The sequence below is a fragment of the Coregonus lavaretus genome (assembly GCF_964263955.1).
Source record: "Coregonus lavaretus genome assembly, contig: HAP1_SCAFFOLD_544, whole genome shotgun sequence".
Lineage (NCBI taxonomy): Eukaryota > Metazoa > Chordata > Actinopteri > Salmoniformes > Salmonidae > Coregonus > Coregonus lavaretus.
Window position 1 is genome coordinate 264,521 of NW_028160932.1, and position 72,089 is coordinate 336,609.

General features: G+C 36.3%; 2 protein-coding genes and 1 pseudogene across 3 annotated transcripts; all 3 read right to left on the bottom strand.

Annotated features, from left to right (window-relative positions):
• Nucleotides 1–2,788: 2,788 nt before the first annotated feature.
• LOC311121286 (reticulon-4 receptor-like 2) lies at nt 2,789–6,131 on the bottom strand. The gene is made up of 4 exons (XM_084195791.1): nt 6,000–6,131; nt 4,486–4,712; nt 4,017–4,250; nt 2,789–3,732 (listed from the first exon to the last, which is right to left on the bottom strand). The coding sequence occupies exons 1-4, from the start codon at nt 6,055–6,057 to the stop codon at nt 2,863–2,865; spliced, it is 1,389 nt and encodes a 462-aa protein (XP_084051917.1). The 5' UTR covers nt 6,058–6,131; the 3' UTR covers nt 2,789–2,862.
• A 48,368-nt stretch (nt 6,132–54,499) lies between these two features.
• On the bottom strand, nt 54,500–57,840 carry LOC311121283 (reticulon-4 receptor-like 2). Its single transcript, XM_084195789.1, has 4 exons — nt 57,709–57,840; nt 56,195–56,421; nt 55,677–55,910; nt 54,500–55,372 (listed from the first exon to the last, which is right to left on the bottom strand). Exons 1-4 carry the CDS (start codon nt 57,764–57,766, stop codon nt 54,503–54,505), a joined length of 1,389 nt encoding a protein of 462 aa, XP_084051915.1. The 5' UTR covers nt 57,767–57,840; the 3' UTR covers nt 54,500–54,502.
• A 9,265-nt stretch (nt 57,841–67,105) lies between these two features.
• LOC311121287 (reticulon-4 receptor-like 2) lies at nt 67,106–70,441 on the bottom strand (annotated as a pseudogene). The gene is made up of 4 exons: nt 70,310–70,441; nt 68,797–69,022; nt 68,354–68,587; nt 67,106–68,049 (listed from the first exon to the last, which is right to left on the bottom strand). The product of its transcript is annotated as a reticulon-4 receptor-like 2 (transcript).
• Nucleotides 70,442–72,089: the final 1,648 nt, after the last annotated feature.

Below are 72,089 nucleotides of genomic sequence, written 5' to 3' on the forward strand. Positions count from 1 at the left end.
GGGGAGGAAGGAGGGAGGGAAGATACGTCAGCACGCCTACCCACCCTCCTACGAAACCTTGTAGAAACTCAGACAAAATGAGTTGGAAGAGAGGAGGGAGGGAGAGAAAGAGAGGGAGGGGTGGAGGCTGCTGAAAGACAGAGGATGAGGAGAGGAAGTCTGTTTTTGGTCACCTCCTCAGAGCTCCTTTCTCTGACGTCGCTTCAGCTGTCCGCCAAACAGATTCCAGTCTCTCTTTTTAACTGTCTTCCTGTCGATGACTGGTCGCCAAGGCATGAGTAGGTCAGTCAGTCAGTCAGTCAGTCATTCTGTCTCTGTCAGCAACTAAAGGAATTCTGTCTCTCTGTGAGTCAGCAAAGTCTGTGAGTAACAATTTGGTCCCTCTGTTGTTCTGTCCGTCTGTTGATCAATCTCAGTGCAGTCACAATGTAACTCTCCTTGTCTCTCTCTGCTGGAGAACTGCCAGGCTTTTCCATCCATTTATTCTGTGCCAGGATCTCTAATCCCAGTAGTCCAGAACAGTCCTATTGGAATAATAGGGCCAGTCAGTCACTAGTCAGTTTTATTGGTCCAGTCAAGTCCAGGCCAGTCCAGTCCAGGCCAGTCATCACATGTGCCATTCTGTGTCTCTTTCTGTTCCAGTTCTAGATCTCTTCTTAGGTTCTATTCAGATCATTTTCTGATTGATTCTTCTGAGTTGAACTGAATGGGTTATTCTGAGTTTAACTAAGTTGATTCTTCTGAGTTGGACTAAGTTGAATCTTCTGAGTTGGACTAAATTGATTCTTCTGAGTTGAACTAAGTTGATTATTCTGCGTTGAACTAAGTTGATTATTCTGCGTTGAACTAAGTTGATTATTCTGCGTTGAACTAAGTTGATTCTTCTGAGTTGGACTAAGTTAATTCTACTTAGTTGATGGGGGGGGGGGGGGTGTATTAGACTGGAGATGTTGGGGTGGGTATGGTAGACAGTATTGGGGTGCTGGGTTGAACAAATATGTTTTTTTGTTTACTGATCATCTAGCTAAGTTGTTTGGCTAAATGACTGACTAGCAGTCCTTGGCTCCATCTGAAATGACACCCTATTCTCTATGGAGTGCAGTGTCAGAAGTAGTGCACTACTTTCACCTTCCAAAGAAGTGTGAGTATTCCAAGAGAGAGAACAAATAACTTAAAGAGATCAAGTATTGACCAAGTAAAATCTGTTTGAAATACAACAACTGCTGCCCCCAAAGAAAAGTCTCACAAACGTTATTCAAAATCACAATAGCTCTTTTTATCTCTCATACTGGTCATTCACTGGTCTCATCACGCATTCAGTCAATGACATCACAAACAAACAGTGATAGCTAATCAGAACAGAAACTGATGCTGCCAGACAGGAAGCATCCTTTCCCTGTGGCTTCTATGGTGATGATGTCATATTTACAGGACATGAAGTCATACAAAGACTGAACCTGAATACCTGAAGTGATTGCTTGTCTCTCCTATTCAGTGTCTCATGGTCAAGGGCCAGCACTGTCGCGTTCTCTAGCTCGCTCTCTCTTTCTTTCATTCTTTCTTTCAGCGTGTCTCACATTCCATTGCTTTATTTATATTCCCTGCCCTGTCCTTGCTCCCTCTCTTCCATTCTCTTTAATATTGAGAATCTCAACAACCCTCTCGACCTCGCTTCTCTACCTCTCTCTCTGTCCTCTAGCTTCTCTACCTCTCTCTCTGTCCTCTAGCTTCTCTACCTCTCTCTCTGTCCTCTAGCTTCTCTACCTCTCTCTCTGTCCTCTAGCTTCTCTACCTCTCTCTCTGTCCTCTAGCTTCTCTACCTCTCTCTGTCCTCTAGCTTCTCTACCTCTCTCTCTGTCCTCTAGCTTCTCTACCTCTCTCTCTGTCCTCTAGCTTCTCTACCTCTCTCTCTGTCCTCTAGCTTCTCTACCTCTCTCTCTGTCCTCTAGCTTCTTCCTTTGGTAACTCACCACTCGCTCTGTCTCTCTGTCTCTCTACCTTTACGTATCTCTCTACATATCCTCTCTCTATCTTTACATATCTCTCTACATATCCTCTCTCTCTGTCTCTATCTTTACATATCTCTCTACATATCTTCTCTCACCTTCTCGTATGCTGGTGACTGCCTCTCTTTCATTCTTTCATCCCTTCTTTCTCTCTCTCCTTAGCTATTTTTCTGTAAACAATCCATTATAAAGTAGGCATCATGGTAGACAACAAATAAGACGGATATCCCAAATGCTCTGCACCCTCAAGTACACCAACCTATTTACAGTATAACTGTCAGAGTTAGTACAACAGTAGTGGCAGGAATGTAGTAACTGTCATAACTGTAATCATAGCACTTGTAGTAGCAGAAGCAGTCGTAATAGTAGAAATAGTAGTAGTAGTAACATGTATATAATAGTCGTAGCACTTGTAGTTCTAATATTCCTAAAAGTGACAACAGTTACAGCATTCGCAACAGTAAGTAGCGCTGGTATTAGCTGTAGAGCGTTACAGGTGTCCGCTGACCCCTGATTGCAGGCGTCGTCACGGCAACCAACACACCAGACAGGCGAGGTGCACCTGTTCTAGTAACAGCCTTGGTTGTCTACTGTAATGTACTGTATTATACTATGTACAATATTGTACTGTGTACTGTCAGCCATTGTTGTTTAGCCCTGCATTAAGTTAGAAGTCACAATCTAACCCCCCCCTTTGTATCCCCTGCTGTCCTGTACTACTGATAGAGATAGACATTATCCAGTAGGACATCAGAGGGTTAACTAGGGAGGTACAGAGTCTTTAACAAGGGGTTCCCCCATGCCCTGAGAGGGGCCGGGCGAAGAGAGGAATGGGGGTGGGTACTTAAAGTCTGATTCAGCCAAATATGAGGTGTAGATTGATGGAGACGGCGAGTAGCGAGAGGGCGAGGAGGAGTGAGAGAGAGGGGGATGAGGTGGAGGAGGAGTTGGGAGGAAGGCCATCGAAGTCGGGCGGACACTCGAGCTCGAAGCATCGCAGCGTGGTGCCGGCGTCCTCGTTCCCGTAGTTCGCCCAGTACTCCTCGGCGTCGAGTTTGGGTAGCGCTGCCTCTTCCTCGCCAAGCTCGTACTTGACATTGGTGGAGGTCACGATGGGTGGGTTGTTCTTTCCTTGGGGGAACGGGAAGGCCTTGATGGTCTCGGAGCTCTTCTCGAACACTGCCTTGGTCTGGGACTGGGGCTTGTGCTTGGAGAACCACCATCTTGTCTTGGTGCTGAAGGTCCTCGTGGTGGAGCCGGCCAGGGTGCCGGGGTCGGGGAGAGGGCAGAGGGCGAAGTCCATCTCACGGAGGAAGCGGAGGTCCATCCCGCGGCGGGGGGAAGGGGAGGCACACAACAGCTCGGACGATGAGACGCGGGCGCCACGGAACCACTCCCACAGGGGGAGGGCCTCGCAGCCACAGGACCAGGGGTTCCCATTGAGACGGAGGAACTCGATGCCCTGGGTGTCATGAAGTGCCTGCCCGGGGAGCTCAGCCAATGAGTTGTTGAACAGGAACAGCATGGTGAGGCGTCCGAGGTCGCGGAACGCCCGGCGGTTAACCTGGCGCACACGGTTGTCGTGGAGAAGAAGGCGGTCCAGGTTAACCAGGCCACGGAACACGTTCTCGGACAGAGTGCGGATACGGTTGCCATGCAGGAAGAGCTGGCTCAGGTTGATGAGGTCAGAGAAGAGGTCATCCTGGAGGAAGTGGAGCTGGTTCTCCTACAAGGAGGAAACAGGAAGAGGAAGTGGTCAGGTGGGGTCAGGTGATAATGGGCTACATCTCAGTAGTGGTGAGGTGATAAACATTACACCTTCCACTGAAAGGGCATCTCATAACTATCACTGATGCAGCATGATTTGTATCATGATACAACATGATGTAATTGTGATTGTGATGATATAAAATGATGTAATTTTCACAGTCCTATGAGAATTCCCTGTAGTGTGTGTGTATGTGTGTGCGTGTGTGCCTGTGTGCGTTAATATATCTGTACTGCCCCTACCTGCAGGTAGAGGAACTGCAGGCTGTAGAGCTTGTGGAACAGGTCATGGGGCAGGGCGGTAAGCTTGCAGCGGTGCATGTGGAGACTCTGGAGTTTCTCCAGGCCCCTGAAGGCACCTCCTTCCAGCCTGCGCAAGTGAGAGTTGTCCCCCAGGTCCAGCTCCTCTAGGTCTCTCAGCTCACTGAAGGAGCCAGCCTCAATCCACGTGATGTTGTTGGAGAACAGCCACAGGACCTATAGGGGAGAGGCAGGGATGTGAGGAGGGAGATTGTGAATATCAATATGTATTCTAGGGTCAGGAATTATTCTATGGTAATATTGTAGGTAAGGCAATGCACTCCAACTCAAAAAGAAAAAAATGATTGAGAGCAAAGAGAGAGAGAGAGAGAGAGAGAGAGAGAGAGAGAGAGAGAGAGAGATCAAAAGAAACACACACCATGTCTCATTTAAACACTCTATAGTCTCTTACCTGAGTCCCGAAGCCGAAAGAGCCGACTCTGAGCTCCGTGATTCGGTTGTTCTGTAGGAACACGCGCTGCGAGTCGTAGGGCACGCCCACGGGCACGGAGGTGAAGTTCTGCGCCTGGCAGCTCACGGTCATGGGAGTCGGGTAGCACACGCACAGATGCGGGCACGCCGCCGACGGACCGGGCTTGCCTAGGACCAGCCACACCACCAGCCACAGGGAGAGGCCGCCTGGGAGAGAGAGGGAAGCGGGGAGAAGTGAGTCTAGATGCGGGGTCGGGAAGGCGAAGCTAGCGGGAGCTGTCTGGTAGATGTGGTTCTGAAACGGTTTGCTGGCGGCCCGGATGGCAAACTGCTGTTGGAAATGTGGCAGTTGAATCTCAATACAGCTGATCACAGTCAAAACTCAGATCACAATCAAAGCGTTGCTTATGTACCAAATCAATACATTTCTTTTTTGGATGCAGCAATAGCTTTTTCTCCCCAACATCAGTTTAAATTGTCAGGTTTGAATGCGGAGAAATGACGAAAAGTTAGCTGGAGCTGTCCAGTAACAAGGGTGCTGAAACTGTTGACGCAGACACTCAATTGCCGCAATAAACCACATTGCTACCTTCAGTTGATGCTAAATACTTTATGTAAAGCCTTTGTCTAATCTGAATACCTCAAATGTATCATTTTGAGATTGATGGAAACATTCGCAAAATATCATCATATTGATGGAATGAGATTGCAATTTGAATACTGATTAAATAATTAACTCTCAATTTAGACAATATAAAGCTCAGTTAATTCTTAATCAGTAAAGATTACAGCATCAAGAGCTCATATGATGACAGAGATGACGTATGATCACTTTAGAAGGCGTGATTGAGTAACCAAGTCTGTGCGTAAAACTGCGTTTCTCTCTTTGCCTGCGTAAGACATTACGCACAGCAGAATCTCAAAGTAAACCAAAGCAAATCGTATCTAAAACTTTTACAAACATATGACAAGTCTAAGTTAAGTTCCATATCTTACACTGGCGATATCTATCTATTGAATAGTTGCAAAGTAGGCCTACATCATAAAGTAAAATCAAAGTACAATCATAACAAAATTGCAAGTGTAAAATGTCCCATACTAAATCTATTTTACAAACGTATTGGAATTACAATCCATGTTCATAGAAAAAATAAGCTATTACTGTCTCTAACATGGCTGCAAAGCACACATTTTGTTTTGATATTATCTGTGAATCATGCATTCCATTGCTAACTGGGTGAATGATTCCCAAACTATCAAATAAGATACTTTCTCAAAATCATAGTAGCCTAACTAATGCACAACGCCTCTTACACTATTACATCATCAGACAAGTAGAATATAACGGGAAACCGTTAGAAAAGTGGTAGAAATAGGTCAAGTGGAGGAATGAGTCTCAAAACTATCAAGTAAGATACTTTCCAAAAGTCATAGTAACTAATGCACAACAGTATAAACCAATAGATGGTGGTAAGAAAAGCCGTATAAACTTACTTTTGCAGTTGCGCATGAATGAGCATCGTCTGCTCCGAGCGGTTGTAGGGGTGTCCATTTCAAACCAAAGCCGAAAGCGAGTTAGCCTGAGAGGGTGAAATACTGCCTGCTATCTCCGCTGACTGGTGCTCTGGACGATTGGTTCCCGAGTCGGAGCGACTGAGAGAGTACCGAATGTTGGGTGCCGGTGTCCCATTTATACTCGAGAATCCCGTTAGCGCCTACGGTTGTGGGCACCACGGAATCCCCTACGTCACGGCCAGGTCAAGATCGGGGGGGGGGGGGGGGGGTATTGAGGGAAGAAGAAAAAAACGGAAAGAGGAGGGCCGTGCACCGTGCGTCGGACATCGGGCGGGTGGGTGACGAGAGGATTCTTGGAGAGAGCGCGCGCGCAACCGCAGATTTCCTAGACAGAGCTCCAAGATAGAGAAGGAGGAGATTCAGACAGACTCACGCGGAAGGGAGGGATGATGTGAGTGAGAGGAAGGAAGGGAGGTATGGACGATGGGTAATTTTAGCCTCCTCGTCCTTCTGCAGCTTGCCTGCCAATTCATGGTTGTCCCAACCAAGTACCCAAGCTAACTGGCTAAAGTTGGCTAGCTTGATAGCTAGTTACTAACAGACACAAATGAGAGAACACCTCACTCTGACCATTTTACTGGTTAGGCTGTTTACATGTTATTTTTCTTGAAATATTCTTTTTTTTTTGGCCTCCGTTTCCTGACACCGGTCATATTCAGCAGGTTTTGCACGTTTGTAAATTCATCAGTTGTTCTACACTCTGGCACACTTAGACGAGAGTGCTGTGAAATCGGAGTAGATAGCCAGAGTGAATTTGCGACCGCAAGAAATATGCTAACTGGATAACAGTCGTTCAAGTTCAGCATAGCTAGCTAACTAACAAAGCGATTCACATTTCTTGCTAGCTAAACAAATGACACATGCATCTCTAGCTGTGTAGACACCGAAAAATTATATCAGGGGAAAAAGTCAGTCACTAGCTATCTAGCTAATGTTAGGCTCCGTGTTTTTAGCATGCTATATAAATAGCTACGCTAGCTTATTAGCCACGTTATGACTGACTTGTGATCATTGCCCTTGCTAGTTTGATTGTATTGACATTTCCAGCCTTAATTACATTTGTCAGTTTTTGTCCAGAATATTGAGTCATTGAAACTGAAACAGTGCAGCAAACAATGTACCAGGCAGGCCAGCTGTGATTTACAACCTGATAGCAATATTTTATGAATCATGCATTGAACTGTATCCATCTATTGTGCCAACAATGCCTTTGTATACCTCATGGAATGCTTAGTCAAATAGAACCAATTTCTAAAACTTCTCATGAAGTTGGTTTTGAAACATAAACTGGGAAATTGGTATTTTGGGCTGATATGATTGTCTGTTTGTTTCATATTTGCAAAGTAGTTAAAATAATATAATAATAATAATATGCCATTTAGCAGACGCTTTTATCCAAAGCGACTTACAGTCATGCGTGCATACATTTTTTTTTTGTGTATGGGTGGTCCCAGGGATCGAACCCACTACCTTGGCGTTACAAGCGCCGTGCTCTACCAGCTGAGCTACAGAGGACCACAACGCTGTCAGTTCCACATTAACAAACTATTGTAATATTGATGTACTGTACATTAACAGACTATCGTGGTCCTCTGTAGCTCAGCTGGTAGAGCACGGCGCTTGTAACGCCAAGGTAGTGGGTTCGAACCCCGGGACCACCCATACACAAAAAATAAAAAAAATAAAAATGTATGCACGCATGACTGTAAGTCGCTTTGGATAAAAGCGTCTGCTAAATGGCATATTATATTATATTATATTGTAATATTGATGTACTGTACATTAAGAGCCTATTGTAATATTGATGTACTGTACATTAAGAGCCTATTGTAATATTGATGTACTGTACATTAAGATAATATTGTAATATTGATGTGCTGTACATTAACAGACTATTGTAACATTGATGTACTGTACATTAAGAGACTATTGTAATATTGATGTACTGTACATGAACAGACAATTGTAATAATTATGTACTGTACATTAACAGACTATTGTAATATTGATGTACTGTACATTAAGAGACTATTGTAATATTGATGTACTGTACATTAAGAGACTATTGTAATATTGATGTGCTGTACATTAACAGACTATTGTAATATTGATGTACTGTACATTAAGAGACTATTGTAATATTGATGTACTGTACATTAAGAGAATATTGTAATATTGATGTGCTGTACATTAACAGACTATTGTAATATTGATGTACTGTACATTAAGATACTATTGTAATATTGATGTACTGTACATTAAGAGCCTATTGTAATATTGATGTACTGTACATTAAGAGCCTATTGTAATATTGATGTACTGTACATTAAGAGACTATTGTAATATTGATGTACTGTACATTAAGAGACTATTGTGCAGTGGTCTAAGGCACTGCATCGCAGTGCTAGCTGTGCCACTAGAGATCCTGGTTCGAATCCAGGCTCTGTCGTAGCCGGCCGCGACCGGGAGACCCATGGGGCGGCGCACAATTGGCCCAGCGTCGTCCAGGGTATGGGAGGGAATGGCCGGCAGGGATGTAGCTCAGTTGGTAGAGCATGGCGTTTGCAACGCCAGGGTTGTGGGTTCGATTCCCACGGGGGGCCAGTATAAAATAAAATACAAATAATAATAATGTATGCACTAACTGTAAGTCGCTCTGGATAAGAGTGTCTGCTAAATGACTAAAATGTAAATGTAATATTGATGTACTGTACATTAACATACTATTGTAATATTGATATACTGTACATTAAGAGAATATTGTAATATTGATGTACTGTACATTAACAGACTATTGTAATATTGATGTACTGTACATTAACAGACTATTGTAATATTGATGTACTGTACATTAACAGGCTATTGTAATATTGATGTACTGTACATAAAGAGACTATTGTAATATTGATGTACTGTACATTAACAGACTATTGTAATATTGATGTACTGTACATTAACAGACTATTGTAATATTGATGTACTGTACATTAAGAGACTATTGTAATATTGATGTACTGTACATTAACATACTATTGTAATATTGATGTACTGTACATTAAGAGCCTATTGTAATATTGATGTACTGTACATTAACAGCCTATGGTAATATTGATGTACTGTACATTAACAGACTATTGTAATATTGATGTACTGTACATTAACAGACTATTGTAATATTGATGTACTGTACATTAACAGACTATTGTAATATTGATGTACTGTACATTAACGGACTATTGTAATATTGATGTACTGTACATTAACAGACTATTGTAATATTGATGTACTGTACATTAACAGACTATTGTAATATTGATGTACTGTACATTAACAGACTATTGTAATATTGATGTACTGTACATTAAGAGCCTATTGTAATACTGATGTACTGTACATTAAGAGACTATTGTAATATCGATGTACTGTACATTAACAGACTATTGTAATATCGATGTACTGTACATTAACATACTATTGTAATATTGATGTACTGTACATTAACAGACGTTTGTAATATTGATGTACTGTACATTAACAGACGTTTGTAATATTGATGTACTGTACATTAAGATATTATTGTAATATTGATGTACTGTACATTAACAGACTATTGTAATATTGATGTACTGTACATTAAGAGACTATTGTAATATTGATGTGCTGTACATTAACAGACTATTGTAATATTGATGTACTGTACATTAAGAGACTATTGTAATATTGATGTACTGTACATTAAGAGAATATTGTAATATTGATGTGCTGTACATTAACAGACTATTGTAATATTGATGTACTGTACATTAAGATACTATTGTAATATTGATGTACTGTACATTAAGAGCCTATTGTAATATTGATGTACTGTACATTAAGAGCCTATTGTAATATTGATGTACTGTACATTAAGAGACTATTGTAATATTGATGTACTGTACATTAAGAGACTATTGTGCAGTGGTCTAAGGCACTGCATCGCAGTGCTAGCTGTGCCACTAGAGATCCTGGTTCGAATCCAGGCTCTGTCGTAGCCGGCCGCGACCGGGAGACCCATGGGGCGGCGCACAATTGGCCCAGCGTCGTCCAGGGTATGGGAGGGAATGTCCGGCAGGGATGTAGCTCAGTTGGTAGAGCATGGCGTTTGCAACGCCAGGGTTGTGGGTTTGATTCCCACGGGGGGCCAGTATAAAATAAAATACAAATAATAATAATGTATGCACTAACTGTAAGTCGCTCTGGATAAGAGTGTCTGCTAAATGACTAAAATGTAAATGTAATATTGATGTACTGTACATTAACAGACTATTGTAATATTGATATACTGTACATTAAGAGAATATTGTAATATTGATGTACTGTACATTAACAGACTATTGTAATATTGATGTACTGTACATTAACAGACTATTGTAATATTGATGTACTGTACATTAACAGGCTATTGTAATATTGATGTACTGTACATTAAGAGACTATTGTAATATTGATGTACTGTACATTAACAGACTATTGTAATATTGATGTACTGTACATTAACAGACTATTGTAATATTGATGTACTGTACATTAAGAGACTATTGTAATATTGATGTACTGTACATTAACATACTATTGTAATATTGATGTACTGTACATTAACAGACTATTGTAATATTGATGTACTGTACATTAACAGCCTATGGTAATATTGATGTACTGTACATTAACAGACTATTGTAATATTGATGTACTGTACATTAACAGACTATTGTAATATTGATGTACTGTACATTAACAGACTATTGTAATATTGATGTACTGTACATTAACGGACTATTGTAATATTGATGTACTGTACATTAACAGACTATTGTAATATTGATGTACTGTACATTAACAGACTATTGTAATATTGATGTACTGTACATTAACACACTATTGTAATATTGATGTACTGTACATTAACAGACTATTGTAATATTGATGTACTGTACATTAAGAGCCTATTGTAATACTGATGTACTGTACATTAAGAGACTATTGTAATATCGATGTACTGTACATTAACAGACTATTGTAATATTGATGTACTGTACATTAACATACTATTGTAATATTGATGTACTGTACATTAACAGACGTTTGTAATATTGATGTACTGTACATTAACAGACGTTTGTAATATTGATGTACTGTACATTAAGATATTATTGTAATATTGATGTACTGTACATTAACAGACTATTGTAATATTGATGTACTGTACATTAACAGACTATTGTAATATTGATGTACTGTACATTAACAGACTATTGTAATATTGATGTACTGTACATTAACAGACTATTGTGCAGTGGTCTAAGGCACTGCATCGCAGTGCTAGCTGTGCCACTAGAGATCCTGGTTCGAATCCAGGCTCTGTCGTAGCCGGCCGCGACCGGGAGACCCATGGGGCGGCGCACAATTGGCCCAGCGTCGTCCAGGGTATGGGAGGGAATGGCCGGCAGGGATGTAGCTCAGTTGGTAGAGCATGGCGTTTGCAACGCCAGGGTTGTGGGTTCGATTCCCACGGGGGGCCAGTATAAAATAAAATACAAATAATAATAATGTATGCACTAACTGTAAGTCGCTCTGGATAAGAGTGTCTGCTAAATGACTAAAATGTAAATGTAATATTGATGTACTGTACATTAACAGACTATTGTAATATTGATATACTGTACATTAAGAGAATATTGTAATATTGATGTACTGTACATTAACAGACTATTGTAATATTGATGTACTGTACATTAACAGACTATTGTAATATTGATGTACCGTACATTAACAGGCTATTGTAATATTGATTTACTGTACATTAAGAGACTATTGTAATATTGATGTACTGTACATTAACAGACTATTCTAATATTGATGTACTGTACATTAACAGACTATTGTAATATTGATGTACTGTACATTAAGAGACTATTGTAATATTGATGTACTGTACATTAACATACTATTGTAATATTGATGTACTGTACATTAACAGACTATTGTAATATTGATGTGCTGTACATTAACAGACTATTGTAATATTGATGTACTGTACATTAAGATACTATTGTAATATTGATGTACTGTACATTAAGAGCCTATTGTAATATTGATGTACTGTACATTAAGAGCCTATTGTAATATTGATGTACTGTACATTAAGAGACTATTGTAATATTGATGTACTGTACATTAAGAGACTATTGTGCAGTGGTCTAAGGCACTGCATCGCAGTGCTAGCTGTGCCACTAGAGATCCTGGTTCGAATCCAGGCTCTGTCGTAGCTGGCCGCGACCGGGAGACCCATGGGGCGGCGCACAATTGGCCCAGCGTCGTCCAGGGTATGGGAGGGAATGTCCGGCAGGGATGTAGCTCAGTTGGTAGAGCATGGCGTTTGCAACGCCAGGGTTGTGGGTTTGATTCCCACGGGGGGCCAGTATAAAATAAAATACAAATAATAATAATGTATGCACTAACTGTAAGTCGCTCTGGATAAGAGTGTCTGCTAAATGACTAAAATGTAAATGTAATATTGATGTACTGTACATTAACAGACTATTGTAATATTGATATACTGTACATTAAGAGAATATTGTAATATTGATGTACTGTACATTAACAGACTATTGTAATATTGATGTACTGTACATTAACAGACTATTGTAATATTGATGTACTGTACATTAACAGGCTATTGTAATATTGATGTACTGTACATTAAGAGACTATTGTAATATTGATGTACTGTACATTAACAGACTATTGTAATATTGATGTACTGTACATTAACAGACTATTGTAATATTGATGTACTGTACATTAAGAGACTATTGTAATATTGATGTACTGTACATTAACATACTATTGTAATATTGATGTACTGTACATTAACAGACTATTGTAATATTGATGTACTGTACATTAACAGCCTATGGTAATATTGATGTACTGTACATTAACAGACTATTGTAATATTGATGTACTGTACATTAACAGACTATTGTAATATTGATGTACTGTACATTAACAGACTATTGTAATATTGATGTACTGTACATTAACGGACTATTGTAATATTGATGTACTGTACATTAACAGACTATTGTAATATTGATGTACTGTACATTAACAGACTATTGTAATATTGATGTACTGTACATTAACACACTATTGTAATATTGATGTACTGTACATTAACAGACTATTGTAATATTGATGTACTGTACATTAAGAGCCTATTGTAATACTGATGTACTGTACATTAAGAGACTATTGTAATATCGATGTACTGTACATTAACAGACTATTGTAATATTGATGTACTGTACATTAACATACTATTGTAATATTGATGTACTGTACATTAACAGACGTTTGTAATATTGATGTACTGTACATTAACAGACGTTTGTAATATTGATGTACTGTACATTAAGATATTATTGTAATATTGATGTACTGTACATTAACAGACTATTGTAATATTGATGTACTGTACATTAACAGACTATTGTAATATTGATGTACTGTACATTAACAGACTATTGTAATATTGATGTACTGTACATTAACAGACTATTGTGCAGTGGTCTAAGGCACTGCATCGCAGTGCTAGCTGTGCCACTAGAGATCCTGGTTCGAATCCAGGCTCTGTCGTAGCCGGCCGCGACCGGGAGACCCATGGGGCGGCGCACAATTGGCCCAGCGTCGTCCAGGGTATGGGAGGGAATGGCCGGCAGGGATGTAGCTCAGTTGGTAGAGCATGGCGTTTGCAACGCCAGGGTTGTGGGTTCGATTCCCACGGGGGGCCAGTATAAAATAAAATACAAATAATAATAATGTATGCACTAACTGTAAGTCGCTCTGGATAAGAGTGTCTGCTAAATGACTAAAATGTAAATGTAATATTGATGTACTGTACATTAACAGACTATTGTAATATTGATATACTGTACATTAAGAGAATATTGTAATATTGATGTACTGTACATTAACAGACTATTGTAATATTGATGTACTGTACATTAACAGACTATTGTAATATTGATGTACCGTACATTAACAGGCTATTGTAATATTGATTTACTGTACATTAAGAGACTATTGTAATATTGATGTACTGTACATTAACAGACTATTCTAATATTGATGTACTGTACATTAACAGACTATTGTAATATTGATGTACTGTACATTAACAGACTATTGTAATATTGATGTACTGTACATTAACAGACTATTGTAATATTGATGTACTGTACATTAACAGACTATTGTAATATTGATGTACTGTACATTAAGAGCCTATTGTAATACTGATGTACTGTACATTAAGAGACTATTGTAATATCGATGTACTGTACATTAACAGAATATTGTAATATCGATGTACTGTACATTAACATACTATTGTAATATTGATGTACTGTACATTAACAGACGTTTGTAATATTGATGTACTGTACATTAACAGACGTTTGTAATATTGATGTACTGTACATTAAGAGATTATTGTAATATTGATGTACTGTACATTAACAGACTATTGTAATATTGATGTACTGTACATTAACAGACTATTGTAATATTGATGTACTGTACATTAACAGACTATTGTAATATTGATGTACTGTACATTAACAGACTATTGTAATATTGATGTACTGTACATTAACAGACTATTGTAATATTGATGTACTGTACATTAACAGACTATTGTAATATTGATGTACTGTACATTAACAGACTATTGTAATATTGATGTACTGTACATTAAGAGCCTATTGTAATACTGATGTACTGTACATTAAGAGACTATTGTAATATCGATGTACTGTACATTAACAGAATATTGTAATATCGATGTACTGTACATTAACATACTATTGTAATATTGATGTACTGTACATTAACAGACGTTTGTAATATTGATGTACTGTACATTAACAGACGTTTGTAATATTGATGTACTGTACATTAAGAGATTATTGTAATATTGATGTACTGTACATTAACAGACTATTGTAATATTGATGTACTGTACATTAACAGACTATTGTAATATTGATGTACTGTACATTAACAGACTATTGTAATATTGATGTACTGTACATTAACAGACTATTGTAATATTGATGTACTGTACATTAACAGACTATTGTAATATTGATGTACTGTACATTAACAGACTTTTGTAATATTGATGTACTGTACATTAACAGACTATTGTAATATTGATGTACTGTACATTAAGAGCCTATTGTAATACTGATGTACTGTACATTAACAGACTATTGTAATATCGATGTACTGTACATTAACAGACTATTGTAATATTGATGTACTGTACATTAAGAGACTATTGTAATATTGATGTACTGTACATTCACATACTATTGTAATATTGATGTACTGTACATTAACAGACGTTTGTAATATTGATGTACTGTACATTAACATACTATTGTAATATTGATGTACTGTACATTAACAGACTATTGTAATATTGATGTACTATACATTAAGAGCCTATTGTAACATTGATGTACTGTACATTAACAGCCTATGGTAATATTGATGTACTGTACATTAACAGACTATTGTAATATTGATGTACTGTACATTAACAGACTATTGTAATATTGATGTACTGTACATTAACAGACTATTGTAATATTGATGTACTGTACATTAACAGACTATTGTAATATTGATGTACTGTACATTAACAGACTATTGTAATATTGATGTACTGTACATTAACAGACTATTGTAATATTGATATACTGTACATTAAGAGAATATTGTAATATTGATGTACTGTACATTAACAGACTATTGTAATATTGATGTACTGTACATTAACAGACTATTGTAATATTGATGTACCGTACATTAACAGGCTATTGTAATATTGATTTACTGTACATTAAGAGACTATTGTAATATTGATGTACTGTACATTAACAGACTATTCTAATATTGATGTACTGTACATTAACAGACTATTGTAATATTGATGTACTGTACATTAACAGACTATTGTAATATTGATGTACTGTACATTAACAGACTATTGTAATATTGATGTACTGTACATTAACAGACTATTGTAATATTGATGTACTGTACATTAAGAGCCTATTGTAATACTGATGTACTGTACATTAAGAGACTATTGTAATATCGATGTACTGTACATTAACAGAATATTGTAATATCGATGTACTGTACATTAACATACTATTGTAATATTGATGTACTGTACATTAACAGACGTTTGTAATATTGATGTACTGTACATTAACAGACGTTTGTAATATTGATGTACTGTACATTAAGAGATTATTGTAATATTGATGTACTGTACATTAACAGACTATTGTAATATTGATGTACTGTACATTAACAGACTATTGTAATATTGATGTACTGTACATTAACAGACTATTGTAATATTGATGTACTGTACATTAACAGACTATTGTAATATTGATGTACTGTACATTAACAGACTATTGTAATATTGATGTACTGTACATTAACAGACTATTGTAATATTGATGTACTGTACATTAACAGACTATTGTAATATTGATGTACTGTACATTAAGAGCCTATTGTAATACTGATGTACTGTACATTAAGAGACTATTGTAATATCGATGTACTGTACATTAACAGAATATTGTAATATCGATGTACTGTACATTAACATACTATTGTAATATTGATGTACTGTACATTAACAGACGTTTGTAATATTGATGTACTGTACATTAACAGACGTTTGTAATATTGATGTACTGTACATTAAGAGATTATTGTAATATTGATGTACTGTACATTAACAGACTATTGTAATATTGATGTACTGTACATTAACAGACTATTGTAATATTGATGTACTGTACATTAACAGACTATTGTAATATTGATGTACTGTACATTAACAGACTATTGTAATATTGATGTACTGTACATTAACAGACTATTGTAATATTGATGTACTGTACATTAACAGACTTTTGTAATATTGATGTACTGTACATTAACAGACTATTGTAATATTGATGTACTGTACATTAAGAGCCTATTGTAATACTGATGTACTGTACATTAACAGACTATTGTAATATCGATGTACTGTACATTAACAGACTATTGTAATATTGATGTACTGTACATTAAGAGACTATTGTAATATTGATGTACTGTACATTCACATACTATTGTAATATTGATGTACTGTACATTAACAGACGTTTGTAATATTGATGTACTGTACATTAACATACTATTGTAATATTGATGTACTGTACATTAACAGACTATTGTAATATTGATGTACTATACATTAAGAGCCTATTGTAACATTGATGTACTGTACATTAACAGCCTATGGTAATATTGATGTACTGTACATTAACAGACTATTGTAATATTGATGTACTGTACATTAACAGACTATTGTAATATTGATGTACTGTACATTAACAGACTATTGTAATATTGATGTACTGTACATTAACAGACTATTGTAATATTGATGTACTGTACATTAACAGACTATTGTAATATTGATGTACTGTACATTAACAGACTATTGTAATATTGATTTACTGTACATTAACAGACTATTGTAATATTGATGTACTGTACATTAACAGACTATTGTAATATTGATGTACTGTACATTAACATACTATTGTAATATTTATGTACTGTACATTAAGAGCCTATTGTAATACTGATGTACTGTACATTAAGAGACTATTGTAATATCGATGTACTGTACATTAACAGACTATTGTAATATCGATGTACTGTACATTAACAGACTATTGTAATATTGATATACTGTACATTAAGAGAATATTGTAATATTGATGTACTGTACATTAACAGACTATTGTAATATTGATGTACTGTACATTAACAGACTATTGTAATATTGATGTACTGTACATTAACAGGCTATTGTAATATTGATGTACTGTACATAAAGAGACTATTGTAATATTGATGTACTGTACATTAACAGACTATTGTAATATTGATGTACTGTACATTAACAGACTATTGTAATATTGATGTACTGTACATTAAGAGACTATTGTAATATTGATGTACTGTACATTAACATACTATTGTAATATTGATGTACTGTACATTAAGAGCCTATTGTAATATTGATGTACTGTACATTAACAGCCTATGGTAATATTGATGTACTGTACATTAACAGACTATTGTAATATTGATGTACTGTACATTAAGAGCCTATTGTAATATTGATGTACTGTACATTAACAGACTATTGTAATATTGATGTACTGTACATTAACGGACTATTGTAATATTGATGTACTGTACATTAACAGACTATTGTAATATTGATGTACTGTACATTAACAGACTATTGTAATATTGATGTACTGTACATTAACAGACTATTGTAATATTGATGTACTGTACATTAAGAGCCTATTGTAATACTGATGTACTGTACATTAAGAGACTATTGTAATATCGATGTACTGTACATTAACAGACTATTGTAATATCGATGTACTGTACATTAACATACTATTGTAATATTGATGTACTGTACATTAACAGACGTTTGTAATATTGATGTACTGTACATTAACAGACGTTTGTAATATTGATGTACTGTACATTAAGATATTATTGTAATATTGATGTACTGTACATTAACAGACTATTGTAATATTGATGTACTGTACATTAAGAGACTATTGTAATATTGATGTGCTGTACATTAACAGACTATTGTAATATTGATGTACTGTACATTAAGAGACTATTGTAATATTGATGTACTGTACATTAAGAGAATATTGTAATATTGATGTGCTGTACATTAACAGACTATTGTAATATTGATGTACTGTACATTAAGATACTATTGTAATATTGATGTACTGTACATTAAGAGCCTATTGTAATATTGATGTACTGTACATTAAGAGCCTATTGTAATATTGATGTACTGTACATTAAGAGACTATTGTAATATTGATGTACTGTACATTAAGAGACTATTGTGCAGTGGTCTAAGGCACTGCATCGCAGTGCTAGCTGTGCCACTAGAGATCCTGGTTCGAATCCAGGCTCTGTCGTAGCCGGCCGCGACCGGGAGACCCATGGGGCGGCGCACAATTGGCCCAGCGTCGTCCAGGGTATGGGAGGGAATGTCCGGCAGGGATGTAGCTCAGTTGGTAGAGCATGGCGTTTGCAACGCCAGGGTTGTGGGTTTGATTCCCACGGGGGGCCAGTATAAAATAAAATACAAATAATAATAATGTATGCACTAACTGTAAGTCGCTCTGGATAAGAGTGTCTGCTAAATGACTAAAATGTAAATGTAATATTGATGTACTGTACATTAACAGACTATTGTAATATTGATATACTGTACATTAAGATAATATTGTAATATTGATGTACTGTACATTAACAGACTATTGTAATATTGATGTACTGTACATTAACAGACTATTGTAATATTGATGTACTGTACATTAACAGGCTATTGTAATATTGATGTACTGTACATTAAGAGACTATTGTAATATTGATGTACTGTACATTAACAGACTATTGTAATATTGATGTACTGTACATTAACAGACTATTGTAATATTGATGTACTGTACATTAAGAGACTATTGTAATATTGATGTACTGTACATTAACATACTATTGTAATATTGATGTACTGTACATTAACAGACTATTGTAATATTGATGTACTGTACATTAACAGCCTATGGTAATATTGATGTACTGTACATTAACAGACTATTGTAATATTGATGTACTGTACATTAACAGACTATTGTAATATTGATGTACTGTACATTAACAGACTATTGTAATATTGATGTACTGTACATTAACGGACTATTGTAATATTGATGTACTGTACATTAACAGACTATTGTAATATTGATGTACTGTACATTAACAGACTATTGTAATATTGATGTACTGTACATTAACACACTATTGTAATATTGATGTACTGTACATTAACAGACTATTGTAATATTGATGTACTGTACATTAAGAGCCTATTGTAATACTGATGTACTGTACATTAAGAGACTATTGTAATATCGATGTACTGTACATTAACAGACTATTGTAATATTGATGTACTGTACATTAACATACTATTGTAATATTGATGTACTGTACATTAACAGATGTTTGTAATATTGATGTACTGTACATTAACAGACGTTTGTAATATTGATGTACTGTACATTAAGATATTATTGTAATATTGATGTACTGTACATTAACAGACTATTGTAATATTGATGTACTGTACATTAACAGACTATTGTAATATTGATGTACTGTACATTAACAGACTATTGTAATATTGATGTACTGTACATTAACAGACTATTGTGCAGTGGTCTAAGGCACTGCATCGCAGTGCTAGCTGTGCCACTAGAGATCCTGGTTCGAATCCAGGCTCTGTCGTAGCCGGCCGCGACCGGGAGACCCATGGGGCGGCGCACAATTGGCCCAGCGTCGTCCAGGGTATGGGAGGGAATGGCCGGCAGGGATGTAGCTCAGTTGGTAGAGCATGGCGTTTGCAACGCCAGGGTTGTGGGTTCGATTCCCACGGGGGGCCAGTATAAAATAAAATACAAATAATAATAATGTATGCACTAACTGTAAGTCGCTCTGGATAAGAGTGTCTGCTAAATGACTAAAATGTAAATGTAATATTGATGTACTGTACATTAACAGACTATTGTAATATTGATATACTGTACATTAAGAGAATATTGTAATATTGATGTACTGTACATTAACAGACTATTGTAATATTGATGTACTGTACATTAACAGACTATTGTAATATTGATGTACTGTACATTAACAGGCTATTGTAATATTGATTTACTGTACATTAAGAGACTATTGTAATATTGATGTACTGTACATTAACAGACTATTCTAATATTGATGTACTGTACATTAACAGACTATTGTAATATTGATGTACTGTACATTAAGAGACTATTGTAATATTGATGTACTGTACATTAACATACTATTGTAATATTGATGTACTGTACATTAACAGACTATTGTAATATTGATGTACTGTACATTAACAGACTATTGTAATATTGATGTACTGTACATTAACAGACTATTGTAATATTGATGTACTGTACATTAACGGACTATTGTAATATTGATGTACTGTACATTAACAGACTATTGTAATATTGATGTACTGTACATTAACAGACTATTGTAATATTGATGTACTGTACATTAACAGACTATTGTAATATTGATGTACTGTACATTAACAGACTATTGTAATATTGATGTACTGTACATTAACAGACTATTGTAATATTGATGTACTGTACATTAAGAGCCTATTGTAATACTGATGTACTGTACATTAAGAGACTATTGTAATATCGATGTACTGTACATTAACAGAATATTGTAATATCGATGTACTGTACATTAACATACTATTGTAATATTGATGTACTGTACATTAACAGACGTTTGTAATATTGATGTACTGTACATTAAGAGATTATTGTAATATTGATGTACTGTACATTAAGAGATTATTGTAATATTGATGTACTGTACATTAACAGACTATTGTAATATTGATGTACTGTACATTAACAGACTATTGTAATATTGATGTACTGTACATTAACAGACTATTGTAATATTGATGTACTGTACATTAACAGACTATTGTAATATTGATGTACTGTACATTAACAGACTTTTGTAATATTGATGTACTGTACATTAACATACTATTGTAATATTGATGTACTGTACATTAAGAGCCTATTGTAATACTGATGTACTGTACATTAACAGACTATTGTAATATCGATGTACTGTACATTAACAGACTATTGTAATATCGATGTACTGTACATTAACAGACTATTGTAATATTGATGTACTGTACATTAAGAGACTATTGTAATATTGATGTACTGTACATTCACATACTATTGTAATATTGATGTACTGTACATTAACAGACGTTTGTAATATTGATGTACTGTACATTAACATACTATTGTAATATTGATGTACTGTACATTAACAGACTATTGTAATATTGATGTACTATACATTAAGAGCCTATTGTAACATTGATGTACTGTACATTAACAGCCTATGGTAATATTGATGTACTGTACATTAACAGACTATTGTAATATTGATGTACTGTACATTAACAGACTATTGTAATATTGATGTACTGTACATTAACAGACTATTGTAATATTGATGTACTGTACATTAACAGACTATTGTAATATTGATGTACTGTACATTAACAGACTATTGTAATATTGATGTACTGTACATTAACAGACTATTGTAATATTGATTTACTGTACATTAACAGACTATTGTAATATTGATGTACTGTACATTAACAGACTATTGTAATATTGATGTACTGTACATTAACATACTATTGTAATATTTATGTACTGTACATTAAGAGCCTATTGTAATACTGATGTACTGTACATTAAGAGACTATTGTAATATCGATGTACTGTACATTAACAGACTATTGTAATATCGATGTACTGTACATTAATAGACTATTGTAATATTGATGTACTGTACATTAACAGACGTTTGTAATATTGATGTACTGTACATTAACAGACGTTTGTAATATTGATGTACTGTACATTAAGAGATTATTGTAATATTGATGTACTGTACATTAACAGACTATTGTAATATTGATGTACTGTACATTAACAGACTATTGTAATATTGATGTACTGTACATTAACAGACTATTGTAATATTGATGTACTGTACATTAACAGACTATTGTAATATTGATGTACTGTACATTAACAGACTTTTGTAATATTGATGTACTGTACATTAACAGACTATTGTAATATTGATGTACTGTACATTAAGAGCCTATTGTAATACTGATGTACTGTACATTAACAGACTATTGTAATATCGATGTACTGTACATTAACAGACTATTGTAATATCGATGTACTGTACATTAACAGACTATTGTAATATTGATGTACTGTACATTAAGAGACTATTGTAATATTGATGTACTGTACATTCACAGACTATTGTAATATTGATGTACTGTACATTAACAGACGTTTGTAATATTGATGTACTGTACATTAACAGACGTTTGTAATATTGATGTACTGTACATTAAGATATTATTGTAATATTGATGTACTGTACATTAACAGACTATTGTAATATTGATGTACTGTACATTAACAGACTATTGTAATATTGATGTACTGTACATTAACAGACTATTGTAATATTGATGTACTGTACATTAACAGACTATTGTAATATTGATGTACTGTACATTAACAGACTATTGTAATATTGATTTACTGTACATTAACAGACTATTGTAATATTGATGTACTGTACATTAACAGACTATTGTAATATTGATGTACTGTACATTAACAGACTATTGTAATATTGATGTACTGTACATTAACAGACTATTGTAATATTGATGTACTGTACATTAACAGACTATTGTAATATTGATGTACTGTACATTAACAGACTTTTGTAATATTGATGTACTGTACATTAACAGACTATTGTAATATTGATGTACTGTACATTAAGAGCCTATTGTAATACTGATGTACTGTACATTAACAGACTATTGTAATATCGATGTACTGTACATTAACAGACTATTGTAATATCGATGTACTGTACATTAACAGACTATTGTAATATTGATGTACTGTACATTAAGAGACTATTGTAATATTGATGTACTGTACATTCACAGACTATTGTAATATTGATGTACTGTACATTAACAGACGTTTGTAATATTGATGTACTGTACATTAACAGACGTTTGTAATATTGATGTACTGTACATTAAGATATTATTGTAATATTGATGTACTGTACATTAACAGACTATTGTAATATTGATGTACTGTACATTAACAGACTATTGTAATATTGATGTACTGTACATTAACAGACTATTGTAATATTGATGTACTGTACATTAACAGACTATTGTGCAGTGGTCTAAGGCACTGCATCGCAGTGCTAGCTGTGCCACTAGAGATCCTGGTTCGAATCCAGGCTCTGTCGTAGCCGGCCGCGACCGGGAGACCCATGGGGCGGCGCACAATTGGCCCAGCGTCGTCCAGGGTATGGGAGGGAATGGCCGGCAGGGATGTAGCTCAGTTGGTAGAGCATGGCGTTTGCAACGCCAGGGTTGTGGGTTCGATTCCCACGGGGGGCCAGTATAAAATAAAATACAAATAATAATAATGTATGCACTAACTGTAAGTCGCTCTGGATAAGAGTGTCTGCTAAATGACTAAAATGTAAATGTAATATTGATGTACTGTACATTAACAGACTATTGTAATATTGATATACTGTACATTAAGAGAATATTGTAATATTGATGTACTGTACATTAACAGACTATTGTAATATTGATGTACTGTACATTAACAGACTATTGTAATATTGATGTACCGTACATTAACAGGCTATTGTAATATTGATGTACTGTACATTAAGAGACTATTGTAATATTGATGTACTGTACATTAACAGACTATTGTAATATTGATGTACTGTACATTAACAGACTATTGTAATATTGATGTACTGTACATTAAGAGACTATTGTAATATTGATGTACTGTACATTAACATACTATTGTAATATTGATGTACTGTACATTAACAGACTATTGTAATATTGATGTACTGTACATTAACAGACTATTGTAATATTGATGTACTGTACATTAACAGACTATTGTAATATTGATGTACTGTACATTAACGGACTATTGTAATATTGATGTACTGTACATTAACAGACTATTGTAATATTGATGTACTGTACATTAACAGACTATTGTAATATTGATGTACTGTACATTAACAGACTATTGTAATATTGATGTACTGTACATTAACAGACTATTGTAATATTGATGTACTGTACATTAAGAGCCTATTGTAATACTGATGTACTGTACATTAAGAGACTATTGTAATATCGATGTACTGTACATTAACAGACTATTGTAATATCGATGTACTGTACATTAACATACTATTGTAATATTGATGTGCTGTACATTAACAGACGTTTGTAATATTGATGTACTGTACATTAACAGACGTTTGTAATATTGATGTACTGTACATTAAGAGATTATTGTAATATTGATGTACTGTACATTAACAGACTATTGTAATATTGATGTACTGTACATTAACAGACTATTGTAATATTGATGTACTGTACATTAACAGACTATTGTAATATTGATGTACTGTACATTAACAGACTATTGTGCAGTGGTCTAAGGCACTGCATCGCAGTGCTAGCTGTGCCACTAGAGATCCTGGTTCGAATCCAGGCTCTGTCGTAGCCGGCCGCGACCGGGAGACCCATGGGGCGGCGCACAATTGGCCCAGCGTCGTCCAGGGTATGGGAGGGAATGGCCGGCAGGGATGTAGCTCAGTTGGTAGAGCATGGCGTTTGCAACGCCAGGGTTGTGGGTTCGATTCCCACGGGGGGCCAGTATAAAATAAAATACAAATAATAATAATGTATGCACTAACTGTAAGTCGCTCTGGATAAGAGTGTCTGCTAAATGACTAAAATGTAAATGTAATATTGATGTACTGTACATTAACAGACTATTGTAATATTGATATACTGTACATTAAGAGAATATTGTAATATTGATGTACTGTACATTAACAGACTATTGTAATATTGATGTACTGTACATTAACAGACTATTGTAATATTGATGTACCGTACATTAACAGGCTATTGTAATATTGATTTACTGTACATTAAGAGACTATTGTAATATTGATGTACTGTACATTAACAGACTATTATAATATTGATGTACTGTACATTAAGAGACTATTGTAATATTGATGTACTGTACATTAACATACTATTGTAATATTGATGTACTGTACATTAACAGACTATTGTAATATTGATGTACTGTACATTAACAGACTATTGTAATATTGATGTACTGTACATTAACAGACTATTGTAATATTGATGTACTGTACATTAACGGACTATTGTAATATTGATGTACTGTACATTAACAGACTATTGTAATATTGATGTACTGTACATTAACAGACTATTGTAATATTGATGTACTGTACATTAACAGACTATTGTAATATTGATGTACTGTACATTAACAGACTATTGTAATATTGATGTACTGTACATTAACAGACTATTGTAATATTGATGTACTGTACATTAAGAGCCTATTGTAATACTGATGTACTGTACATTAAGAGACTATTGTAATATCGATGTACTGTACATTAACAGAATATTGTAATATCGATGTACTGTACATTAACATACTATTGTAATATTGATGTACTGTACATTAACAGACGTTTGTAATATTGATGTACTGTACATTAACAGACGTTTGTAATATTGATGTACTGTACATTAAGAGATTATTGTAATATTGATGTACTGTACATTAACAGACTATTGTAATATTGATGTACTGTACATTAACAGACTATTGTAATATTGATGTACTGTACATTAACAGACTATTGTAATATTGATGTACTGTACATTAACAGACTATTGTAATATTGATGTACTGTACATTAACAGACTTTTGTAATATTGATGTACTGTACATTAACAGACTATTGTAATATTGATGTACTGTACATTAAGAGCCTATTGTAATACTGATGTACTGTACATTAACAGACTATTGTAATATCGATGTACTGTACATTAACAGACTATTGTAATATTGATGTACTGTACATTAAGAGACTATTGTAATATTGATGTACTGTACATTCACATACTATTGTAATATTGATGTACTGTACATTAACAGACGTTTGTAATATTGATGTACTGTACATTAACATACTATTGTAATATTGATGTACTGTACATTAACAGACTATTGTAATATTGATGTACTATACATTAAGAGCCTATTGTAACATTGATGTACTGTACATTAACAGCCTATGGTAATATTGATGTACTGTACATTAACAGACTATTGTAATATTGATGTACTGTACATTAACAGACTATTGTAATATTGATGTACTGTACATTAACAGACTATTGTAATATTGATGTACTGTACATTAACAGACTATTGTAATATTGATGTACTGTACATTAACAGACTATTGTAATATTGATGTACTGTACATTAACAGACTATTGTAATATTGATTTACTGTACATTAACAGACTATTGTAATATTGATGTACTGTACATTAACAGACTATTGTAATATTGATGTACTGTACATTAACATACTATTGTAATATTTATGTACTGTACATTAAGAGCCTATTGTAATACTGATGTACTGTACATTAAGAGACTATTGTAATATCGATGTACTGTACATTAACAGACTATTGTAATATCGATGTACTGTACATTAACAGACTATTGTAATATTGATATACTGTTCATTAAGAGAATATTGTAATATTGATGTACTGTACATTAACAGACTATTGTAATATTGATGTACTGTACATTAACAGACTATTGTAATATTGATGTACTGTACATTAACAGGCTATTGTAATATTGATGTACTGTACATAAAGAGACTATTGTAATATTGATGTACTGTACATTAACAGACTATTGTAATATTGATGTACTGTACATTAACAGACTATTGTAATATTGATGTACTGTACATTAAGAGACTATTGTAATATTGATGTACTGTACATTAACATACTATTGTAATATTGATGTACTGTACATTAAGAGCCTATTGTAATATTGATGTACTGTACATTAACAGCCTATGGTAATATTGATGTACTGTACATTAACAGACTATTGTAATATTGATGTACTGTACATTAACAGACTATTGTAATATTGATGTACTGTACATTAACAGACTATTGTAATATTGATGTACTGTACATTAACGGACTATTGTAATATTGATGTACTGTACATTAACAGACTATTGTAATATTGATGTACTGTACATTAACAGACTATTGTAATATTGATGTACTGTACATTAACAGACTATTGTAATATTGATGTACTGTACATTAAGAGCCTATTGTAATACTGATGTACTGTACATTAAGAGACTATTGTAATATCGATGTACTGTACATTAACATACTATTGTAATATCGATGTACTGTACATTAACATACTATTGTAATATTGATGTACTGTACATTAACAGACGTTTGTAATATTGATGTACTGTACATTAACAGACGTTTGTAATATTGATGTACTGTACATTAAGATATTATTGTAATATTGATGTACTGTACATTAACAGACTATTGTAATATTGATGTACTGTACATTAAGAGACTATTGTAATATTGATGTGCTGTACATTAACAGACTATTGTAATATTGATGTACTGTACATTAAGAGACTATTGTAATATTGATGTACTGTACATTAAGAGAATATTGTAATATTGATGTGCTGTACATTAACAGACTATTGTAATATTGATGTACTGTACATTAAGATACTATTGTAATATTGATGTACTGTACATTAAGAGCCTATTGTAATATTGATGTACTGTACATTAAGAGCCTATTGTAATATTGATGTACTGTACATTAAGAGACTATTGTAATATTGATGTACTGTACATTAAGAGACTATTGTGCAGTGGTCTAAGGCACTGCATCGCAGTGCTAGCTGTGCCACTAGAGATCCTGGTTCGAATCCAGGCTCTGTCGTAGCCGGCCGCGACCGGGAGACCCATGGGGCGGCGCACAATTGGCCCAGCGTCGTCCAGGGTATGGGAGGGAATGTCCGGCAGGGATGTAGCTCAGTTGGTAGAGCATGGCGTTTGCAACGCCAGGGTTGTGGGTTTGATTCCCACGGGGGGCCAGTATAAAATAAAATACAAATAATAATAATGTATGCACTAACTGTAAGTCGCTCTGGATAAGAGTGTCTGCTAAATGACTAAAATGTAAATGTAATATTGATGTACTGTACATTAACAGACTATTGTAATATTGATATACTGTACATTAAGAGAATATTGTAATATTGATGTACTGTACATTAACAGACTATTGTAATATTGATGTACTGTACATTAACAGACTATTGTAATATTGATGTACTGTACATTAACAGGCTATTGTAATATTGATGTACTGTACATTAAGAGACTATTGTAATATTGATGTACTGTACATTAACAGACTATTGTAATATTGATGTACTGTACATTAACAGACTATTGTAATATTGATGTACTGTACATTAAGAGACTATTGTAATATTGATGTACTGTACATTAACATACTATTGTAATATTGATGTACTGTACATTAACAGACTATTGTAATATTGATGTACTGTACATTAACAGCCTATGGTAATATTGATGTACTGTACATTAACAGACTATTGTAATATTGATGTACTGTACATTAACAGACTATTGTAATATTGATGTACTGTACATTAACAGACTATTGTAATATTGATGTACTGTACATTAACGGACTATTGTAATATTGATGTACTGTACATTAACAGACTATTGTAATATTGATGTACTGTACATTAACAGACTATTGTAATATTGATGTACTGTACATTAACACACTATTGTAATATTGATGTACTGTACATTAACAGACTATTGTAATATTGATGTACTGTACATTAAGAGCCTATTGTAATACTGATGTACTGTACATTAAGAGACTATTGTAATATTGATGTACTGTACATTAACAGACTATTGTAATATTGATGTACTGTACATTAACATACTATTGTAATATTGATGTACTGTACATTAACAGACGTTTGTAATATTGATGTACTGTACATTAACAGACGTTTGTAATATTGATGTACTGTACATTAAGATATTATTGTAATATTGATGTACTGTACATTAACAGACTATTGTAATATTGATGTACTGTACATTAACAGACTATTGTAATATTGATGTACTGTACATTAACAGACTATTGTAATATTGATGTACTGTACATTAACAGACTATTGTGCAGTGGTCTAAGGCACTGCATCGCAGTGCTAGCTGTGCCACTAGAGATCCTGGTTCGAATCCAGGCTCTGTCGTAGCCGGCCGCGACCGGGAGACCCATGGGGCGGCGCACAATTGGCCCAGCGTCGTCCAGGGTATGGGAGGGAATGGCCGGCAGGGATGTAGCTCAGTTGGTAGAGCATGGCGTTTGCAACGCCAGGGTTGTGGGTTCGATTCCCACGGGGGGCCAGTATAAAATAAAATACAAATAATAATAATGTATGCACTAACTGTAAGTCGCTCTGGATAAGAGTGTCTGCTAAATGACTAAAATGTAAATGTAATATTGATGTACTGTACATTAACAGACTATTGTAATATTGATATACTGTACATTAAGAGAATATTGTAATATTGATGTACTGTACATTAACAGACTATTGTAATATTGATGTACTGTACATTAACAGACTATTGTAATATTGATGTACCGTACATTAACAGGCTATTGTAATATTGATGTACTGTACATTAACAGACTATTGTAATATTGATATACTGTACATTAACAGGCTATTGTAATATTGATTTACTGTACATTAAGAGACTATTGTAATATTGATGTACTGTACATTAACAGACTATTCTAATATTGATGTACTGTACATTAACAGACTATTGTAATATTGATGTACTGTACATTAAGAGACTATTGTAATATTGATGTACTGTACATTAACATACTATTGTAATATTGATGTACTGTACATTAACAGACTATTGTAATATTGATGTACTGTACATTAACAGACTATTGTAATATTGATGTACTGTACATTAACAGACTATTGTAATATTGATGTACTGTACATTAACGGACTATTGTAATATTGATGTACTGTACATTAACAGACTATTGTAATATTGATGTACTGTACATTAACAGACTATTGTAATATTGATGTACTGTACATTAACAGACTATTGTAATATTGATGTACTGTACATTAACAGACTATTGTAATATTGATGTACTGTACATTAAGAGCCTATTGTAATACTGATGTACTGTACATTAAGAGACTATTGTAATATCGATGTACTGTACATTAACAGAATATTGTAATATCGATGTACTGTACATTAACATACTATTGTAATATTGATGTACTGTACATTAACAGACGTTTGTAATATTGATGTACTGTACATTAAGAGATTATTGTAATATTGATGTACTGTACATTAAGAGATTATTGTAATATTGATGTACTGTACATTAACAGACTATTGTAATATTGATGTACTGTACATTAACAGACTATTGTAATATTGATGTACTGTACATTAACAGACTATTGTAATATTGATGTACTGTACATTAACAGACTATTGTAATATTGATGTACTGTACATTAACAGACTTTTGTAATATTGATGTACTGTACATTAACAGACTATTGTAATATTGATGTACTGTACATTAAGAGCCTATTGTAATACTGATGTACTGTACATTAACAGACTATTGTAATATCGATGTACTGTACATTAACAGACTATTGTAATATCGATGTACTGTACATTAACAGACTATTGTAATATTGATGTACTGTACATTAAGAGACTATTGTAATATTGATGTACTGTACATTCACATACTATTGTAATATTGATGTACTGTACATTAACAGACGTTTGTAATATTGATGTACTGTACATTAACATACTATTGTAATATTGATGTACTGTACATTAACAGACTATTGTAATATTGATGTACTATACATTAAGAGCCTATTGTAACATTGATGTACTGTACATTAACAGCCTATGGTAATATTGATGTACTGTACATTAACAGACTATTGTAATATTGATGTACTGTACATTAACAGACTATTGTAATATTGATGTACTGTACATTAACAGACTATTGTAATATTGATGTACTGTACATTAACAGACTATTGTAATATTGATGTACTGTACATTAACAGACTATTGTAATATTGATGTACTGTACATTAACAGACTATTGTAATATTGATTTACTGTACATTAACAGACTATTGTAATATTGATGTACTGTACATTAACAGACTATTGTAATATTGATGTACTGTACATTAACATACTATTGTAATATTTATGTACTGTACATTAAGAGCCTATTGTAATACTGATGTACTGTACATTAAGAGACTATTGTAATATCGATGTACTGTACATTAACAGACTATTGTAATATCGATGTACTGTACATTAATAGACTATTGTAATATTGATGTACTGTACATTAACAGACGTTTGTAATATTGATGTACTGTACATTAACAGACGTTTGTAATATTGATGTACTGTACATTAAGAGATTATTGTAATATTGATGTACTGTACATTAACAGACTATTGTAATATTGATGTACTGTACATTAACAGACTATTGTAATATTGATGTACTGTACATTAACAGACTATTGTAATATTGATGTACTGTACATTAACAGACTATTGTAATATTGATGTACTGTACATTAACAGACTTTTGTAATATTGATGTACTGTACATTAACAGACTATTGTAATATTGATGTACTGTACATTAAGAGCCTATTGTAATACTGATGTACTGTACATTAACAGACTATTGTAATATCGATGTACTGTACATTAACAGACTATTGTAATATCGATGTACTGTACATTAACAGACTATTGTAATATTGATGTACTGTACATTAAGAGACTATTGTAATATTGATGTACTGTACATTCACAGACTATTGTAATATTGATGTACTGTACATTAACAGACGTTTGTAATATTGATGTACTGTACATTAACAGACGTTTGTAATATTGATGTACTGTACATTAAGATATTATTGTAATATTGATGTACTGTACATTAACAGACTATTGTAATATTGATGTACTGTACATTAACAGACTATTGTAATATTGATGTACTGTACATTAACAGACTATTGTAATATTGATGTACTGTACATTAACAGACTATTGTAATATTGATGTACTGTACATTAACAGACTATTGTAATATTGATTTACTGTACATTAACAGACTATTGTAATATTGATGTACTGTACATTAACAGACTATTGTAATATTGATGTACTGTACATTAACAGACTATTGTAATATTGATGTACTGTACATTAACAGACTATTGTAATATTGATGTACTGTACATTAACAGACTATTGTAATATTGATGTACTGTACATTAACAGACTTTTGTAATATTGATGTACTGTACATTAACAGACTATTGTAATATTGATGTACTGTACATTAAGAGCCTATTGTAATACTGATGTACTGTACATTAACAGACTATTGTAATATCGATGTACTGTACATTAACAGACTATTGTAATATCGATGTACTGTACATTAACAGACTATTGTAATATTGATGTACTGTACATTAAGAGACTATTGTAATATTGATGTACTGTACATTCACAGACTATTGTAATATTGATGTACTGTACATTAACAGACGTTTGTAATATTGATGTACTGTACATTAACAGACGTTTGTAATATTGATGTACTGTACATTAAGATATTATTGTAATATTGATGTACTGTACATTAACAGACTATTGTAATATTGATGTACTGTACATTAACAGACTATTGTAATATTGATGTACTGTACATTAACAGACTATTGTAATATTGATGTACTGTACATTAACAGACTATTGTGCAGTGGTCTAAGGCACTGCATCGCAGTGCTAGCTGTGCCACTAGAGATCCTGGTTCGAATCCAGGCTCTGTCGTAGCCGGCCGCGACCGGGAGACCCATGGGGCGGCGCACAATTGGCCCAGCGTCGTCCAGGGTATGGGAGGGAATGGCCGGCAGGGATGTAGCTCAGTTGGTAGAGCATGGCGTTTGCAACGCCAGGGTTGTGGGTTCGATTCCCACGGGGGGCCAGTATAAAATAAAATACAAATAATAATAATGTATGCACTAACTGTAAGTCGCTCTGGATAAGAGTGTCTGCTAAATGACTAAAATGTAAATGTAATATTGATGTACTGTACATTAACAGACTATTGTAATATTGATATACTGTACATTAAGAGAATATTGTAATATTGATGTACTGTACATTAACAGACTATTGTAATATTGATGTACTGTACATTAACAGACTATTGTAATATTGATGTACCGTACATTAACAGGCTATTGTAATATTGATGTACTGTACATTAAGAGACTATTGTAATATTGATGTACTGTACATTAACAGACTATTGTAATATTGATGTACTGTACATTAACAGACTATTGTAATATTGATGTACTGTACATTAAGAGACTATTGTAATATTGATGTACTGTACATTAACATACTATTGTAATATTGATGTACTGTACATTAACAGACTATTGTAATATTGATGTACTGTACATTAACAGACTATTGTAATATTGATGTACTGTACATTAACAGACTATTGTAATATTGATGTACTGTACATTAACGGACTATTGTAATATTGATGTACTGTACATTAACAGACTATTGTAATATTGATGTACTGTACATTAACAGACTATTGTAATATTGATGTACTGTACATTAACAGACTATTGTAATATTGATGTACTGTACATTAACAGACTATTGTAATATTGATGTACTGTACATTAACAGACTATTGTAATATTGATGTACTGTACATTAAGAGCCTATTGTAATACTGATGTACTGTACATTAAGAGACTATTGTAATATCGATGTACTGTACATTAACAGACTATTGTAATATCGATGTACTGTACATTAACATACTATTGTAATATTGATGTGCTGTACATTAACAGACGTTTGTAATATTGATGTACTGTACATTAACAGACGTTTGTAATATTGATGTACTGTACATTAAGAGATTATTGTAATATTGATGTACTGTACATTAACAGACTATTGTAATATTGATGTACTGTACATTAACAGACTATTGTAATATTGATGTACTGTACATTAACAGACTATTGTAATATTGATGTACTGTACATTAACAGACTATTGTGCAGTGGTCTAAGGCACTGCATCGCAGTGCTAGCTGTGCCACTAGAGATCCTGGTTCGAATCCAGGCTCTGTCGTAGCCGGCCGCGACCGGGAGACCCATGGGGCGGCGCACAATTGGCCCAGCGTCGTCCAGGGTATGGGAGGGAATGGCCGGCAGGGATGTAGCTCAGTTGGTAGAGCATGGCGTTTGCAACGCCAGGGTTGTGGGTTCGATTCCCACGGGGGGCCAGTATAAAATAAAATACAAATAATAATAATGTATGCACTAACTGTAAGTCGCTCTGGATAAGAGTGTCTGCTAAATGACTAAAATGTAAATGTAATATTGATGTACTGTACATTAACAGACTATTGTAATATTGATATACTGTACATTAAGAGAATATTGTAATATTGATGTACTGTACATTAACAGACTATTGTAATATTGATGTACTGTACATTAACAGACTATTGTAATATTGATGTACCGTACATTAACAGGCTATTGTAATATTGATGTACTGTACATTAAGAGACTATTGTAATATTGATGTACTGTACATTAACAGACTATTGTAATATTGATGTACTGTACATTAACAGACTATTGTAATATTGATGTACTGTACATTAAGAGACTATTGTAATATTGATGTACTGTACATTAACATACTATTGTAATATTGATGTACTGTACATTAACAGACTATTGTAATATTGATGTACTGTACATTAACAGACTATTTTAATATTGATGTACTGTACATTAACAGACTATTGTAATATTGATGTACTGTACATTAACGGACTATTGTAATATTGATGTACTGTACATTAACAGACTATTGTAATATTGATGTACTGTACATTAACAGACTATTGTAATATTGATGTACTGTACATTAACAGACTATTGTAATATTGATGTACTGTACATTAACAGACTATTGTAATATTGATGTACTGTACATTAACAGACTATTGTAATATTGATGTACTGTACATTAAGAGCCTATTGTAATACTGATGTACTGTACATTAAGAGACTATTGTAATATCGATGTACTGTACATTAACAGACTATTGTAATATCGATGTACTGTACATTAACATACTATTGTAATATTGATGTGCTGTACATTAACAGACGTTTGTAATATTGATGTACTGTACATTAACAGACGTTTGTAATATTGATGTACTGTACATTAAGAGATTATTGTAATATTGATGTACTGTACATTAACAGACTATTGTAATATTGATGTACTGTACATTAACAGACTATTGTAATATTGATGTACTGTACATTAACAGACTATTGTAATATTGATGTACTGTACATTAACAGACTATTGTAATATTGATGTACTGTACATTAACAGACTTTTGTAATATTGATGTACTGTACATTAACAGACTATTGTAATATTGATGTACTGTACATTAAGATCCTATTGTAATACTGATGTACTGTACATTAACAGACTATTGTAATATCGATGTACTGTACATTAACAGACTATTGTAATATCGATGTACTGTACATTAACAGACTATTGTAATATTGATGTACTGTACATTAAGAGACTATTGTAATATTGATGTACTGTACATTAACAGACGTTTGTAATATTGATGTACTGTACATTAACATACTATTGTAATATTGATGTACTGTACATTAACAGACTATTGTAATATTGATGTACTATACATTAAGAGCCTATTGTAATATTGATGTACTGTACATTAACAGCCTATGGTAATATTGATGTACTGTACATTAACAGACTATTGTAATATTGATGTACTGTACATTAACAGACTATTGTAATATTGATGTACTGTACATTAACAGACTATTGTAATATTGATGTACTGTACATTAACAGACTATTGTAATATTGATGTACTGTACATTAACAGACTATTGTAATATTGATTTACTGTACATTAACAGACTATTGTAATATTGATGTACTGTACATTAACAGACTATTGTAATATTGATGTACTGTACATTAACAGACTATTGTAATATTTATGTACTGTACATTAAGAGCCTATTGTAATACTGATGTACTGTACATTAAGAGACTATTGTAATATCGATGTACTGTACATTAACAGACTATTGTAATATCGATGTACTGTACATTAACAGACTATTGTAATATTGATGTACTGTACATTAAGAGACTATTGTAATATTGATGTACTGTACATTCACATACTATTGTAATATTGATGTACTGTACATTAACAGACGTTTGTAATATTGATGTACTGTACATTAACATACTATTGTAATATTGATGTACTGTACATTAACAGACTATTGTAATATTGATGTACTATACATTAAGAGCCTATTGTAACATTGATGTACTGTACATTAACAGCCTATGGTAATATTGATGTACTGTACATTAACAGACTATTGTAATATTGATGTACTGTACATTAACAGACTATTGTAATATTGATGTACTGTACATTAACAGACTATTGTAATATTGATGTACTGTACATTAACAGACTATTGTAATATTGATGTACTGTACATTAACAGACTATTGTAATATTGATGTACTGTACATTAACAGACTATTGTAATATTGATTTACTGTACATTAACAGACTATTGTAATATTGATGTACTGTACATTAACAGACTATTGTAATATTGATGTACTGTACATTAACATACTATTGTAATATTTATGTACTGTACATTAAGAGCCTATTGTAATACTGATGTACTGTACATTAAGAGACTATTGTAATATCGATGTACTGTACATTAACAGACTATTGTAATATCGATGTACTGTACATTAATAGACTATTGTAATATTGATGTACTGTACATTAACAGACGTTTGTAATATTGATGTACTGTACATTAACAGACGTTTGTAATATTGATGTACTGTACATTAACAGACGTTTGTAATATTGATGTACTGTACATTAAGAGATTATTGTAATATTGATGTACTGTACATTAACAGACTATTGTAATATTGATGTACTGTACATTAACAGACTATTGTAATATTGATGTACTGTACATTAACAGACTATTGTAATATTGATGTACTGTACATTAACAGACTTTTGTAATATTGATGTACTGTACATTAACAGACTATTGTAATATTGATGTACTGTACATTAAGAGCCTATTGTAATACTGATGTACTGTACATTAACAGACTATTGTAATATCGATGTACTGTACATTAACAGACTATTGTAATATCGATGTACTGTACATTAACAGACTATTGTAATATTGATGTACTGTACATTAAGAGACTATTGTAATATTGATGTACTGTACATTCACAGACTATTGTAATATTGATGTACTGTACATTAACAGACGTTTGTAATATTGATGTACTGTACATTAACAGACGTTTGTAATATTGATGTACTGTACATTAAGATATTATTGTAATATTGATGTACTGTACATTAACAGACTATTGTAATATTGATGTACTGTACATTAACAGACTATTGTAATATTGATGTACTGTACATTAACAGACTATTGTAATATTGATGTACTGTACATTAACAGACTATTGTAATATTGATGTACTGTACATTAACAGACTATTGTAATATTGATTTACTGTACATTAACAGACTATTGTAATATTGATGTACTGTACATTAACAGACTATTGTAATATTGATGTACTGTACATTAACAGACTATTGTAATATTGATGTACTGTACATTAACAGACTATTGTAATATTGATGTACTGTACATTAACAGACTATTGTAATATTGATGTACTGTACATTAACAGACTTTTGTAATATTGATGTACTGTACATTAACAGACTATTGTAATATTGATGTACTGTACATTAAGAGCCTATTGTAATACTGATGTACTGTACATTAACAGACTATTGTAATATCGATGTACTGTACATTAACAGACTATTGTAATATCGATGTACTGTACATTAACAGACTATTGTAATATTGATGTACTGTACATTAAGAGACTATTGTAATATTGATGTACTGTACATTCACAGACTATTGTAATATTGATGTACTGTACATTAACAGACGTTTGTAATATTGATGTACTGTACATTAACAGACGTTTGTAATATTGATGTACTGTACATTAAGATATTATTGTAATATTGATGTACTGTACATTAACAGACTATTGTAATATTGATGTACTGTACATTAACAGACTATTGTAATATTGATGTACTGTACATTAACAGACTATTGTAATATTGATGTACTGTACATTAACAGACTATTGTGCAGTGGTCTAAGGCACTGCATCGCAGTGCTAGCTGTGCCACTAGAGATCCTGGTTCGAATCCAGGCTCTGTCGTAGCCGGCCGCGACCGGGAGACCCATGGGGCGGCGCACAATTGGCCCAGCGTCGTCCAGGGTATGGGAGGGAATGGCCGGCAGGGATGTAGCTCAGTTGGTAGAGCATGGCGTTTGCAACGCCAGGGTTGTGGGTTCGATTCCCACGGGGGGCCAGTATAAAATAAAATACAAATAATAATAATGTATGCACTAACTGTAAGTCGCTCTGGATAAGAGTGTCTGCTAAATGACTAAAATGTAAATGTAATATTGATGTACTGTACATTAACAGACTATTGTAATATTGATATACTGTACATTAAGAGAATATTGTAATATTGATGTACTGTACATTAACAGACTATTGTAATATTGATGTACTGTACATTAACAGACTATTGTAATATTGATGTACCGTACATTAACAGGCTATTGTAATATTGATGTACTGTACATTAAGAGACTATTGTAATATTGATGTACTGTACATTAACAGACTATTGTAATATTGATGTACTGTACATTAACAGACTATTGTAATATTGATGTACTGTACATTAAGAGACTATTGTAATATTGATGTACTGTACATTAACATACTATTGTAATATTGATGTACTGTACATTAACAGACTATTGTAATATTGATGTACTGTACATTAACAGACTATTGTAATATTGATGTACTGTACATTAACAGACTATTGTAATATTGATGTACTGTACATTAACGGACTATTGTAATATTGATGTACTGTACATTAACAGACTATTGTAATATTGATGTACTGTACATTAACAGACTATTGTAATATTGATGTACTGTACATTAACAGACTATTGTAATATTGATGTACTGTACATTAACAGACTATTGTAATATTGATGTACTGTACATTAACAGACTATTGTAATATTGATGTACTGTACATTAAGAGCCTATTGTAATACTGATGTACTGTACATTAAGAGACTATTGTAATATCGATGTACTGTACATTAACAGACTATTGTAATATCGATGTACTGTACATTAACATACTATTGTAATATTGATGTGCTGTACATTAACAGACGTTTGTAATATTGATGTACTGTACATTAACAGACGTTTGTAATATTGATGTACTGTACATTAAGAGATTATTGTAATATTGATGTACTGTACATTAACAGACTATTGTAATATTGATGTACTGTACATTAACAGACTATTGTAATATTGATGTACTGTACATTAACAGACTATTGTAATATTGATGTACTGTACATTAACAGACTATTGTGCAGTGGTCTAAGGCACTGCATCGCAGTGCTAGCTGTGCCACTAGAGATCCTGGTTCGAATCCAGGCTCTGTCGTAGCCGGCCGCGACCGGGAGACCCATGGGGCGGCGCACAATTGGCCCAGCGTCGTCCAGGGTATGGGAGGGAATGGCCGGCAGGGATGTAGCTCAGTTGGTAGAGCATGGCGTTTGCAACGCCAGGGTTGTGGGTTCGATTCCCACGGGGGGCCAGTATAAAATAAAATACAAATAATAATAATGTATGCACTAACTGTAAGTCGCTCTGGATAAGAGTGTCTGCTAAATGACTAAAATGTAAATGTAATATTGATGTACTGTACATTAACAGACTATTGTAATATTGATATACTGTACATTAAGAGAATATTGTAATATTGATGTACTGTACATTAACAGACTATTGTAATATTGATGTACTGTACATTAACAGACTATTGTAATATTGATGTACCGTACATTAACAGGCTATTGTAATATTGATGTACTGTACATTAAGAGACTATTGTAATATTGATGTACTGTACATTAACAGACTATTGTAATATTGATGTACTGTACATTAACAGACTATTGTAATATTGATGTACTGTACATTAAGAGACTATTGTAATATTGATGTACTGTACATTAACATACTATTGTAATATTGATGTACTGTACATTAACAGACTATTGTAATATTGATGTACTGTACATTAACAGACTATTTTAATATTGATGTACTGTACATTAACAGACTATTGTAATATTGATGTACTGTACATTAACGGACTATTGTAATATTGATGTACTGTACATTAACAGACTATTGTAATATTGATGTACTGTACATTAACAGACTATTGTAATATTGATGTACTGTACATTAACAGACTATTGTAATATTGATGTACTGTACATTAACAGACTATTGTAATATTGATGTACTGTACATTAACAGACTATTGTAATATTGATGTACTGTACATTAAGAGCCTATTGTAATACTGATGTACTGTACATTAAGAGACTATTGTAATATCGATGTACTGTACATTAACAGACTATTGTAATATCGATGTACTGTACATTAACATACTATTGTAATATTGATGTGCTGTACATTAACAGACGTTTGTAATATTGATGTACTGTACATTAACAGACGTTTGTAATATTGATGTACTGTACATTAAGAGATTATTGTAATATTGATGTACTGTACATTAACAGACTATTGTAATATTGATGTACTGTACATTAACAGACTATTGTAATATTGATGTACTGTACATTAACAGACTATTGTAATATTGATGTACTGTACATTAACAGACTATTGTAATATTGATGTACTGTACATTAACAGACTTTTGTAATATTGATGTACTGTACATTAACAGACTATTGTAATATTGATGTACTGTACATTAAGATCCTATTGTAATACTGATGTACTGTACATTAACAGACTATTGTAATATCGATGTACTGTACATTAACAGACTATTGTAATATCGATGTACTGTACATTAACAGACTATTGTAATATTGATGTACTGTACATTAAGAGACTATTGTAATATTGATGTACTGTACATTAACAGACGTTTGTAATATTGATGTACTGTACATTAACATACTATTGTAATATTGATGTACTGTACATTAACAGACTATTGTAATATTGATGTACTATACATTAAGAGCCTATTGTAATATTGATGTACTGTACATTAACAGCCTATGGTAATATTGATGTACTGTACATTAACAGACTATTGTAATATTGATGTACTGTACATTAACAGACTATTGTAATATTGATGTACTGTACATTAACAGACTATTGTAATATTGATGTACTGTACATTAACAGACTATTGTAATATTGATGTACTGTACATTAACAGACTATTGTAATATTGATTTACTGTACATTAACAGACTATTGTAATATTGATGTACTGTACATTAACAGACTATTGTAATATTGATGTACTGTACATTAACAGACTATTGTAATATTTATGTACTGTACATTAAGAGCCTATTGTAATACTGATGTACTGTACATTAAGAGACTATTGTAATATCGATGTACTGTACATTAACAGACTATTGTAATATCGATGTACTGTACATTAACAGACTATTGTAATATTGATGTACTGTACATTAAGAGACTATTGTAATATTGATGTACTGTACATTCACATACTATTGTAATATTGATGTACTGTACATTAACATACTATTGTAATATTGATGTACTGTACATTAACAGACTATTGTAATATTGATGTACTATACATTAAGAGCCTATTGTAACATTGATGTACTGTACATTAACAGCCTATGGTAATATTGATGTACTGTACATTAACAGACTATTGTAATATTGATGTACTGTACATTAACAGACTATTGTAATATTGATGTACTGTACATTAACAGACTATTGTAATATTGATGTACTGTACATTAACAGACTATTGTAATATTGATGTACTGTACATTAACAGACTATTGTAATATTGATGTACTGTACATTAACAGACTATTGTAATATTGATTTACTGTACATTAACAGACTATTGTAATATTGATGTACTGTACATTAACAGACTATTGTAATATTGATGTACTGTACATTAACATACTATTGTAATATTTATGTACTGTACATTAAGAGCCTATTGTAATACTGATGTACTGTACATTAAGAGACTATTGTAATATCGATGTACTGTACATTAACAGACTATTGTAATATCGATGTACTGTACATTAATAGACTATTGTAATATTGATGTACTGTACATTAACAGACGTTTGTAATATTGATGTACTGTACATTAACAGACGTTTGTAATATTGATGTACTGTACATTAACAGACGTTTGTAATATTGATGTACTGTACATTAAGAGATTATTGTAATATTGATGTACTGTACATTAACAGACTATTGTAATATTGATGTACTGTACATTAACAGACTATTGTAATATTGATGTACTGTACATTAACAGACTATTGTAATATTGATGTACTGTACATTAACAGACTTTTGTAATATTGATGTACTGTACATTAACAGACTATTGTAATATTGATGTACTGTACATTAAGAGCCTATTGTAATACTGATGTACTGTACATTAACAGACTATTGTAATATCGATGTACTGTACATTAACAGACTATTGTAATATCGATGTACTGTACATTAACAGACTATTGTAATATTGATGTACTGTACATTAAGAGACTATTGTAATATTGATGTACTGTACATTCACAGACTATTGTAATATTGATGTACTGTACATTAACAGACGTTTGTAATATTGATGTACTGTACATTAACAGACGTTTGTAATATTGATGTACTGTACATTAAGATATTATTGTAATATTGATGTACTGTACATTAACAGACTATTGTAATATTGATGTACTGTACATTAACAGACTATTGTAATATTGATGTACTGTACATTAACAGACTATTGTAATATTGATGTACTGTACATTAACAGACTATTGTAATATTGATGTACTGTACATTAACAGACTATTGTAATATTGATTTACTGTACATTAACAGACTATTGTAATATTGATGTACTGTACATTAACAGACTATTGTAATATTGATGTACTGTACATTAACAGACTATTGTAATATTGATGTACTGTACATTAACAGACTATTGTAATATTGATGTACTGTACATTAACAGACTATTGTAATATTGATGTACTGTACATTAACAGACTTTTGTAATATTGATGTACTGTACATTAACAGACTATTGTAATATTGATGTACTGTACATTAAGAGCCTATTGTAATACTGATGTACTGTACATTAACAGACTATTGTAATATCGATGTACTGTACATTAACAGACTATTGTAATATCGATGTACTGTACATTAACAGACTATTGTAATATTGATGTACTGTACATTAAGAGACTATTGTAATATTGATGTACTGTACATTCACAGACTATTGTAATATTGATGTACTGTACATTAACAGACGTTTGTAATATTGATGTACTGTACATTAACAGACGTTTGTAATATTGATGTACTGTACATTAAGATATTATTGTAATATTGATGTACTGTACATTAACAGACTATTGTAATATTGATGTACTGTACATTAACAGACTATTGTAATATTGATGTACTGTACATTAACAGACTATTGTAATATTGATGTACTGTACATTAACAGACTATTGTGCAGTGGTCTAAGGCACTGCATCGCAGTGCTAGCTGTGCCACTAGAGATCCTGGTTCGAATCCAGGCTCTGTCGTAGCCGGCCGCGACCGGGAGACCCATGGGGCGGCGCACAATTGGCCCAGCGTCGTCCAGGGTATGGGAGGGAATGGCCGGCAGGGATGTAGCTCAGTTGGTAGAGCATGGCGTTTGCAACGCCAGGGTTGTGGGTTCGATTCCCACGGGGGGCCAGTATAAAATAAAATACAAATAATAATAATGTATGCACTAACTGTAAGTCGCTCTGGATAAGAGTGTCTGCTAAATGACTAAAATGTAAATGTAATATTGATGTACTGTACATTAACAGACTATTGTAATATTGATATACTGTACATTAAGAGAATATTGTAATATTGATGTACTGTACATTAACAGACTATTGTAATATTGATGTACTGTACATTAACAGACTATTGTAATATTGATGTACCGTACATTAACAGGCTATTGTAATATTGATGTACTGTACATTAAGAGACTATTGTAATATTGATGTACTGTACATTAACAGACTATTGTAATATTGATGTACTGTACATTAACAGACTATTGTAATATTGATGTACTGTACATTAAGAGACTATTGTAATATTGATGTACTGTACATTAACATACTATTGTAATATTGATGTACTGTACATTAACAGACTATTGTAATATTGATGTACTGTACATTAACAGACTATTGTAATATTGATGTACTGTACATTAACAGACTATTGTAATATTGATGTACTGTACATTAACGGACTATTGTAATATTGATGTACTGTACATTAACAGACTATTGTAATATTGATGTACTGTACATTAACAGACTATTGTAATATTGATGTACTGTACATTAACAGACTATTGTAATATTGATGTACTGTACATTAACAGACTATTGTAATATTGATGTACTGTACATTAACAGACTATTGTAATATTGATGTACTGTACATTAAGAGCCTATTGTAATACTGATGTACTGTACATTAAGAGACTATTGTAATATCGATGTACTGTACATTAACAGACTATTGTAATATCGATGTACTGTACATTAACATACTATTGTAATATTGATGTGCTGTACATTAACAGACGTTTGTAATATTGATGTACTGTACATTAACAGACGTTTGTAATATTGATGTACTGTACATTAAGAGATTATTGTAATATTGATGTACTGTACATTAACAGACTATTGTAATATTGATGTACTGTACATTAACAGACTATTGTAATATTGATGTACTGTACATTAACAGACTATTGTAATATTGATGTACTGTACATTAACAGACTATTGTAATATTGATGTACTGTACATTAACAGACTTTTGTAATATTGATGTACTGTACATTAACAGACTATTGTAATATTGATGTACTGTACATTAAGATCCTATTGTAATACTGATGTACTGTACATTAACAGACTATTGTAATATCGATGTACTGTACATTAACAGACTATTGTAATATCGATGTACTGTACATTAACAGACTATTGTAATATTGATGTACTGTACATTAAGAGACTATTGTAATATTGATGTACTGTACATTAACAGACGTTTGTAATATTGATGTACTGTACATTAACATACTATTGTAATATTGATGTACTGTACATTAACAGACTATTGTAATATTGATGTACTATACATTAAGAGCCTATTGTAATATTGATGTACTGTACATTAACAGCCTATGGTAATATTGATGTACTGTACATTAACAGACTATTGTAATATTGATGTACTGTACATTAACAGACTATTGTAATATTGATGTACTGTACATTAACAGACTATTGTAATATTGATGTACTGTACATTAACAGACTATTGTAATATTGATTTACTGTACATTAACAGACTATTGTAATATTGATGTACTGTACATTAACAGACTATTGTAATATTGATGTACTGTACATTAACAGACTATTGTAATATTTATGTACTGTACATTAAGAGCCTATTGTAATACTGATGTACTGTACATTAAGAGACTATTGTAATATCGATGTACTGTACATTAACATACTATTGTAATATCGATGTACTGTACATTAACAGACTATTGTAATATTGATGTACTGTACATTAAGATCCTATTGTAATACTGATGTACTGTACATTAACAGACTATTGTAATATCGATGTACTGTACATTAACAGACTATTGTAATATCGATGTACTGTACATTAACAGACTATTGTAATATTGATGTACTGTACATTAAGAGACTATTGTAATATTGATGTACTGTACATTAACAGACGTTTGTAATATTGATGTACTGTACATTAACATACTATTGTAATATTGATGTACTGTACATTAACAGACTATTGTAATATTGATGTACTATACATTAAGAGCCTATTGTAATATTGATGTACTGTACATTAACAGCCTATGGTAATATTGATGTACTGTACATTAACAGACTATTGTAATATTGATGTACTGTACATTAACAGACTATTGTAATATTGATGTACTGTACATTAACAGACTATTGTAATATTGATGTACTGTACATTAACAGACTATTGTAATATTGATGTACTGTACATTAACAGACTATTGTAATATTGATGTACTGTACATTAACAGACTATTGTAATATTTATGTACTGTACATTAAGAGCCTATTGTAATACTGATGTACTGTACATTAAGAGACTATTGTAATATCGATGTACTGTACATTAACATACTATTGTAATATCGATGTACTGTACATTAACAGACTATTGTAATATTGATGTACTGTACATTAACAGACGTTTGTAATATTGATGTACTGTACATTAACAGACGTTTGTAATATTGATGTACTGTACATTAAGAGATTATTGTAATATTGATGTACTGTACATTAACAGACTATTGTAATATTGATGTACTGTACATTAACAGACTATTGTAATATTGATGTACTGTACATTAACAGACTATTGTAATATTGATGTACTGTACATTAACAGACTATTGTAATATTGATGTACTGTACATTAACAGACTTTTGTAATATTGATGTACTGTACATTAACAGACTATTGTAATATTGATGTACTGTACATTAAGAGCCTATTGTAATACTGATGTACTGTACATTAACAGACTATTGTAATATCGATGTACTGTACATTAACAGACTATTGTAATATCGATGTACTGTACATTAACAGACTATTGTAATATTGATGTACTGTACATTAAGAGACTATTGTAATATTGATGTACTGTACATTCACAGACTATTGTAATATTGATGTACTGTACATTAACAGACGTTTGTAATATTGATGTACTGTACATTAACAGACTATTGTAATATTGATGTACTCTACATTAAGTGATTATTGTAATATTGATGTACTGTACATTAACAGACTATTGTAATATCGATGTACTGTACATTAACAGACTATTGTAATATCGATGTACTGTACATTAACAGACTATTGTAATATTGATGGACTGTACATTAACAGACTATTGTAATATTGATGTACTGTACATTACAGTTTTTTACGATTGCTTACACACTAAAATTAAACTTTTCCCACAATTAGCAAAACCTTACACTCAAGGAGCAAAACACAAGGCTAGATTTGCACAACTGTAAACACATTGTCAGCTTCACACTATCTGCAAAACATTACACACAGTGATTTGCAAAACACTAAACACACTTGTATACATCAGACACAGAAGTATATCATGATGTCACTTCCTTGCAACTCCAAAGCACTGACTGTCAAATTACCACACCTATGAGCCAATCTGTTAAACACAGCCATCAGGTGCACAAACACATGAATGCTAAATTGTAGACACACCAATCAGGTTTAAGCACTATAAAAATGCAGCAGGTAGGTTCACCTGCCTTCAACCAAAATGGAAGGAGTCAGAAGAAGAGTGAGGGTGAGAGGAGGAGTACACAGAGGAGGAGAAGGAGGTAGAGGAAGAGGCAGAGGCCGAGCCAAAGAACCTGAAGCAGGAGGAGAACGTGCACAAAGAAGAAGAGGACCAAACTTATCAAATGACATTCGTGCAACACTAGTGGACCATGTTGTGAACCACGGATTGACGCTGAGGGAGGCTGGACTGAGAGTTCAGCCAAATCTTAGCAGATATACAGTGTCATCTGTCATAAGGACATTTCGACAGGAAAACAGGTAAAAGAAGATCTGTCTACAGTAACAGTAATCAGCCGCTTATTGTATGCACCATATCAGCACTTGTGGTACCCCTTCCTGTGACTTTGTACAGTAAATTACATGTATTATTCTCTACATAGGATTGAGGGTCGGGAACAACAAGGAGGAAGGGGGCCCATATTAACGCAAGAACAAGAGAGAGAGATAATAAACATGGTTTTGGCCAATAATGTTATCAGGCTCAGAGAACTACAAGCCAACATTATCGGTGACCATGCCATTTTCAATTATGTCCATCAGGTCTCTCAGTCAACACTGGCACGCATCCTGAAAAGACATCAGGTTCAAATGAAACAACTTTATCGAGTGCCTTTTGAGTGGAATTCAGAGAGGGTCAAACGGCTGCGGCATGAGTATGTGGAGGTTTGTATTGTTCACTTTAGCACTGTGATGTTGTATACTGCACACATGACTTTTTTACATTGACTGTATACTAGACCTATCCTGAACTACACAATCTTGTCTTTCACTGTATTTCAGAGAGTTTTGCAGATGGATGGTGAGGAAATCCTGCATGAATTCATATATATTGATGAAGAAGGAGAGGCAGAAATATCATTGGCCACAGGGCTATAATCAATGTCCCAGGGCAACGTGGGGGTAACATCACCCTTTGCGCTGCCATTTCACAGCAGGTGGTTCTCCTCCGTCATGCCAAAATGGGCCCTTACAACACACCTCACATTCTCGCATTTTTGGACCGATTGCACCACATCGTCACAGCAGGTAATGAAATGCACCAGATGCAATACACTGTCATCTGGGACAATGTGTCATTCCACCGCTCTGCTTTGGTCCAGAACTGGTTTCAATACCATCCACAGTTGACAGTACTATACCTTCCACCATACTCTCCGTTTCTAAACCCTATCGAAGAGTTTTTCTCTGCATGGCGGTGGAAGGTTTACAATCTCCAGCCCCAGGCTCAGGTACCCCTCATTCAGGCCATGGAGGACGCCTGTGACCAAATCGACGCCGCGGCTGTGCAAGGATGGATTCGACATTCAAGACGGTTCTTCCCGCGTTGTCTTGCTAATGAGGATATTGCTTGTGATGTTGATGAAATTCTCTGGCCAGATCCAGCTAGGCGAAGAGATAATGTACAGTATGTTTACAGTAGTATTTTCTGTACAATATTGTCCGTTTTTTTTCAAATTATTTTTTTGTTTGTTGTTGTGGTTATTTACTGTAATTGTAACCTGTACTGGATACAGTATTTTAAGTTTGTATGTTGTTTGCTGAGCTAACAGTGTTATGCACACTACTGTAGTAGCATGAAAACTGGGACATGTTTTGTTGTGATTCTCCATGTTGACATGTTGACTGATTTGGGTATATGGAGAGAAATAAATGATATTTTCCTCAGTCTGCAGCATTGGTCTTGTGTAGTGTTTGCATAGTTGCACTTTCTCTGTGTACTTCATTTACAGTACTCTAATCACTGAGAATTAGACTTGCTAAAAGTGTTTTAGGTTAGCAACAGCAGTGTGTAGCTGCCTAAAAAAGATTGAAGTCATATGAAATGTGTGTGTTTCGTATGGTAAGAAAATATTGTTTTTATGAAGTCGTGTATAGTTTTGACAAAAGTGTTCCATTTTGCAAATGATCTGAAGTGTTGTGCTACTTTGGTGTAGGGTTGTGCTAATTGTGTGTAGTGTTTTGACAAACCGGGCCCTGTTTTCAAAAATTGTGCTTAAACAATTGAAAAAAACTGTAACAGACTATTGTAATATTGATGTACTGTACATTAACAGACTATTGTAATATTGATGGACTGTACATTAACAGACTATTGTAATATTGATGGTGTTGCATGGTAACTGTTATCATCTACAAATGGACATTTGCCTGGAAGACAACTTACACAATGAAGAGAGTATTTGTGTGTGTGTGTGTGTGTGTGTGTGTGTGTGTGTGTGTGTGTGTGTGTGTGTGTGTGTGTGTGTGTGTGTGTGTGTGTGTGTGTGTGTGTGTGTGTGTGTGTGTGTGTGTGTGTGTGTGTGTGTGTGTGTGTGACATCCAAATCCTTCAAATGATACGCTCACGCAAATCATTTTTTCAAAACAAAGTTCAGTATTTATTCTTTATATTTTGTTGCATCTTTTCTTCCACAATGAAAAAGATGACAGCAAAAGACAACTCAATCTCCTCACCCAGTCAAGTAGATAACAAAATATTGTTTTTCTCACACATACACTCACTCTCACACTCGGTCAAGCAGACCGGTTTAATTTACAGTACAGTCATTGGGTAAAATGGTATGACTGGGGCTTTGGTCGTCTGAAAGTGACCTGATTGTCATGGCCACAGAAGAGCACCGAGGCCCAGTTTGACCTCACCCTAATGGCTGACATATATGGATGGACACAGTGTTACTACAGCATAACAGAACAGAACACAAACCAATCCCTGGACTCTCTTATTAGTGAACAGCGTATTGTTGAGTCCATAGAATCCTATTTCTATGGTTGACTCACATGTATTGAAAGGCTGTGTCTCAAGGGCACCCTACTCCCAATTTAGTGCTCTACTTTTGACCGGGGTCCATGCAGGCCAGTCCAGGCCAGTCATCACATGTGCCATTCTGTGTCTCTTTCTGTTCCAGTTCTAGATCTCTTCTTAGGTTCTATTCAGATCAGTTTCTGATTGATTCTTCTGAGTTGAACTAAATTGATTATTAGACTGGAGATGTTGGGGTGGGTATGGTAGACAGTATTGGGGTGCTGGGTTGAACAAATATGGTTTTTTGTTTACTAATCATCTAGCTAAGTTGTTTGGCTAAATGACTGACTAGCAGTCCTTGGCTCCATCTGAAATGACACCCTATTCTCTATGGAGTGCAGTGTCAAAAGTAGTGCACTACTTTCACCTTCCAAAGAAGTGTGAGTATTCCAAGAGAGAGAACAAATAACTTAAAGAGATCAAGTATTGACCAAGTAAAATCTGTTCGAAATACAACAACTGTTGCCCCCAAAGAAAAGTCTCACAAACGTTATTCAGAATCACAATAGCTCTTTTTATCTCTCATACTGGTCATTCACTGGTCTCGTCACGCATTCAGTCAATGACATCACAAACAAACAGTGATAGCTAATCAGAACAGAAACTGATGCTGCCAGACAGGAAGCATCCTTTCCCTGTGGCTTCTATGGTGATGATGTCATATTTACAGGACATGAAGTCATACAAAGACTTAACCTGAATACCTGAAGTGATTGCTTGTCTCTCCTATTCAGTGTCTCATGGTCAAGGGCCAGCACTGTCGCGTTCTCTAGCTCGCTCTCTCTTTCTTTCATTCTTTCTTTCACCGTGTCTCACATTCCATTGCTTTATTTATATTCCCTGCCCTGTCCTTGCTCCCTCTCTTCCGTTCTCTTTATTATTGAGAATCTCAACAACCCTCTCTCCCACGCTTCTCTACCTCTCTCTCTGTCCTCTAGCTTCTCTACCTCTCTCTCTGTCCTCTAGCTTCTCTACCTCTCTCTATGTCCTCTAGCTTCTCTACCTCTCTCTCTGTCCTCTAGCTTCTCTACCTCTCTCTCTGTCCTCTAGCTTCTCTACCTCTCTCTCTGTCCTCTAGCTTCTCTACCTCTCTCTCTGTCCTCTAGCTTCTCTACCTCTCTCTCTGTCCTCTAGCTTCTCTACCTCTCTCTGTCCTCTAGCTTCTCTACCTCTCTCTCTGTCCTCTAGCTTCTCTACCTCTCTCTCTGTCCTCTAGCTTCTCTACCTCTCTCTGTCCTCTAGCTTCTCTACCTCTCTCTCTGTCCTCTAGCTTCTCTACCTCTCTCTCTGTCCTCTAGCTTCTCTACCTCTCTCTCTGTCCTCTAGCTTCTCTACCTCTCTCTCTGTCCTCTAGCTTCTCTACCTCTCTCTGTCCTCTAGCTTCTCTACCTCTCTCTCTGTCCTCTAGCTTCTCTACCTCTCTCTCTGTCCTCTAGCTTCGCTACCTCTCTCTCTGTCCTCTAGCTTCTCTACCTCTCTCTCTGTCCTCTAGCTTCTCTACCTCTCTCTCTGTCCTCTAGCTTCTCTACCTCTCTCTCTGTCCTCTAGCTTCTTCCTTTGGTAACTCACCACTCTCTCTGTCTCTCTGTCTCTCTACCTTTACGTATCTCTCTACATATCCTCTCTCTATCTTTACATATCTCTCTACATATCCTCTCTCTCTGTCTCTACCTTTACATATCTCTCTACATATCTTCTCTCACCTTCTCGTATGCTGGTGACTGCCTCTCTTTCATTCTTTCATCCCTTCTTTCTCTCTCTCCTTAGCTATTTTTCTGTAAACAATCCATTATAAAGTAGGCATCGTGGTAGACAACAAATAAGACGGATATCCCAACTGCTCTGCACCCTCAAGTACACCAACCTATTTACAGTATAACTGTCAGAGTTAGTACAACAGTAGTGGCAGGAATGTAGTAACTGTCATAACTGTAATCATAGCACTCGTAGTAGCAGAAGCAGTCGTAATAGTAGAAATAGTAGTAGTAGTAACATGTATATAATAGTCGTAGCACTTGTAGTTCTAATATTCCTCAAAGTGACAACAGTTACAGCATTCGCAACAGTAAGTAGCGCTGGTATTAGCTGTAGAGCGTTACAGGTGTCCGCTGACCCCCGATTGCAGGCGTCGTCACGGCAACCAACACACCAGACAGGCGAGGTGCACCTGTTCTAGTAACAGCCTTGGTTGTCTACTGTACTGTACTGTATTATACTATGTACAATATTGTACTGTGTACTGTCAGCCATTGTTGTTTAGCCCTGCATTAAGTTAGAAGTAACAATCTAACCACACCCCCCCTTTGTATCCCTGCTGTCCTGTACTACTGATAGAGATAGACATTATCCAGTAGGACATCAGAGGGTTAACTAGGGAGGTACAGAGTCTTTAACAAGGGGTTCCCCCATGCCCTGAGAGGGGCCGGGCGAAGAGAGGAATGGGGGAGGGTACTTAAAGTCTGATTCAGCCAAATATGAGGTGTAGATTGATGGAGACGGCGAGTAGCGAGAGGGCGAGGAGGAGTGAGAGAGAGGGGGATGAGGTGGAGGAGGAGTTGGGAGGGAGGCCATCGAAGTCGGGCGGACACTCGAGCTCGAAGCATCGCAGCGTGGTGCCGGCGTCCTCGTTCCCGTAGTTCGCCCAGTACTCCTCGGCGTCGAGTTTGGGTAGCGCTGCCTCTTCCTCGCCGAGCTCGTACTTGACATTGGTGGAGGTCACGATGGGTTGGTTGTTCTTTCCTTGGGGGAACGGGAAGGCCTTGATGGTCTCGGAGCTCTTCTCGAACACTGCCTTGGTCTGAGACTGGGGCTTGTGCTTGGAGAACCACCATCTTGTCTTGGTGCTGAAGGTCCTCGTGGTGGAGCCGGCCAGGGTGCCGGGGTCGGGGAGAGGGCAGAGGGCGAAGTCCATCTCACGGAGGAAGCGGAGGTCCATCCCGCGGCGGGGGGAAGGGGAGGCACACAACAGCTCGGACGATGAGACGCGGGCACCACGGAACCACTCCCACAGGGGGAGGGCCTCGCAGCCACAGGACCAGGGGTTCCCATTGAGACGGAGGAACTCGATGCCCTGGGTGTCACGAAGTGCCTGCCCGGGGAGCTCAGCCAATGAGTTGTTGAACAGGAAGAGCATGGTGAGGCGTCCGAGGTCGCGGAACGCCCGGCGGTTAACCTGGCGCACACGGTTGTCGTGGAGAAGAAGGCGGTCCAGGTTGACCAGGCCACGGAACACGTTCTCGGACAGAGTGCGGATACGGTTACCATGCAGGAAGAGCTGGCTCAGGTTGATGAGGTCAGAGAAGAGGTCATCCTGGAGGAAGTGGAGCTGGTTCTCCTACAAGGAGGAAACAGGAAGAGGAAGTGGTCAGGTGGGGTCAGGTGATAATGGGCTACATCTCAGTAGTGGTGAGGTGATAAACATTACACCTTCCACTGAAAGGGCATCTCATAACTATCACTGATGCAGCATGATTTGTATCATGATACAACATGATGTAATTGTGATTGTGATGATATAAAATGATGTAATTTTCACAGTCCTATGAGAATTCCCTGTAGTGTGTGTGTATGTGTGTGCGTGTGTATACATGTGTCCCTGTGCGTGCCTGTGTGCGTTAATATATCTGTACTGCCCCTACCTGCAGGTAGAGGAACTGCAGGCTGTAGAGCTTGTGGAACAGGTCATGGGGCAGGGCGGTAAGCTTGCAGCGGTGCATGTGGAGACTCTGGAGTTTCTCCAGGCCCCTGAAGGCACCTCCTTCCAGCCTGCGCAAGTGAGAGTTGTCTCCCAGGTCCAGCTCCTCTAGGTCTCTCAGCTCACTGAAGGAGCCAGCCTCAATCCACGTGATGTTGTTGGAGAACAGCCACAGGACCTATAGGGGAGAGGGAGGGAGGGGAGGAGGGAGAGTGTGAATATCAATATGTATTCTAGGGTCAGGTATTATTCCATGGTAATATTGGAGGTAAGGCAATGCACTCAAACTCAAAAAGAAAAAAATGATTGAGAGCAAAGAGAGAGAGAGAGAGAGAGAGAGAGAGAGAGAGAGAGAGAGAGAGAGAGAGAGAGAGAGAGAAGAGAGAGAGAAAGAGAGAGAGAGAGAGAGAGAGATCAAAAGAAGCACACACCATGTCTCATTTAAACACTCTAGTCTCTTACCTGAGTCCCGAAGCCGAAAGAGCCGACTCTGAGCTCCGTGATTCGGTTGTTCTGTAGGAACACGCGCTGCGAGTCGTAGGGCACGCCCACGGGCACGGAGGTGAAGTTCTGCGCCTGGCAGCTCACGGTCATGGGAGTCGGGTAGCACACGCACAGATGCGGGCACGCCGCCGACGGACCGGGCTTGCCTAGGACCAGCCACACCACCAGCCACAGGGAGAGGCCGCCTGGGAGAGAGAGGAAAGCGGGGAGAAGTGAGTCTAGATGCGGGGTCGGGAAGGCGAAGCTAGCGGGAGCTGTCTGGTAGATGTGGTTCTGAAACTGTTTGCTGGCGGCCCGGATGGCAAACTGCTGCTGGAAATGTTGCAGTTGAATCTCAATACAGCTGATCACAGTCAAAACTCAGATCACAATCAAAGCGTTGCTTATGTACCAAATCAATACATTTCTTTTTTGGATGCAGCAATAGCTTTTTCTCCCTAACATCAGTTTAAATTGTCAGGTTTGAATGCGGAGAAATGACGAAAAGTTAGCTGGAGCTGTCCAGTAACAAGGTTGCTAAAACTGTTGACGCAGACACTCAATTGCCGCAATAAACCACATTGCTACCTTCAGTTGATGCTAAATACTTAATGTAAAGCCTTTGTCTAATCTGAATACCTCAAATGTATCATTTTGAGATTGTTGGAAATATTCGCAAAATATCATCATATTGATGGAATGAGATTGCAATTTGAATACTGATTAAATAATTAACTCTCAATTTAGACAATATAAAGCTCAGTTAATTCTTAATCAGTAAAGATTACAGCATCAAGAGCTCATATGATGACAGAGATGACGTATGATCACTTTAGAAGGCGTGATTGAGTAACCAAGTCTGTGCGTAAAACTGCATTTCTCTCTTTGCCTGCGTAAGACATTACGCACAGCAGAATCTCAAAGTAAACCCAAGCAAATCGTATCTAAAACTTTTAAAAACATATGACAAGTCTAAGTTAAGTTCCATATCTTACACTGGCGATATCTATCTATTGAATAGTTGCAAAGTAGGCCTACATCATAAAGTAAAATCAAAGTACAATCATAACAAAATTGCAAGTGTAAAATGTCCCATACTAAATCTATTTTACAAACGTATTGGAATTACAATCCATGTTCATAGACAAAATAAGCTATTACTGTCTCTAACATGGCTGCAAAGCACACATTTTGTTTTGATATTATCTGTGAATCATGCATTCCATTGCTAACTGGGTGAATGATTCCCAAACTATCAAATAAGATACTTTCTCAAAATCATAGTAGCCTAACTAATGCACAACGCCTCTTACACTATTACATCATCAGACAAGTAGAATATAACGGGAAACCGTTAGAAAAGTGGTAGAAATAGGTCAAGTGGAGGAATGAGTCTCAAAACTATCAAGTAAGATACTTTCCAAAAGTCATAGTAACTAATGCACAACAGTATACACCAATAGATGGTGGTAAGAAAAGCCGTATAAACTTACTTTTGCAGTTGCGCATGAATGAGCATCGTCTGCTCCGAGCGGTTGTAGGGGTGTCCATTTCAAACCAAAGCCGAAAGCGAGTTAGCCTGAGAGGGTGAAATACTGCCTGCTATCTCCGCTGACTGGTGCTCTGGACGATTGGTTCCCGAGTCGGAGCGACTGAGAGAGTACCGAATGTTGGGTCCCGGTGTCCCATTTATACTCGAGAATCCCGTTAGCGCCTACGGTTGTGGGCACCACGGAATCTCCTACGTCACGGCCAGGTCATGATCGAAGGGGGGGGGGGGGGGGGGAATTGAGGGAAGAAGAAAAAAACGGAAAGAGGAGGGCCGTGCACCGTGCGTCGGACATCGGGCGGGTGGGTGACGAGAGGATTCTTGGAGAGAGCGCGCGCGCAACCGCAGATAGCCTAGACAGCGCTCCAAGATAGAGAAGGAGGAGATTCAGACAGACTCACGCGGAAGGGAGGGATGATGTGAGTGAGTGAGAGGAAGGGAGGGAGGTATGGAGGCACGGTGCCCGGTAATGACTGCGCTTTGTGGAGGAGCGGAGGACGGGTAGAGAGAGCAGCACGAGGTTCGCATCCTGGCTCGCGATCAGAAGCAGCTATGGTCTGTTTCCGGGCGGCACCGGCACGCCTCAGAGAGAGGGGTAATAGAGAGATGAATGGATATGGAGAGAAGAGAAGGAAGAGAGAGGAAAGGAGATCAGTGGAAAGGGGGGGGGGCATTTACATACTGCCAAAGGGAGGTTGTCACACAGACATTTATGAATTAATAATTCTACTTCGCCTATTAGGGGAGTGGAGACCTAGTAAATAAAACCCACGGGACAAGGGCGCACAGCACACTCAACTGGCTAAAGTTGGCTAGCTTGATAGCTAGTTACTTCCAGACACAAATGAGAGAACACCTCACTCTGACCATTTTACTGGTTAGGCTGTTTACATGTTATCTTTCTTGAAATATTCTTTTTTTTTTGGCCTCCGTTTCCTGACACCGGTCATATTCAGCAGGTTTTGCACGTTTGTAAATTCATCAGTTGTTCTACACTCTGGCACACTTAGACGAGAGTGCTGTGAAATCGGAGTAGATAGCCAGAGTGAATTTGCGACCGCAAGAGATATGCTAACTGGATAACAGTCGTTCAAGTTCAGCATAGCTAGCTAACTAACAAAGCGATTCACATTTCTTGCTAGCTAAACAAATGACACATGCATCTCTAGCTGGGAAAAAGTCAGTCACTAGCTATCTAGCTAATGTTAGGCTCCGTGTTTTTAGCTTGCTATATAAATAGCTACGCTAGCTTTTTAGCCACGTTATGACTGACTTGTGATCATTGCCCTTGCTAGTTTGATTGTATTGACATTTCCAGCCTTAGTTACATTTGTCAGTTTTTGTCCAGAATATTGAGTCATTGAAACTGAAACAGTGCAGCAAACAATGTACCAGGCAGGCCAGCTGTGATTTACAACCTGTTAGCAATATGGTCCTCTGTAGCTCAGCTGGTAGAGCACGGCGCTTGTAACGCCAAGGTAGTGGGTTCGATCCCCGGGACCACCCATACACAAAAAAAATGTATGCACGCATGACTGTAAGTCGCTTTGGATAAAAGCGTCTGCTAAATGGCATATTATATTATATTATTATATTTATATTTTTTGGACTACCAAGAAATGTATTGGTCAATTACAGTGGGGGAAAAAAGTATTTAGTCAGCCACCAATTGTGCAAGTTCTCCCACTTAAAAAGATGAGAGAGGCCTGTGATTTTCATCATAGGTACACGTCAACTATGACAGACAAAATGAGAAAAAATAATCCAGAAAATCACATTGTAGGATTTTTAATGAATTTATTTGCAAATGATGGTGGAAAATAAGTATTTGGTCAATAACAAAAGTTTCTCAATACTTTGTTATATACCCTTTGTTGGCAAAGACACAGGTCAAACGTTTTCTGTAAGTCTTCACAAGGTTTTCACACACTGTTGCTGGTTTTTTGGCCCATTCCTCCATGCAGATCTCCTCTAGAGCAGTGATGTTTTGGGGCTGTCACTGGGCAACACAGACTTTCAACTCCCTCCAAAGATGTTCTATGGGGTTGAGATCTGGAGACTGGCTAGGCCACTCCAGGACCTTGAAATGATTCTTACGAAGCCACTCCTTCGTTGCCCGGGCGGTGTGTTTGGGATCATTGTCATGCTGAAAGACCCAGCCACGTTTCATCTTCAATGCCCTTGCTGATGGAAGGAGGTTTTCACTCAAAATCTCACGATACATGGCCCCATTCATTCTTTCCTTTACACGGATCAGTCGTCCTGGTCTCTTTGCAGAAAAACAGCCCCAAAGCATGATGTTTCCACCCCCATGCTTCACAGTAGGTATGGTGTTCTTTGGATGCAACTCAGCATTCTTTGTCCTCCAAACACGACGAGTTGAGTTTTTACCAAAAAGTTATATTTTGGTTTCATCTGACCATATGACATTCTCCCAATCCTCTTCTGGATCATCCAAATGCACTCTAGCAAACTTCAGACGGGCCTGGACATGTACTGGCTTAAGCAGGGGGACACGTCTTGCACTGCAGGATTTGAGTCCCTGGCGGCGTAGTGTGTTACTGATGGTAGGCTTTGTTACTTTGGTCCCAGCTCTCTGCAGGTCATCCACTAGGTCCCCCCGTGTGGTTCAGGGATTTTTGCTCACCGTTCTTGTGATCATTTTGACCCCACGGGGTGAGATCTTGCGTGGAGCCCCAGATCAAGGGAGATTATCAGTGGTCTTGTATGTCTTCCATTTCCTAATAATTGCTCCCACAGTTGATTTCTTCAAACCAAGCTGCTTACCTATTGCAGATTCAGTCTTCCCAGCCTGGTGCAGGTCTACAATTTTGTTTCTGGTGTCCTTTGACAGCTCTTTGGTCTTGGCCATAGTGGAGTTTGGAGTGTGACTGTTTGAGGTTGTGGACAGGTGTCTTTTATACTGATAACAAGTTCAAACAGGTGCCATTAATACAGGTAACGAGTGGAGGACAGAGGAGCCTCTTAAAGAAGTTGTTACAGGTCTGTGAGAGCCAGAAATCTTGCTTGTTTGTAGGTGACCAAATACTTATTTTCCACCATAATTAGCAAATAAATTCATTAAAAATCCTACAATGTGATTTTCTGGAAATTTTTTCCTCAATTTGTCTGTCATAGTTGACGTGTACCTATGATGAAAATTACAGGCCTCTCTCATCTTTTTAAGTGGGAGAACTTGCACAATTGGTGGCTGACTAAATACTTTTTTTTCCCCACTGTATATGAATCATGCATTGAACTGTATCCATCTATTGTGCCAACAATGCCTTTGTGTACCTCATGGAATGCTTAGTCAAATAGAACCAATTTCTAAAACTTCTCATAAAGTTGGTTTTGAAACATGAACTGGGAATTTGGTATTTTGGGCTGATATGATTGTCTGTTTGTTTCATATCTGCAAAGTAGTTAAAACACTGTCAGTTCACATTAACAAACTATTGTAATATTGATGTACTGTACATTAACAGACTATTGTAATATTGATGTACTGTACATTAAGAGACTATTGTAATATTGATGTACTGTACATTAAGAGAATATTGTAATATTGATGTGCTGTACATTAACAGACTATTGTAATATTGATGTACTGTACATTAAGAGACTATTGTAATATTGATGTGCTGTACATTAAGAGCCTATTGTAATATTGATGTACTGTACATTAAGAGACTATTGTAATATTGATGATGTGCTGTACATTAAGAGCCTATTGTAATATTGATGTACTGTACATTAAGAGACTATTGTAATATTGATGTACTGTACATTAAGAGACTATTGTAATACTGATGTACTGTACATTAAGAGACTATTGTAATATTGATGTACTGTACATTAAGAGACTATTGTGCAGTGGTCTAAGGCACTGCATCGCAGTGCTAGCTGTGCCACTAGAGATCCTGGTTCGAATCCAGGCTCTGTCGTAGCCGGCCGCGACCGGGAGACCCATGGGGCGGCGCACAATTTTCCCAGCGTCGTCCAGGGTATGGGAGGGAATGACCGGCAGGGATGTAGCTCAGTTGGTAGAGCATGGCGTTTGCAACACCAGGGTTGTGGGTTCGATTCCCACGGGGGGCCAGTATAAAATAAAATAAAAATAATAATAATGTATGCACTAACTGTAAGTCGCTCTGGATAAGAGCGTCTGCTAAATGACTAAAATGTAAATGTAATATTGATGTACTGTACATTAACAGACTATTGTAATATTGATGTACTGTACATTAACAGACTATTGTAATATTGATGTACTGTACATTAAGAGAATATTGTAATATTGATCTTACTGTACATTAACAGACTATTGTAATATTGATGTACTGTACATTAACAGACTATTGTAATATTGATGTGCTGTACATTAAGAGACTATTGTAATATTGATGTACTGTGCATGAACAGACAATTGTAATATTGATGTACATTACATTAACAGACTATTGTAATATTGATGTACTGTACATTAACAGACTATTGTAATATTGATGTACTGTACATTAACAGACTATTGTAATATTGATGTACTGTACATTAACATACTATTGTAATATTGATGTGCTGTACATTAAGAGACTATTGTAATATTGATGTACTGTACATTAAGAGCCTATTGTAATATTGATGTACTGTACATTAACAAACTATTGTAATACTGATGTACTGTACATTAAGAGACTATTGTGCAGTGGTCTAAGTCACTGCATCGCAGTGCTAGCTGTGCCACTAGAGATCCTGGTTCGAATCCAGGCTCTGTCGTAGCCGGCCGCGACCGGGAGACCCATGGGGCGGCGCACAATTTTCCCAGCGTCGTCCAGGGTATGGGAGGGAATGGCCGGCAGGGATGTAGCTCAGTTGGTAGAGCATGGCGTTTGCAACGCCAGGGTTGTGGGTTCGATTCCCACGGGGGGCCAGTATAAAATAAAATAAAAATAATAATAATGTATGCACTAACTGTAAGTCGCTCTGGATAAGAGCGTCTGCTAAATGACTAAAATGTAAACGTAATATTGATGTACTGTACATTAATAGACTATTGTAATATTGATGTACTGTACATTAAGAGAATATTGTAATATTGATGTACTATACATTAACAGACTATTGTAATATTGATGTACTGTACATTAACAGACTATTGTAATATTGATGTACTGTACATTAACAGACTATTGTAATATTGATGTACTGTACATTAACAGACTATTGTAATATTGATGTACTGTACATTAAGATAATATTGTAATATTGATGTGCTGTACATTAACAGACTATTGTAATATTGATGTACTGTTCATTAAGAGACTATTGTAATATTGATGTGCTGTACATTAACAGACTATTGTAATATTGATGTACTGTACATTAAGAGACTATTGTAATATTGATGTACTGTACATGAACAGACAATTGTAATATTGATGTACATTACATTAACAGACTATTGTAATATTGATGTACTGTACATTAACAGACTATTGTAATATTGATGTACTGTACATTAACATACTATTGTAATATTGATGTACTGTACATTAACAGACTATTGTAATATTGATGATGTGCTGTACATTAAGAGACTATTGTAAAATTGATGTACTGTACATTAAGAGACTATTGTAATATTGATGTACTGTACATTAAGAGACTATTGTAATATTGATGTGCTGTACATTAACAGACTATTGTAATATTGATGTACTGTACATTAACAGACTATTGTAATATTGATGTACTGTACATTAACCGACTATTTTAATATTGATGTACTGTACATTAAGAGACTATTGTAATATTGATGTACTGTACATTAAGAGACTATTGTGCAGTGGTCTAAGGCACTGCATCGCAGTGCTAGCTGTGCCACTAGAGATCCTGGTTCGAATCCAGGCTCTGTCGTAGCCGGCCGCGACCGGGAGACCCATGGGGCGGCGCACAATTGGCCCAGCGTCGTCCAGGGTATGGGAGGGAATGGCCGGCAGGGATGTAGCTCAGTTGGTAGAGCATGGCGTTTGCAACGCCAGGGTTGTGGGTTCGATTCCCAAGGGGGGCCAGTATAAAATAAAATAAAAATAATAATAATGTATGCACTAACTGTAAGTCGCTCTGGATAAGAGCGTCTGCTAAATGACTAAAATGTAAATGTAATATTGATGTACTGTACATTAACAGACTATTGTAATATTGATGTACTGTACATTAACAGACTATTGTAATATCGATGTACTGTACATTAACAGACTATTGTAATATTGATGTACTGTACATTAAGAGACTATTGTAATATTGATGTACTGTACATTCACAGACTATTGTAATATTGATGTACTGTACATTAAGAGATTATTGTAATATTGATGTGCTGTACATTCACAGACTATTGTAATATTGATGTACTGTACATGAACAGACAATTGTAATATTGATGTATATTACATTAACAGACTATTGTAATATTGATGTACTGTACATTAAGAGATTATTGTAATATTTATGTACTGTACATTAACAGACTATTGTAATATTGATGTACTGTACATTAACAGACTATTGTAATATTGATGGTGTTGCTTGGTAAATGTTATCATCTACAAATGGACATTTGCCTGGAAGACAACTTACACAATGAAGAGAGTATTTGTGTGTGTGTGTGTGTGTGTGTGTGTGTGTATCCCTCTGGACTTGCCACGGCTGACATCCAAATCCTTCAAATGATACGCTCACGCAAATCATTTTTTCAAAACAAAGTTCAGTATTTATTCTTTATATTTTGTTGCATCTTTTCTTCCACAATGAAAAAGATGACAGCAAAAGACAACTCAAACTCCTCACACAGTCAAGTAGATAACAAAATATTGTTTTCTCACACATACACTCACTCTCACACTCGGTCAAGCAGACCGGTTTAATTTACAGTACAGTCATTGGGTAAAATGGTATGACTGGGGCTTTGGTCGTCTGAAAGTGACCTGATTGTCATGGCCACAGAAGAGCACCGAGGCCCAGTTTGACCTCACCCTAATGGCTGACATATATGGATGGACACAGTGTTACTACAGCATAACAGAACAGAACACAAACCAATCCCTGGACTCTTATTAGTGAACAGCGTATTGTTGAGTCCATAGAATCCTATTTCTATGGTTGACTCACATGTATTGAAAGGCTGTGTCTCAAGGGGCACCCTACTCCCAATTTAGTGCTCTACTTTTGACCGGGGTCCATGCAGGCCAGTCCAGGCCAGTCATCACATGTGCCATTCTGTGTCTCTTTCTGTTCCAGTTCTAGATCTCTTCTTAGGTTCTATTCAGATCAGTTTCTGATTGATTCTTCTGAGTTGAACTAAATTGATTATTAGACTGGAGATGTTGGGGTGGGTATGGTAGACAGTATTGGGGTGCTGGGTTGAACAAATATGGTTTTTTGTTTACTGATCATCTAGCTAAGTTGTTTGGCTAAATGACTGACTAGCAGTCCTTGGCTCCATCTGAAATGACACCCTATTCTCTATGGAGTGCAGTGTCAAAAGTAGTGCACTACTTTCACCTTCCAAAGAAGTGTGAGTATTCCAAGAGAGAGAACAAATAACTTAAAGAGATCAAGTATTGACCAAGTAAAATCTGTTTGAAATACAACAACTGCTGCCCCCAAAGAAAAGTCTCACAAACATTATTCAAAATCACAATAGCTCTTTTTATCTCTCATACTGGTCATTCACTGGTCTCGTCACGCATTCAGTCAATGACATCACAAACAAACAGTGATAGCTAATCAGAACAGAAACTGATGCTGCCAGACAGGAAGCATCCTTTCCCTGTGGCTTCTATGGTGATGATGTCATATTTACAGGACATGAAGTCATACAAATACTGAACCTGAAAACCTGAAGTGATTGCTTGTCTCTCCTATTCAGTGTCTCATGGTCAAGGGCCAGCACTGTCGCTTTCTCTAGCTCGCTCTCTCTTTCTTTCATTCTTTCTTTCACCGTGTCTCACATTCCATTGCTTTATTTATATTCCCTGCCCTGTCCTTGCTCCCTCTCTTCCGTTCTCTTTATTATTGAGAATCTCAACAACCCTCTCTCCCACGCTTCTCTACCTCTCTCTCTGTCCTCTAGCTTCTCTACCTCTCTCTCTGTCCTCTAGCTTCTCTACCTCTCTCTCTGTCCTCTAGCTTCTCTACCTCTCTCTCTGTCCTCTAGCTTCTCTACCTCTCTCTCTGTCCTCTAGCTTCTCTACCTCTCTCTCTGTCCTCTAGCTTCTCTACCTCTCTCTCTGTCCTCTAGCTTCTCTACCCCTCTCTCTGTCCTCTAGCTTCTCTACCTCTCTCTCTGTCCTCTAGCTTCTCTACCTCTCTCTCTGTCCTCTAGCTTCTCTACCTCTCTCTCTGTCCTCTAGCTTCTCTACCTCTCTCTCTGTCCTCTAGCTTCTCTACCTCTCTCTCTGTCCTCTAGCTTCTCTACCTCTCTCTCTGTCCTCTAGCTTCTTCCTTTGGTAACTCACCACTCTCTCTGTCTCTCTGTCTCTCTACCTTTACGTATCTCTCTACATATCCTCTCTCTATCTTTACATATCTCTCTACATATCCTCTCTCTCTGTCTCTATCTTTACATATCTCTCTACATATCTTCTCTCACCTTCTCGTATGCTGGTGACTGCCTCTCTTTCATTCTTTCATCCCTTCTTTCTCTCTCTCCTTAGCTATTTTTCTGTAAACAATCCATTATAAAGTAGGCATCGTGGTAGACAACAAATAAGACGGATATCCCAACTGCTCTGCACCCTCAAGTACACCAACCTATTTACAGTATAACTGTCAGAGTTAGTACAACAGTAGTGGCAGGAATGTAGTAACTGTCATAACTGTAATCATAGCACTCGTAGTAGCAGAAGCAGTCGTAATAGTAGAAATAGTAGTAGTAGTAACATGTATATAATAGTCGTAGCACTTGTAGTTCTAATATTCCTAAAAGTGACAACAGTTACAGCATTCGCAACAGTAAGTAGCGCTGGTATTAGCTGTAGAGCGTTACAGGTGTCCGCTGACCCCTGATTGCAGGCGTCGTCACGGCAACCAACACCCCAGACAGGTGAGGTGCACCTGTTCTAGTAACAGCCTTGGTTGTCTACTGTCCTGTACTGTATTATACTATGTACAATATTGTACTGTGTACTGTCAGCCATTGTTGTTTAGCCCTGCATTAAGTTAGAAGTCACAATCTAACCCCCACCCTTTGTATCCCCTGCTGTCCTGTACTACTGATAGAGATAGACATTATCCAGTAGGACATCAGAGGGTTAACTAGGGAGGTACAGAGTCTTTAACAAGGGGTTCCCCCATGCCCTGAGAGGGGCCGGGCGAAGAGAGGAATGGGGGTGGGTACTTAAAGTCTGATTCAGCCAAATATGAGGTGTAGATTGATGGAGACGGCGAGTAGCGAGAGGGCGAGGAGGAGTGAGAGAGAGGGGGATGAGGTGGAGGAGGAGTTGGGAGGGAGGCCATCGAAGTCGGGCGGACACTCGAGCTCGAAGCATCGCAGCGTGGTGCCGGCGTCCTCGTTCCCGTAGTTCGCCCAGTACTCCTCGGCGTCGAGTTTGGGTAGCGCTGCCTCTTCCTCGCCGAGCTCGTACTTGACATTGGTGGAGGTCACGATGGGTGGGTTGTTCTTTCCTTGGGGGAACGGGAAGGCCTTGATGGTCTCGGAGCTCTTCTCGAACAGTGCCTTGGTCTGGGACTGGGGCTTGTGCTTGGAGAACCACCATCTTGTCTTGGTGCTGAAGGTCCTCGTGGTGGAGCCGGCCAGGGTGCCGGGGTCGGGGAGAGGGCAGAGGGCGAAGTCCATCTCACGGAGGAAGCGGAGGTCCATCCCGCGGCGGGGGGAAGGGGAGGCACACAACAGCTCGGACGATGAGACGCGGGCGCCACGGAACCACTCCCACAGGGGGAGGGCCTCGCAGCCACAGGACCAGGGGTTCCCATTGAGACGGAGGAACTCGATGCCCTGGGTGTCACGAAGTGCCTGCCCAGGGAGCTCAGCCAATGAGTTGTTGAACAGGAAGAGCATGGTGAGGCGTCCGAGGTCGCGGAACGCCCGGCGGTTAACCTGGCGCACACGGTTGTCGTGGAGAAGAAGGCGGTCCAGGTTGACCAGGCCACGGAACACGTTCTCGGACAGAGTGCGGATACGGTTGCCATGCAGGAAGAGCTGGCTCAGGTTGATGAGGTCAGAGAAGAGGTCATCCTGGAGGAAGTGGAGCTGGTTCTCCTACAAGGAGGAAACAGGAAGAGGAAGTGGTCAGGTGGGGTCAGGTGATAATGGGCTACATCTCAGTAGTGGTGAGGTGATAAACATTACACCTTCCACTGAAAGGGCATCTCATAACTATCACTGATGCAGCATGATTTGTATCATGATACAACATGATGTAATTGTGATTGTGATGATATAAAATGATGTAATTTTCACAGTCCTATGAGAATTCCCTGTAGTGTGTGTGTATGTGTGTGCGTGTGTATACATGTGTCCCCGTGCGTGCCTGTGTGCGTTAATATATCTGTACTGCCCCTACCTGCAGGTAGAGGAACTGCAGGCTGTAGAGCTTGTGGAACAGGTCATGGGGCAGGGCGGTAAGCTTGCAGCGGTGCATGTGGAGACTCTGGAGTTTCTCCAGGCCCCTGAAGGCCCCTCCTTCCAGCCTGCGCAAGTGAGAGTTGTCCCCCAGGTCCAGCTCCTCTAGGTCCCTCAGCTCACTGAAGGAGCCAGCCTCAATCCACGTGATGTTGTTCGAGAAAAGCCACAGGACCTATAGGGGAGAGGGAGGGAGGGGAGGAGGGAGGGAGAGTGTGAATATCAATATGTATTCTAGGGTCAGGTATTATTCTATGGTAATATTGTAGGTAAGGCAATGCACTCAAACTCAAAAAGAAAAAAAATATTGAGAGCAAAGAGAGAGAGAGAGAGGTCAAAAGAAGCACACACCATGTCTCATTTAAACACTCTATAGTCTCTTACCTGAGTCCCGAAGCCGAAAGAGCCGACTCTGAGCTCCGTGATTCGGTTGTTCTGTAGGAACACGCGCTGCGAGTCGTAGGGCACGCCCACGGGCACGGAGGTGAAGTTCTGCGCCTGGCAGCTCACGGTCATGGAGTCGGGTAGCACACGCACAGATGCGGGCACGCCGCCGACGGACCGGGCTTGCCTAGGACCAGCCACACCACCAGCCACAGGGAGAGGCCGCCTGGGAGAGAGAGGAAAGCGGGGAGAAGTGAGTCTAGATGCGGGGTCGGGAAGGCGAAGCTAGCGGGAGCTGTCTGGTAGATGTGGTTCTGAAACTGTTTGCTGGCGGCCCGGATGGCAAACTGCTGCTGGAAATGTGGCAGTTGAATCTCAATACAGCTGATCACAGTCAAAACTCAGATCACAATCAAAGCGTTGCTTATGTACCAAATCAATACATTTCTTTTTTGGATGCAGCAATAGCTTTTTCTCCCCAACATCAGTTTAAATTGTCAGGTTTGAATGCGGAGAAATGACGAAAAGTTAGCTGGAGCTGTCCAGTAACAAGGGTGCTGAAACTGTTGACGCAGACACTCAATTGCCGCAATAAACCACATTGCTACCTTCAGTTGATGCAAAAATACTTTATGTAAAGCCTTTGTCTAATCTGAATACCTCAAATGTATCATTTTGAGATTGTTGGAAATATTCGCAAAATATCATCATATTGATGGAATGAGATTGCAATTTGAATACTGATTAAATAATTAACTCTCAATTTAGACAATATAAAGCTCAGTTATTCTTAATCAGTAAAGATTACAGCATCAAGAGCTCATATGATGACAGAGATGACGTATGATCACTTTAGAAGGCGTGATTGAGTAACCAAGTCTGTGCGTAAAACTGCGTTTCTCTCTTTGCCTGCGTAAGACATTACGCACAGCAGTATCTCAAAGTAAACCCAAGCAAATCGTATCTAAAACTTTTACAAACATATGACAAGTCTAAGATAAGTTCCATATCTTACACTGGCGATATCTATCTATTGAATAGTTGCAAAGTAGGCCTACATCATAAAGTAAAATCAAAGTACAATCATAACAAAATTGCAAGTGTAAAATGTCCCATACTAAATCTATTTTACAAACGTATTGGAATTACAATCCATGTTCATAGAAAAAATAAGCTATTACTGTCTCTAACATGGCTGCAAAGCACACATTTTGTTTTGATATTATCTGTGAATCATGCATTCCATTGCTAACTGGGTGAATGATTCCCAAACTATCAAATAAGATACTTTCTCAAAATCATAGTAGCCTAACTAATGCACAACGCCTCTTACACTATTACATCATCAGACAAGTAGAATATAACGGGAAACCGTTAGAAAAGTGGTAGAAATAGGTCAAGTGGAGGAATGAGTCTCAAAACTATCAAGTAAGATACTTTCCAAAAGTCATAGTAACTAATGCACAACAGTATAAACCAATAGATGGTGGTAAGAAAAGCCGTATAAACTTACTTTTGCAGTTGCGCATGAATGAGCATCGTCTGCTCCGAGCGGTTGTAGGGGTGTCCATTTCAAACCAAAGCCGAAAGCGAGTTAGCCTGAGAGGGTGAAATACTGCCTGCTATCTCCGCTGACTGGTGCTCTGGACGATTGGTTCCCGAGTCGGAGCGACTGAGAGAGTACCGAATGTTGGGTCCCGGTGTCCCATTTATACTCGAGAATCCCGTTAGCGCCTACGGTTGTGGGCACCACGGAATCCCCTACGTCACGGCCAGGTCATGATCGAAGGGGGGGGGGGGGGGGGGGGGGGGGAATTGAGGGAAGAAGAAAAAAACGGAAAGAGGAGGGCCGTGCACCGTGCGTCGGACATCGGGCGGGTGGGTGACGAGAGGATTCTTGGAGAGAGCGCGCGCGCAACCGCAGATAGCCTAGACAGCGCTCCAAGATAGAGAAGGAGGAGATTCAGACAGACTCACGCGGAAGGGAGGGATGATGTGAGTGAGAGGAAGGGAGGGAGGTATGGAGGCACGGTGCCCGGTAATGACTGCGCTTTGTGGAGGAGCGGAGGACGGGTAGAGAGAGCAGCACGAGGTTCGCTTCCCGGCTCGCGATCAGAAGCAGCTATGGTCTGTTTCCGGGCGGCACCGGCACGCCTCAGAGAGAGGGGTAATAGAAAGATGAATGGATATGGAGAGAAGAGAAGGAAGAGAGAGGAAAGGAGATCAGTGGAAAGGTGGGGGGGGGGGGGGCATTTACATACTGCCAAAGGGAGGTTGTCACACAGACATTTATGAATGAATAATTCTACTTCGCCTATTAGGAGAGTGGAGACCTAGTAAATAAAACCCACGGGACAAGGGCGCACAGCACTCTCATATGTACCCAAATAGTTGTTGACATGGGACATGAGTCGGGAATGAATGAGTAGTTATTATGAGTGGGACACATTCAGGTTATGAGATACAGATGGACTTTGGAAAGTGAAGGTGAGGGTTCTAACGATATAATTGGGATTATCATTCTATGGTTCCAATTGGCTATCTTTAACTCAGCGGGCTAGCTCAGTCTTGTGACATACAGGGGACCCGGATTCCCCTGCCTCTCCCACACTATCAGCTGAGTGCGTTAGTTCCCTAGGCTTTAAAGGAACAGCCAGTTAAACAGATAAAGGAACAGCAAGTTAATCAGATAAAGGAACAGCAAGTTAATCAGATAAAGGAACAGTAAGTTAATCAAATAAAGGAACAGTCAGTTAATCAGATAAAGGAACAGTCAGTTAAACAGATAAAGGAACAGCAAGTTAATCAGATAAAAGAACAGTCAGTTAATCAGATAAAGGAACAGCAAGTTAACCAAATAAAGGAACAGTCAGTTAATCAGATAAAGGAACAGCAAGTTCATCAAATAAAGGAACAGCCAGTTATTCAGATAAAGGAACAGTCAGTTAAACAGATAAAGGAACAGCAAGTTAATCAGATAAAGGAACAGTCAGTTAATCAGATAAAGGAACAGCAAGTTAATCAAATAAAGGAACAGCCAGTTAATCAGATAAAGGAACAGCAAGTTAATCAAATAAAGGAACAGTCAGTTAATCAGATAAAGGAACAGCAAGTTAATCAAATAAAGGAACAGCCAGTTAATCAGATAAAGGAACAGCAAGTTAATCAAATAAAGGAACAGTCAGTTAATCAGATAAAGGAACAGTCATTTAATCAGATAAAGGAACAGCCAGTTAATCAGATAAATTAACAGTCAGTTAATCAAATAAAGGAACAGCCAGTTAATCAGATAA

What these genes read in the sequence shown, in the direction of transcription:
- LOC311121286 (XM_084195791.1), bottom strand. Translation starts at nt 6,057, where the DNA reads ATGGACACCCCTACAACCGCTCGGAGCAGACGATGCTCATTCATGCGC. An exon ending in ATTCATGCGCAACTGCAAAA is followed by an intron (nt 4,713 to 5,999) that starts GTAAGTTTATAC and finishes TCTCTCTCCCAG; the next exon opens with GCGGCCTCTCCCTGTGGCTG. An exon ending in CTTTCGGCTTCGGGACTCAG is followed by an intron (nt 4,251 to 4,485) that starts GTAAGAGACTAT and finishes TCTCCCCTATAG; the next exon opens with GTCCTGTGGCTGTTCTCCAA.
- LOC311121283 (XM_084195789.1), bottom strand. Translation starts at nt 57,766, where the DNA reads ATGGACACCCCTACAACCGCTCGGAGCAGACGATGCTCATTCATGCGC. An exon ending in ATTCATGCGCAACTGCAAAA is followed by an intron (nt 56,422 to 57,708) that starts GTAAGTTTATAC and finishes TCTCTCTCCCAG; the next exon opens with GCGGCCTCTCCCTGTGGCTG. An exon ending in CTTTCGGCTTCGGGACTCAG is followed by an intron (nt 55,911 to 56,194) that starts GTAAGAGACTAG and finishes TCTCCCCTATAG; the next exon opens with GTCCTGTGGCTGTTCTCCAA.